The sequence below is a fragment of the Marmota monax genome, unplaced genomic scaffold, assembly GCF_021218885.2.
Source record: "Marmota monax isolate L192 unplaced genomic scaffold, Marmota_monax_Labrador192_F-V1.1 WCK01_AAM20220418_F8-fsc00012, whole genome shotgun sequence".
Lineage (NCBI taxonomy): Eukaryota > Metazoa > Chordata > Mammalia > Rodentia > Sciuridae > Marmota > Marmota monax.
Window position 1 is genome coordinate 30193881 of NW_026695227.1, and position 55104 is coordinate 30248984.

The 55104-nt window shown below is 44.2% G+C and overlaps 3 protein-coding genes across 3 annotated transcripts; all 3 read right to left on the minus strand.

Annotated features, from left to right (window-relative positions):
* Positions 1-1609: 1609 nt before the first annotated feature.
* Positions 1610-6084, minus strand: Dhh (desert hedgehog signaling molecule). Its single transcript, XM_046436103.1, has 3 exons — positions 5508-6084; positions 2576-2837; positions 1610-2321 (listed from the first exon to the last, which is right to left on the minus strand). The coding sequence occupies exons 1-3, from the start codon at positions 5808-5810 to the stop codon at positions 1696-1698; spliced, it is 1191 nt and encodes a 396-aa protein (XP_046292059.1). The 5' UTR covers positions 5811-6084; the 3' UTR covers positions 1610-1695.
* Positions 6085-8934: 2850 nt separating this feature from the next.
* On the minus strand, positions 8935-26221 carry Lmbr1l (limb development membrane protein 1 like). The gene is made up of 17 exons (XM_046436163.2): positions 25869-26221; positions 22282-22366; positions 20082-20115; positions 18731-18870; positions 18453-18556; positions 17508-17631; positions 16795-16863; positions 16585-16649; positions 15951-16023; positions 15776-15859; positions 15599-15675; positions 14411-14488; positions 14191-14264; positions 13664-13754; positions 13497-13563; positions 9736-9897; positions 8935-9531 (listed from the first exon to the last, which is right to left on the minus strand). Exons 1-17 carry the CDS (start codon positions 25938-25940, stop codon positions 9464-9466), a joined length of 1467 nt encoding a protein of 488 aa, XP_046292119.1. The 5' UTR covers positions 25941-26221; the 3' UTR covers positions 8935-9463.
* A 14071-nt stretch (positions 26222-40292) lies between these two features.
* LOC124087231 (tubulin alpha-1B chain) lies at positions 40293-43968 on the minus strand. Its single transcript, XM_046436005.2, has 4 exons — positions 43812-43968; positions 42101-42323; positions 41829-41977; positions 40293-41453 (listed from the first exon to the last, which is right to left on the minus strand). Exons 1-4 carry the CDS (start codon positions 43812-43814, stop codon positions 40473-40475), a joined length of 1356 nt encoding a protein of 451 aa, XP_046291961.1. The 5' UTR covers positions 43815-43968; the 3' UTR covers positions 40293-40472.
* Between the last annotated feature and the right edge of the window lie 11136 nt (positions 43969-55104).

Here is a 55104-nt window from a genome sequence, read left to right on the forward strand (position 1 = left end):
CTTCTGGGAAGCTCCTGACACATGTGGCTCATCCCTGGCAGCTTAACAAGCCCCACCTACCATCTCTGCCTCCTGAGATACATTTGTCCAGTATACACATCCATATAATATAGTTTTTTCCTTGGGTGTAGAAGAGAACCATTTGCAGGCATAAGCCTAGATTCTCCTAATGGCCACCAGAGGGCGGTACATAGCAGGACCCTTGGGGCTCAGAGGCTCTGAGGCTCAGATTCTCAAAACCAATCTATTTAGCAGCACAGCTGCTATAGGCAGGCCCCACCCCCACCCCTAAATATCAACCACCCCTGATTACCCCTCAGATGCTGCCTTTCCAGAGCAGTCCAACCTCTTCTGAGCTTTCCTTCCTACCTCAGGGGCTCCTGCCTCCTTTGATTCCAGGTGTTTACTGTGTTGGAACTCAAAGGTTCCCAAAATACCTGGGACAGAGAGTCAGAGCCCAGGAATAATGGAAGAGGAAGAAGAATGATGGAAGAAGCTAATAGAAACAACAACCAGGGCTGGTGATGAAAAATGAGATAAGGTTGTAATAGGCACATGCTCTTGCCTGGGGAGGCTGTCCACCCACACCCACAAGCCAATTTTGTTCTCTGCAGCCCTGCAGTAAGGAAAGATTTCAGTTCTTCCTCTAGCTTCTTTCTTTTGCCTATAATTGTGTGTGGACTGTAAGTTCTTAGTCAGGGATTCCCACAGGTTATCAGATGGCCCAGAGACATCCCCAAAAAGAAAAAGAATACGAGGAAGAGGAAGAAGAAAGAAAGGAAGGAAGGAAGGAAGGAAGGAAGGAAGGAAGGAAGGAAGAAAAGCCCCCTTCAGAGAGTGCCACCACAGTAAGATGGGGACAAGGCTGATTCATGACCTTGAGGGAGGTGCCAGGACTGCTAAAGATAGGGGACTGAGATACTTAAAGAGTACCATATGGACAGGGGAGCCCCTCTAAACAGAAAAGGGAGGTGCATGGGCTTTCCAACTCCCAGGACAAAGTTCTCTACAGAAGTCGGTATGCAACCTCAGGGGAAGAATGCCAGTCTTCTCCTTTCACATTGAAGTTTTCCCCAGCAGCCTAAAATACTTGCATGACTTTTCTGGTCTTTTCTGCTGATGCATTGGGACACAGCTCTGAAAAGAGGAATAGGGTCCCAAAGAGGCTGCGAGGAAGGAGGGGGAGACAGAAATAAGATTGATCTCCTCTCTCTCTCTCTGAGAATTACCGTCTGAATAGAGATGTTTTCCAATAAGCTCCTAAAAGTCTTCCCTTTATTAGCCCACCTGCAGAAAAATGAGGGACGTCAGATTTGGCTAGCTGTGTCAGACAATGTTAAAGCTATGTTGTAGCCCGACGGCAGCCTCATCTTGGCTGACTGGGCAAGCAGATCGTTATATTACAATTTATAAATAGTAAATAAAATAAAATTATCGGGTGGGGCTAAGGCACTGGGGAAGAAGAGGCTAAGCAGTCCTCATTAAGGGTGCCACCATCAACCCCACCTACCGAGGACCAAAGATCACCTCCTTTCTGTTGAAAGTTGACCTTAAAGCAGGCAGTTTCCATATAGCCCTCTTTCTCCCTTACCCTCCCACCCTCCCAATCTGCATCGCCTGTTGCCCACATCCCCACATCTCAGCCAGCAGGATTGGGTTTCATCAAGCGTCTCAAGGTTTCTCTGCCTGGGGCATTCAGCCCAGCAGCTCCTCTGCCAAGCGATAGAGGAGGCGCGAGTACCAGTGCATGCCAGTCGGCTGGACTGCACCACCGGGGAGCAGCGCCCCCAGCGCGTGCAGCAGGCGCAAGGGAGCAAAGGCGCGGTGAGCCCACTGGTGACTCTCCAAAACAGCGTAGCAAGAGGCCAGGACGTCATTGACTAGCAGGGTCCCGTGAGCAGTAAGTGGCGCGAACACGCCCACGGCTTCCTCTCGCGCTACACGGGCCACGCGTGCCGGCCGAAGCGCGTCCCCGCCAGGCGCCAGCACAGAATCCCCAGCGCGTAATCGGCGCGCGAACACCGGTGCAAAGTCGCCAGGTTCCGGAGCTGGCCCTCGAGCAGCGAACACTAGGTGCCAGGGCGTAAGCAACAGTTTGCGCGGAGGCCTCTCGGTCTCCACAGCCACAAACGAGGCCCGGCGCTGCAAGTCCCGGTCCAGGAAGAGCAGCACCGGCGTGGGGACCACCCTGCCTGTGGCATCCGCCGCCAGCACCCAGTCTCCGCCGTGCAGTTCCCGCAGCCCCTTCCGCTCGCCGCTCCGCAGGCGCACGGTGGCATTTCCCGGAAAGCAGCCGCCGGCCCGGACAGCCAGTGAGTTATCTGCAAGGGGGGGGGGGGGGAAAGATAGGTCTGAATCGAGACCTGCGGCTCCAGAACGGTGGTAGATTCTCAAAAATATGAGTCAAGCTCAATGCAGACCTCACCCAGTTCTGGATAGTACAATATTTCCCACGGATCTGGGCAGAAGTGGAAGGGTGATTTACAACACTAACTCCCAGTTGGTCTCCCCTAGGGCTATTGTAGATTCATGGGGACACCTTTGGGCAGACCTTACCACCCACCCCCTACTGTACCAGCTTTGACAGACACGTGGACATGGTTGCGGGACTCGTAGTAGACCCAGTCGAAGCCGGCTTCCACTGCCAGGCGCGCCAGCAAACCATACTTATTGCGGTCGCGGTCAGAGGTGGTGATGTCCAAGGCACGGCCTTCGTAGTGGAGTGAATCCTGAGCGTGGTGGCCGTCCTCATCCCAGCCCTCAGTCACTCGTAGGCGCACTCCAGGCCACATGTTCATCACTGCAATGGCCAGCGCGTTCACCCGCTCCTTACAACGCTGTTGAAGAATAAAGGAGTCAGTCTCCCCACTACCACTATCATATACCTCTGGGGCGAAACGATTTGAATAGGAGCGTTGATTCCTTGTTCTTAGGTCCCAGTTCATTCCATACCAGTTTTTGAGTATTCTGGGCAAGTGAGGATCTGAATAGGTGTAGTCGTCCTTCTGCACTCCCTTGCCAGGGCATCGTTGGAGAACTATGGGGTCACCTCTAAGATTAAGAGTGGGCACCCATACCTAGCTCTTCCGTTATTTTAAATGGCTGCCTTTAGCCCCTACTTGTTCCGGGACCTTGGCCCGACCTGAGTTGAGAGGGCGGGTGGAAGTTTGGTTAGGGAGGGCCTGGCTACCCAAGAGGAGCCCCTGTTTGAGCCTGGCCCCTGCCCCAGGCCCTGGCTGCCCTCCCTCCGCCTGATTCATCTTTTGTTTCGTTGCCTCCCCTGGCCTTCCCTGGCACTGGGCATCGCTTCCTTCCTTCCTTCCTTCCTCCTCCTCCTTTCAGCCCCTAGCATTAACCCCTTCGTGGTCTGGGTGCCCCCCACAGAGGTGCCCAAGAGAAGCCGTGCAGGATTAAGGCTGCTGGAAAAAGGGTTGGGTGGCGGGGGCTGCACGAAGTACAATGGCCATTCTCCAGGATGACTTAACTGAACGAGAATCCCGGGCCGAGGCCGGGAACGCGCCTGGAGAAGCGGACTCAGCAGCTCCAGCCACAAAGGCGCTTTTCAGCCGCCCCGGCTCATAGAGAGGAAAGGGCAGAAAGCCGCGCCTCCCATCCCTGCTCTGGCCCGCCAGGTCCCCTCCCCCAGCGTGACCAGTCCTCCCAGTTCCAGCTAAGGCTCCGCCAGCCTCGAGAGCTTCAATCTCTCCTCAATCTCTGGGCAGAGATGCTCGTGGGAGTAGCACCTGAGAATACTCAGCGCTGCCCTTGCGCGGATCTGGGGGGCCCCCTGCAGGGTGGAGTGAAGAGGAGGAAAAGGAGCAGCGGCTGGAAGTCTGCACCCGGGGGAGTGAGGCCACAGTTATCTTAGCCTCTCCTGTCTGGGAGCTGGAGACCTTGGCGCGCACCATAGGACGGACACCGCGGGAGGAGCGCAGAGGACAGTTTCCTTTTCTTCTTCCTTCCCAGACCCCTCACCTCAGACTTGTTTTTTTCCTAAACTGCCAGGGGGATCCACCCCCACTCTCCCATATCTAGTCATCTCCACCTCTGCAACTGCAGGGTTGGGGGTGTGGAGGGAGAGAGAACAGGAAAAGCAGTAGCTCCTTCCAACTTCTTGTCGTTTTGTCCCCTAAGGAGGCCCTGACCTGCGGGGGCAGCAGCCCAGTGCAGAGCCAACTCAATGGAGGCCTTTTGCAGCCAGGGTGTGGGAGATAAGCAGGACTGAGGGGGTTCCCAGGCCTGTCAGAGGCCCTCCTGTGCCTGTCCCTTGTTCTGCCTCCTCTGCTGCAGGTGGCAGGCAGAGGAAAGGGCCATAATGTTCCATGACCAAGGAGGGGAAAAAAGGAATAGACCCTTCCCAATCTCTGGGTAGGAGGAAGGCTTTCAGTACAGGAGCAAGTTGAAATGCTTTCTCCCCTTGACAGGTTTTCCTAACAAAGTAACCTGGAAAAGTATGGCAATTAATCAGAGGAAATCCGTACCCCTCCCTCTCCCCCCACCTTCTCACTTCATACACAATTAGGTGGTGTAATGGAAAGTGTATAGGACTTAAAGTCAGGAGTCCTGAATTCTAGTCCCAGCAATGCCACTAATTAATTGTGAGACTTTGATTAAACTGCTTTTCCTCCCGGGACCCAGCTCTCCCATTTAAAGTGAGGGGTGGGGGTGGGAGGTTGGAGGAATGTGATTTCCAAGTTTCCTTTGAGTTCTGATACTATCACAAGCCAGAGGTGGTCCTTCTCTTCCAAGGCATAGCCCATATCACCTAGGTCAGTTCAGTATCAGTCTACAGCAGATGCTCACTAATGGTAGTTTAATTCAATTCTTTAATTTGAAGGAAAGTTTCTGAGCTAAACTGAGCTTGGGGGACCCAGCAAACATTTGATACTCAGGTGAGCCCACCTGTTCTTTTCACTGAGGACTGCTTCTTACACCAAGACTGTCATTTAGACTCTAGAAAAGCCTTGTCCTGCTTCTAGGAAACCTCTCCTATGCCAAAGACATTTCCTGCCCAGCTCCTCCTCAGGTAGATGCCCTGGTGACTTGATCCTTGGCCACCCTTTCCCAACCCCCTTCAGTCTCTTTGCGCAGAGGGCTTTTCCACAGTCAGGTCAGGAGCCAGTCTAAGGGTAGAGCCTTCTGTCTGCTGCCCAGCCAGCTCCTGGCCCCCAGCTCACCCCAGCCCTTCCTGCCTGGCTCGGTGGCTGACCCCCGGTCCACGCCTCAGCCATTTCCCGTCTCGCCTGCCGCCATCCTCCTTTCCCCGCCCTCCCTGCCTCTCCCAGCTTCACTCTCACTAGTCAATCCCTCCTCCCCCCTTCCCATCCCAGCCTTTCCCTGTTGGGATACCTCCTAACCACTCTCCAGCCAGCCAGGTTCTTACTTTTTAAAGGGAATTTACTGGGGGAGGTCTTTTCTTTAAGAATAAGGTCTCTGTAGATGAAGGCAGCCTCACCCTCCCAGAAGTTGGGGATGCCCTGGCGCAGGTGGGGCGAGGCCCTCCTTACCTCCGTCATCAGGCGGTCAGCGCCACTGTTCTCCTCATCCTTGAAGATGATGTCGGGGTTGTAGTTGGGCACGAGGTCCCGAAAGCGCTCGGAGCCCCTTGCCACCTTTCCCTCCGCCGGCCCGCTGGCGCCCAGGGTCCGCTCTGGCACGCTGGGCACAAATTGCTTGTACAGCAGAGGCACAAGCTGCTTGCGCACGTAGCGGCGCCTGCCAACAGGTCCCCGGCCCGGCCCACAGCTCTGGGCAGGTAATGCCAAAAGTGCCAAGCAGCACAGGGGCAACAGACTGACCCGCAGTGCCATGGGTGCAGCAGGCGTGGGTCAAAAGGGAGCGTTCTTTTCTTCGCTCGCTCTCCTGTCAGTTGGGCATCTCCACAAGCATAAGAGAACACAGCAGGCAGAGCTGCCCCCAGTTTGCGTTAGAGCTCTTGTGGCTTTGCGCACCTGGCTGTCGCTGGGTCTGCCCAAAGGTCCCGGGGGGGTTGGGGTGGTCTGGAACCTGCTACTGGTGGACCACCATGGCAGGGAAGGGGGGTCGTGGGTGAGTGCCAGCCCAGCCAGTCTCTGCTGCCCAACTCCTGTGCTGCCAGAATGCCCGGACTCCGCCTTAAGTAGCCCCGCCCCCCCTGCCAGGACCGTCCCGCCCCCTCCCACCCGGGCGGGGGATCTAGCCGGTCACCACTGTTCCATTTCGCGACTGAAGTGTGTCCCATCCTGGAAACCATGCAGACACCTGCCTAGGAAATCCTTGTAGCTTTACAGTCCTTGGCTGCCTGTATAAGCATCCTTCTACCTCCAAACCTAAATTTGGAACTAAACCATTCTCCTCTGATCCTTGAATTGGTCTTTGCTCTCCCAAAGCCTACCCTGGCAGGCCATGCCCTCTGCTGTCATCCAGGAAGTATGGGTTCCAATTTCTGCTCAAGGCCAGCCAAGCCCTTTGGGCATACAACCAGAGCCTCCCTTCTCTGTGGTTCTCTCCAAACCTCCCCCATTTCTCTCTTCACACTCAGCAGTAAGCAGGAATGGGAGGCAAGGATCCCAGGGGACCATTTTCCCTAGTAACTTTATAGTCTTCCAGTGGGAACGCCCCCAAAACCAGGAACAGAGTTTGGTATTTATACTTCTGTTTAGGACTTCCAACTTTGCACCTTCTAATTTCTTTCCAAATGAATAAATTGCAATTTGAAGTTGCTGATGGACAGGGAACACTTATCAAAAGTCCTGCTCTGTAAAAGACTAATATGATCATCCTCCTTCATCTTCCAGGTAGGCACTTCGGTAGCCTCTGGATTCTTCCGGGCTCTACTTCAAGCCACTCAGATCTCATCTCAGAGGCACTTCATTCACCTACTTCTAACATTTATAAATCCCTTCCTCTGGGAAGTCTTTCATGATGTTCTAATACTGCCCACCCATGTTCCTGTAAGAGACAGCAATTGACTATTATGCTAGTAAACTGTTAGAATTATCTGGTATCCTTCTAGACAAAGCATTTAAGTACAAACTTGTTTGTCATGTAATTCCAAGGCTAAGTGGTTAGTACAGTGCTCAGCAAGCATTTGTGGAATCCACACTTTTTTGTATTCCACACTCACCCTTCCCTCACCTAGCTCCATAGCTGGCACTCACACCAACTTTGTGTATGTTAGGAAAAACAAAACCCTTCCTCAAGACATTAGACTTCCAGTTATAAGGAAACGGTCATGGAAGTTGGGGTGTAGTTCAGTGGTAGAGCACCTGCCTAGCATTATGTGAGGCTGTGTGTGTGAGTGGGGGTGGGATTTGCTCCCTGGCACCAAGATAAATAAATAGAGATGGAGAGGGAAAGAAAGTGGTACATTTCTATAATCCTAGCTACTTGGGAGACTGAGGCAGGAGGATCACAAGTTTGGGGTCAGCATGGGTAACTTAGTGACACCCCATCTCAAAATAAAAAATATTAAATACATGGGGATATAATTCAGTGGTATAGTGCTCCTGAGTTCAATCTGGGGGGAAAAAAAGTTACAACTATATATTGACTCTGAAGTGAACAAATATACATTGACTATGAAGTGAACAGTTGTCCCATAAGTTATACAGTGAAAAATCTAAGCAGAAATTTTGTCCCTAATTCCCAACATAGCAAGGAGATTTCAAGGAAATGAAAGCCTCTACAAAGATCGAAGTTAGGTTCTTTTCTGAAGTAGGAATCAAAACCCTGTTGAGAGCTGGGGTTGTGGCTCAGTGGTAGAGCACTTGCCCAGCATGAGTGAGACACTGGGTTCAATCCTCAGAACCGCATAAAAAATAAATTACATATATATATATGTGTGTGTGTGTATATATATATATATATATATATATGTTAAAAAGCAAAACACAAAAAACCCTGTCAGTGTGGGGTTGGAGTTGTAGCTCAGTGATGGAATGCTTGCCTAGCACTTATGAAACACTGGGTTTGATCCTCAGCACATAAAATAAATAAATAAAACAAGTTTTAAAAAAACCTGTCAGTCACTTTTCTTTGCGGGGGGGGGGGGGATACTAAGGATTTAACCCAGGAGCAATTTACCACTGAGCTATATCCCAGCCCTTTTTATTTATTTGTTAAACTTTATTTATTTTATGTGGTGCTGGGGATTGAACCCAGTACCTCAAACATGCTAGGCAAGTGCTCTTCCCCTGAGCCACAATCACAGCTCCCCTTTTCATTTTTTTGAGACAGGATCTAAGTTGCTTAGGGCCTCAATAAGTTCCTGAGATTGGCTTTGAATTTGCAATCCTTCTATCTCAGCCTCCCAAACATACTGAAATTATAAGCATGTGCCACAGCTCTCACTAGCAGTCACTTCTTTTAGTCTATACCAATTGTCACATCAGGGAGGACAGGGCTGAAGGTTGAGTATATATGGGGAGGTTATCTTATTCCTGTTCTTATGCCCTACAACCCCCAATTCCAAAGGTACAGAAACAAGGTCATGAGTATAAGAAAGAGCAGGGGACTAGCCATTTTTTTTTTAGGGGGGGGGAGTTAGGAGAGACTGGGGATTGAACTCAGGGTGACTTAACCACTGAGCCACATCCCCAGCCCTATTTTGTATTTTATTTAGAGACAAGGTCTCACTGAGTTGCTCAGTGCCTTGCCGTTGCTGAGGCTGGCTTTGAACTCTGTGATCTTCCTGCTTCAGCCTCCCAAGCCACTGGAATTACAGACATCTGCCACGGCACCCTGCGGGACCAGCCAGTTTTAAGCAAGGCAAAAGGAAGAGGAGCTTCCCACTGCTCAACTATATGGCCTAATACTAGATCTATGTACCAAAATAACACTGAGAATGTAGATAGAAGGGAAGGAAAAGATGGCGGCAAGATCCCTCTGTTTCTCAGATGGTAGACTCAGGACTGGTGGGAACAAGGCTGTTCAAATAGTCACAGAGACAGGCTCTTTAAAAAAACCAAAGCAAACCCTGGGATCAACTTTATTGCTGATGGGTGCAGCCTCTTTCACCCTATGCCCCCATTTTCTCCAGTGGTCCAAAGCCCCTCTAGGATAGCACAGTGCTAAGGCTTGCTGGGACAGAGGCAAGGGAGACAACCTGCCTCTCAAGCCTGCCCCTTGCCCAGTCCCTCCCACCCCCTCCCTACCCTATTGCACATCAAATCATGTAAACATGACTACAGGCATGGCCCTGAACAACAGTGAGGCAGATTGATGTGTAAACGGATTTGGGACCAGGAGCCAGATCCAGTCAACTAGCTCCACCCTATGCTGAGGCCACAGTTAAGTCTGGAAAAGCAGGGGCCTGGTCCCAAACTCTGGCTCAGATTAGCAACAGTGCAGATGGCTCAGCTCCCCTCTACCACCCACCCTTTCAGATTCCAGGTCCTGAGGTCCAACCACCCTTGGGCTCCCCTCCAGGCCTAGGAAGCAGATGGCAGTGTCCAGTTTTCTCCCTCCCATCCCCAGCTGGAGGTCACTGGTGCTGGGTCTTCCTGGATGTCCGGGGAAAACCGGAGACAGGCAGCGGTAGTCTATCCAGCCCTGGAGAAGTGGGGGAGAGTACACAATCAGAAGGACAGCTTAGGTCTAGTCCCTCAAGGATAAAACAACCAGGGTACAAAATGGGTGGATGAGATATGTTACATAGAAAACAAGAAGCAAGCCCTCCCCCAGCAGGAATGACTCCTGGTCTAGAGCCCTATCATATAACCACCCTACCAGCCTGCACCTCCCACGCCTTCTCACCAAAGGCCCGGATCAGCTCTGCCCGCACAGCTGCGGTGAAGGTCTTCACCAGACAGAGTGTGGTGAGGCCAGCAAAGGCTGCATTGTAGAGGAACACGATGTAGAAATTACCCAGCCAGTTGAAGCGTCCAAAGTCACCCAGCAGGTCAAAGCGAGTGAGCCCTGAAGTACAAAGGAAGGCCAGGATGAGAAGGGGGTTTTTCAGTCCCTCTCCTGTAGCAAACCCAACTTTTTGTTGCCTCCTGGTGGCCATATCTCAACACTGCAACTGATAGTTTGGCCTCTCCTGTGCATGTATTACTACCACCTCTCAAACTCTGTTCCAAGGCCAGTCCAAGGCTGTTGAAGGAAGTATCAGCAGCTACGCTTGCTCTAGTTTTCCTTCCAGAGTCTGGCTTATTCTCTCCAATGGGGCCTCTCTGGCTTCAGGTGTCCTTAGGAGCTCCCAGGTCTGCAACTTGTTCCTAGGCTAAGACTCTACCAGCTGGTCACCAAGTTTTCTTGAGTACACAGAGCAGTGGGGTAGCTAAAGGCTTAGATTATGAACAGTCTGCTTTGGTTCACAGCCCAACAACTTCTGTGTGCTCTAGGACAAGCTCCTTAAACCCTGTGCCTCATTCTACTCAACTGTAAAACAGAGGAAAGAATGCAATTGTTAAGAATTAAACAAAATGGCGGGGGGGGGGGGGGGGGGGGGGCGGGGCAGGCTGGGGTTGCCCCTCAGTGGTAGAACACTTGCCTAGCACGTTAGAGGTCTGGGTTCGATCCTCAGCACCACATAAAAATAAATAAAGGTGGGGCTGGGGATGTGGCTCAAGCGGTAGCGCGCTCGCCTGGCATGCGTGCAGCCCCGGGTTCGAGCCTCAGCACCACATACAAAGATGTTGTGTCCACCGAAAACTGAAAAATAAATATTGAAATTCTCTCTCTCTAAAAATAAATAAATAAATAAATAAATAAAGGTGTTGTGTCCAACTACAACTAAAAAATAAATATTTTTTAAAAAAAGGGGGCTGGGGCTCAGCGGTAGAGTGCTCACCTAGCACATGCAAGGCACTGGGTTCGATCCTCACCACCACATAAAAATAAATAAAATAAAAGTACTGTCTACTAAAAAGTGAATATTAAAAAAAAAAAAACACCCAAAAAGATGACACATATAAAGCCATATATGTGCCAGGTACTATCTAGCACTTAATAATATTATCACAAATCAGAACCTCCCACTTACTCTTCCCTACATCCAAAAGAACTAATTGGTGAACCCACAAGATTACTTTCCTACTAAAATCCCATATCATAAATACAAATGGTACAGTAGAGTACAGACCCTAATCCACAAATCCAAAATCCAACTGTTGGAGCATTTTCTTTGTTTTTGTGGTATCAGGGATTGAACACAAAAGTGCTCTACCACTGAGCTACAGCCCCAGTCCTCTTTTTATTTTTAGACAGGGCCTTGCTAAATTACTGAGGCTGGCCTTGAACTTGTGATCCTTCTGCCTCAGCCTCCCAAATCACTGGGATTATGGGTGTGCTCAGCTGTTGAAGCACTTTGGATTTAGATTAGGTATGCCAGACCAGTAAAATCCATGTAAATATACCAAAACACACAAAAAAATCTAAAATCTGAAACACTCCTGGTCTCAAGCATTTCAGATAAGGAATAAGGGATACTCAACTTGTATAATCTTTTTTTTTTTTTTTTAGTTGTAGATGGACACAATACCTTTATTTTATTTTTATGTGGTGCTGAGGATGGAACCCAGGGCCTCCCGAATGCGAGGGGAGCACTCTACCACTGAGCTTCAAACCCAGCCCTCAACCTCTATAATCTTTAAGAACAAAATAGAAACTGGGTGCAGTAGCACACACCTTTAATTCCAGCAGCTCTGGAGGCTGAGGAAAAAGGATTGCAAGTTCAAAGTCAGCCTCAGCAACTTAGTGAGATCCTGTCTCAAAATAAAAAACAAAAAGGGCTGGGGATGTGGCTCAGTGGTTAAGAACACCTGGGTTCAGTCCCTGGTATCAAAAAAAAAAAAATTAGAGCTGACTGAAATACAAAATCATTATACTATACAGAGGATAATGTGGTAATGAATTCTTACCTCTTAGCTCCCATATTACTCTGGGTGAACCAGCTACACTTTTTAACTTTTTTTTTTTTTTCCTGTATTGGGCATTGAACCCAGAAGCACTTATCCCCAGTCCTTTTTATATTTTATTTAGAGACTGGGTCTCACTAAGTTGCTAAGGCTGGCTTTGAACTTGCAATCCTCCTGCCTCAGCCTCCCCAACTGCTGGGATTACAGGCGTATGCCATCATGCCCAGCACTTTTGAACTTTTATACTGGTTAATTCTAGACTAAATCTCTAAAGGCAGGAGGACTGAGGACATTATTTGTCACCCCAGTATGTGAAGAAAGCCACTGATCTGAGGATTCAGGAGACAAGGATTCTAGCTAGACAAAGCTCTACCTCCAACTAGTTGTATAACTCTGGGTGAATTCATTAGATTCGGTGTGTCTCATTTTTTTTTTTTTTTTTTTTTTTGGTAGGGGGCTACTGAGGATTGAACTCAGGGACACTCAACTGCTGAGCCACATTCCAGCCCTATCTTATATTTTATTTAGAGACAGGGTCTCACTGACTTGCTTAACACCTCGTCCTTGCTGAGGCTGGCTTTGAACCTGCCAATCCTCTTACCTCAGCCTCCCAAGTCATTGGGATTATAGGTATACACCATTGCATCCAGCTTTGTGCCCTTTTTTTTGTGTGTGTGTGGTGCTGGGGATTAAACCTAGTGCATGTGAGGCAAGCACTCTACCTCAGTTGGTATATGCTATATGCTATAAGCTATATGCTTGGCCTGTGTCTCATTTTTTGAATGAGAATTTGTGGGGGTGACTGAACTTAGGATCTCATGCTCGTGAATGAAAATGTTTATCACAGAAGGAAGACTTAGAGAAAAGCAGTGCTCCCTGACCAAGAAGTGGAAGTACATGAGGAAGGCAGTGGAGTTTAGTGAATGTTAGAAAAAAATAAAATAAATTAAAAAAGAACTTTGGGTCAGCCCTTGTCTCAAAATAAAAAATAAGGGGCTGGGATTGTGGCGCAGTGGTAGAGCACTCACCTAGCATGTGCAAGGCCCTGGGTTCAATCCTCAGCACCACATAAAAATAAATAAATAAAATAAAGATTTTAAGAAATAAATAAAATAAAAAATAAAAAGGAGGCTGGGGTTGTGGCTCAGAGGTAGAGCGCTCGCCTCACACGTGCGAGACCCTGGGTTCGATCCTCAGCACCATATAAAAATAAATAAGTGAAATAAAGGTATTGTGTCCAACTACAACTAAAAAATAAATATTAAAAAAAATAAAATAAAAAAATAAAAAGTAAAAAGGGCTAGAGATGTGGCTTAGTGATACAGCACCCCTGGATTCAATCCCTTGTACCAAAAATAAAATAAAATAAATAAAAAATGAGCTCTGAAGTGATATTACTCTAAAGCTTAGCATAGGCACTTTACAGAGCCTCAGTTTCCCCATCTATATAATAGGTAACATTTCTCATAGTTTTTGGTGGGAATAAAAAAAATACACACATTTTTAAAAAATAAATGTTTATATAAGTAATATTATATATGTATACACGCACAAGCATGCGAGCACATACACACATACACACACACACGTTTGCTGACATTAGTAATAGATACTAAAAAAAAAAGGCCACTTCCCTTATCTCCTTTTGCTACTTACCCAGGGTTCGAGAGAAGACAGGGAGTGCTGAGCTTAGGACCAGGAGACAGACACAGTTCCCAATTATCTGGGTGGGAGTAGGGAAAGAAAAGCGAGGGTAGCAGAGCTGCCAACACCTAGTACCCACCCACGCCACCAAGAAGCTTCCCCTCCTCTTTCCCAGCTACCTGAGTCATGGCTGTGTCATGCCATCTGGGTCGCAGGCTCCCAAAGAATGGAGAGCTGTAGAAACCCACAACCGAGGACACCATCAGGTAACTGTCACTAGGTTAAGGAAGAACTGACCAGTTCTCATGGATTAATGAATGCCTGATCTCAAAAGGAATGGACATCACTCTTCCAGCCCTCCTGTTTATTTGTTTAATTGATTTGAACTAAAACCAGAGATGCTCTACCACTGAGCTACAACTCCAGCTCTTTTTATTTTGGGACAGTAGTTCATTAAGTTGTTGATGCTGGCCTTGAATCCACAATTCTCTTGCCTTACCTCCCAAGTGGCTGGGTTTACAGGCATAAGCCACCATGCCTGGTTCACATCAAGTCATTTCTTTCTTTCTGATCCCAAGGTTGGTGAAGACTTACCCTCTTCTGCATTACTCTCCCCCAGATCCCACAAAGATAGTCCCAGAGGGGTTCCGTCTAGAGTTCCAGGGGACAGGTTTGAGGAGCAAGGCAATGGCAGTTTCAAGGATACAAGATGAGTACAACCTGGATGATGGCGCCGAAGGAACCCAACTTGGAGAAGGAGACCTGGCCCAGGGAGGCACCCTGTGTGGTAGAGTAGAATCACCAAGGTGCGTTCCTGCGTCAGCACCATACCATACCCAGCCTTCCCTCTGTCCTCAGCTTCTGCCCATCTCCCCAACCTTTCTTGAGCATTCCCCAAAAGGCATAGTGGAAGGGCAGTCCAATACCTGCATGCCCCGTGGCATGGCAGCCTCATCAATGAGCAGCTCCAGGATGTGGATGGCCACAATGAGCACAGACAGGCCCTGTGTGAGGCAAGGTCAGACTCCCATCCCTTCCCTGGCCCACAATTGTGCCCAGAGTTCCCTACTAAGAGCAGAGACTCTGGTCTGACATTTTCAGTTTCCAGGATTAACTCTGCTTCCAACTAGCTGTGGAAGACCTCCTCAAGGCTATTATTAGCACTATTGAGGATTTTATCAGATACAGAGTTTCCAGATAGGATTGCAAAAAGGCTAACTAGAAAAAAGTGACTATGGAGCTGAGAGTATAGCTCAGTAACAGAGCATTTGCCTACCCCATCACGTGTGAGACCCTGAGTTAGATTCCCAGCCCTGCAAAAAAAAAAAAAAAGAAAGGAAAAGAAAATTGATGTCTTTCTCTAATCCTAAATCTAGTGGGAGGAATGGATTAGATTTCAAACCTTTTTCTTATCCCAGGGCAAAACCTATACAACTACTCAGCAGCTGATTTGAGACAAGTTACTTCTGTTTCTTTTTTCTTTCCCTTTTTTTTTTTTTTTTTTTTTAATACTAGGGATTGAACCCAGGGGCTCTTTACCATTGAGCTATAACCCTAACCCTTTTTTATTTTTTATTCTTTAGTTTGAGACAGTATCTTGCTAAGTTTCTGAGGATGGCTTCAAACTTGTGATCCTCCTGCCTCAGCTTCCTGAATCAGATTATAGATATACAACACAGTGCCTGGCTGGATACTTCTGTTTCTTCATCCACAAAATAGGGATTGATGATTCAGTGCAGGGAGGGACACAAAGTGAGCTCTCATGCTAGCGGCAGTGGTACACGTGTGCCTGTAATCCCAGCAACTTGGAAGGCTGAGGCAGGAGGATCCCAAGTTCAATGCCAGACTCAGAACTCAGCCAGGCCCTCAACAATTTAGTGAAACCTGTCTCAAAATAAAAAATAAAAAGGGCTTAGAATGTAGCTCAGTGGTAAAGTGCCCCTGGGTTAAATCCCTAGTACCAAAAAAAAAAAAAAAAAAAAAAAAGAAACTTCAGTAAGAGGCAACTATTATTGATAATAACCAGGTCCTTGCATCTCCTTGTCCCGTCTGAGGGAACTGAAGTACTCAAGGGCCCACTCTCCATTCCCACCAACACTAGTTAGTATACCCACTGTGAGCACCAGCAAGCACAGCATGGCCAGGGGATAGCCCAGGTTCCGCTGCCAGGCTGACGCCTTCCGCCGCTTCTCTGTGTAGGTAAGTAAGAGAGGATGTTAGCAAATACTTCAAACAAGTAGCTGCTCTCATTAGAGAAACTAAAGTATTCCCAGCCATACCAACACACATACCCAGCAGGACCCTCTGTGTCTGCAGAGCCAGGACCTGTCTGTGCAGCAACTCCATGTCTAGAGGCAGCCAGCAGGAGGTGGGATCTGAGGGCAGAGAAGACCATGCTGCCCCCCAGTCCTGCAGCCCCTGCCCAGGCCAAATCTACTACCTAAGTTAGGGAGAACTACAACTCACTACAGATCCTGCGGGTCAGAGCAGCCTCCTCAAAGGCTGAGCAGTACAGCTGTTCTTCCAGGTCTTCCAGCAACTGAGGGCACAGGAAGGGAAGGACTGTCAGAGGCTCCCTGATCTAGGGCTCCAAGAAAACCTTGTTCATCTCAGGGTTCTACAGTTGCAGTCCTTTCTTCAACTTGCATTTACCACCCTGTGGCTAGCAGGTTTGTCCAATCCCCTCCAGTTGCTTTGAGTTCTGCCTTCCATGTCAAGCAATCAGCTCCAGATGATAGGGATAAATGATACAAAAGCCAATGAAGACGGTGGCCCTTTGCAGGTTGTGCAGTGCACAACCTTAGGATTGTTTCATTTTTTGGCCCCAGCTTTGTGAGAAGCTCACCCTGTATGATTAAGAAGCAAGAGCATCCCAGGCAGGGTGGCACAGGCCTATAATCCCAGCAGTTTAGGAGGCTGAGGCAGGAGGATTCTGAGTTCAAGACCAATCACAGCAACTTAGTGAGACCCTAAGCAACTCAGTGAGACCTTATCTCAAAATAAAATATAAAAAAGGGCTGTGAATGTGGCTCAGTGGTTAAACACCTTTGGGTTCAATCTCCAGTACCAAAAAAAAAAAAACCAAACAGGCACTACATACCCGAGGCTTGACCAGCAGCTTCCCAGTTACTGAGAACATGCGGGCGAGACCTAGTGGAGTACATACTGTGGAGACAAGAGCCAGTCACCTGTCAATCCCTTATCTGTACCCCTCAACCCCTTCTCCCCCGCCTACTCCCTTTCCTTCCACCTATATTATTATAGGCCCAAGGACCCTATAATAATTACTTTCCAGATCCTGCACACTTACCAAGGAGCAGCAGGACCCCAAGGAAGGAGATGCAGGAGTAGAGATAGGGGAGGTAGTATTCCCAGAAGTCTAAGGATAAAAAAGTCATGTTAATTCATCTCCTTCCTCCTATTTACTGGGGGTTGATAGGCCTCAAGAGTACATATAAACACTTATAGAGATTAGACAATAAATGCAAATGAGAAGAGCTGACTGAGTATTCGAAGAATGAGTGGAGGGGACTATAGAAAACTGAAGATCCTAAGCCCTATTTAAAAGGCAAAAAATGCTATTTAGCCCCAATCACCAGGGACTAGTGTAGCCAGATTCTCTCCCTGTCAAGCAAAGTCAGATTATCTGTATAACACGAAACCTTCCAACTTTAAAATATCAGCAACTGATTCATTTGATTTTTAAAATCACCACATGGGTATTGTTATATTGTGTGAATGTATGAATATGTAACAACAAATCCCACTATTATGTATAACTATACTGCACCAATTTTTTAAAATGTGGAAAAAAGAAAAAAAAAAATCATTGCGTAGATCCAGTGGAACACTTCTGCAGACTGGATGTAGCTGGAAGTCCATCAGTTTGAAACTTCAATCTAAGGAAGGCGGTGCCAATCTTCTTCACTATAGAAGGATACAGTTGTTCCAAGGTACAGGGATATCAGCCAACTGAAGAGCCAGTCCATTTGGGGAAGAGGAGGAAAAAACTGGGCTTCTCACCATACAGAGACTCCCTGCTGGCCTTGTTGTCCACAATGGCTGATGCTACCCATACCATGCCCAGCACCAGAAGAGTGAGAAGCATCAACATCACCACCGTCTCATAGACCCTGCCCAGGACGCCCTATAGGAGAAAGCAGCATGTGAAGTAGAGGAGGATCAACATCAAGGCATGTGGGAAAGGAAGGAGATATCAGAAATGGCTGCTGGGATCGGGGGACTAGAGACAGGAATGTTTCACTCTTGTTCTGATGAGTTGCTTTGCCCTCCCACTCCCCTGTCTGGGGTCACCCTGTATTCTGGATATACTTCATTTGCAAATTCTCTCCCCAGATCAATTCCTCATCTTTGTCTGCCATGAAAAGATGAACTCTGAAGTCTGTATTATATAAGATCTCTGCTCTCTGGCTTCTAGTTCTGCTTGACCAATGAAAGAATCAGCAGGAGAGTGGAAGGTAGTTAGAAAAACAGTTCAGGGATTTTCTTCCCCATGTTTTCTCACACCTTTGGTACCCTGGTTTTAGTACAGGCTAGGACATTAAGACAAGAATTCCTCTGCTAAGTCGCCTCACATTCCCAGCTTTAACTATCTAAAAACTATTTCCTCCCTTTAATCCCATAAGGCCTGGAGTGGTAATGACTTTCTTTGGTCACTACAGCCTCAGACTACTTGATCGTTACCTTAACTCTTTTTTTTTTTAATATTTTTTAGTTTACATGGACACAATATCTTTATTTTGTTTACTCATTTTTATGTGGTGCTGAGGATCAAACCCAGTGCCTCACATGTGTAAGGCAAGTGCTCTGCCACTGAGCCACAACCTCAACCCATTACCTTTACTCTTACTAAACCTGTGAAAACAGTCTTCATTAAAGAATCTTGGGCTGACCCATTGGAGTGAAATTCTGCTTCCTGCCTGGATTGACTACTACATCCCTACTCACCTTTCTGGAGCCAGCAAAGCCCTCAGACTCAGTGAAGAAGTATGCAAAGGGCATGAGGAATATGAGGGACAGGTTGGAGAAGAGAAAAACGAGGTTCCAAAGGCCTAGAGTCAAAAAGGAAAAGTAGAGGTAGTCAGTAAAGGGGGACAACACACACAGGGAATAGGCCCTGTAATGGGTCAGGGGCGGGGGTGACATATGACTGATTAGCCTGAGGTTTCCTATATCGGCCTATCTAACCCACTCACAGTCCCAAGTTACAACCTGCAGCCACGCACCATGGATGAGGGAGCCATTGAGCCACTGGATGTAGTAGTTCCGTGGCAGTGAGAGCAGCACCTCGTTGCTGATGATGGAGAAGGGGAGGAGCAGGACAGCACCCAGGGCAACTGCCAGGGTAAAGGTACACAGCTCAAGCCTGGGCAGAGAAGGGGACAGTGTCATTGCTTAGTTCCTCAAGAGCCCCATTTTCCCCAAAGGGCACCTGTAGCTTCTAGAACCAGATATAGCAATGAGAGACCTAGGGAAGGAACTGTCCAACTAGGGCTCTATTTATTGCCACATGACCCTGGCCCTTTACCCTCCAGGGAAGCCTTGGCACATGTAATGGGCATAACCTCAGGCATTCAAGGACACATGGTGACCTGCCATGTCATTTTCCTAGGCTTCCCCCAGGAATGTGATCCTTCTATACATGCCTATAGGGTATGCCAGGCATGATGCCAAAGCTAAGGGTGTGTTTTCTCTGCTAAAGGACATGAATTTCTGGACTAGCCTCTTTCAGCCTAGAATGGATCTGCCTTTCAAGAAGGTACTAGTGCAAGCCAGGCATGGTGGTGCATGCCTGTAATCTCAGAGGCTGGGGAGGCTGAGACAGGAGTATCTCCAGTTCAAAGCTAGCTTCAGCAAAGGTGAGGTGCTAAGCAACTCAGTGAGACCTGTCTCTAAATGAAATACAAAATAGGGCTGGGGATGTGGCTCAGTGAAGAAGAAGGAGGAGGAGAAGGAGGAGGAGAAACAACAACTAATGCAAAGACGGACAAAGGAAAGCTACAACCCAACTTCAGAACCAAGACCTGTGCCCCAAACTACATCAGCTAAAAGGGCCATTTTTTCTAGTTGGTTCATCAAGAGGAGAAAGCAAAGCGGAGAGGGTGCCTTCTAATCTGCTAACCCAGAGGCGTCTACTTTCTATTTTTCTCTGTATATGTTAGTGAATACAAGCAGTCTATTGTAAGAGCCTTCCTCTCAGAAACCAGCATTCTCTGTCAGGTGTTTCCATCTTTCCTATACCCTCCTGTTTCCATCAGCTGCACTCCCCACTCTACTCCCCCATCACTGGCCACTAGGAGGTGAAGCCAAGCTAGAGCTAGTTCCGGTGACTCAGGTCTCAGCCAATAGTTTCTGGCCATGAGACTCTCAGAAGATCCTGGCCTAACCAGGAAGACAGGAACAGCAGCTTTCCTAAGCGTCCCTAGGATGAGATAAAGCCGGAAGAAGCCAGAAATGGGATGGAAGCAGGAACTCTTTCCACTGGGTGACACCCTCCCTTTCTCCCACTGATCTAGTCGCACCCCCAAGATCAGCTCCTAAAGGTCACTGATGTCAGATGCAGAAGCAATGACTTACGCAATCTTGTTAACTGTGGCATCTTCATCATCCACTGCAAGAGAAAGAGACATGGGGAAGGGGTAGGACATCAGTGGACATCTCTTGGAGCCAACAAGGTTAAAATGTGTCCCCTGCCCCCTTCCCTACTCCCTAAATGGAGGCAGAGCTGGAAAGGAGGTTTTGTTTTGTTTTATTTTGGTTTGGTATTGGGGATTGAACCCAAGGGCACTTAACCACTGAGCCAGATTCCCAGCCCTTTTTATATTTTATTTAGAGATAGGTCTTGCTAAGTTGCTTAGGGCCTCACTAAATTGCTGAGGCTGGCCTTGAATTTTTTTTTTTTAATGGACAGAATGCTTTTATTTTATTTGTTTATTTTTATGTGGTACTAAAGATTGAACCCAGTGCTTCACACATTCTAGGCAAGTACTCTGCCACTGAACACAGTCCTAGTCCTGGCCTTGAAGTTTCAATCCTCCTGCTTCAGTCTCCTGAGCCACTGAGATTCCAGGCATGCACCACTGCACCCAAAAAAGTTTTGTTTTTTGTTGTTTTTGGTACCAGGGATTGAACCCAGAGGTGCTTAACTGCTGAGAGCCACAGCCGAGTTGGGATGGCGCCAGAAGGAGTGGTTAAGAGGTGATGCCGGGGAGCCATTAAGATGATGATAAGTAAGTTATATAATTGCTGTGACTGGATGATGCTGGATTGGGACAGGCTGTGTATTGAGTTGTATATGGACCCCTGCTGTCCGGCAATAGGGTGGCTCTGGGGAATATGGCAGCTCCAGGAATTTTAGGGTAGTTCCTGCTGCCTAGGGAGCCCACCACTTTGGAGTTCCCGTTCAGTTCTTGTTGAGTTCTGGGGGTGGGGGGGTTCGGCCCCGGTGGAGAGCTGGGAGAGTTCCCGAGGAGAGTTCCTGGGGAGTGTGCGTGGAGTGCTGGTGGAATTCGGGCAATAAAGCTTCCTGTTTGACAAGTGCTTTGTGGCAGCTCGGTGATTTGTGCCCAGCCAGACTGTGGCACTTAACCACTAAGCCACATCCCCAGCCCTTTTTTATTTTGAGACAAGATCTTGCTAAGTTGCTTACAACCTCTCTAAATTTCTGAGGCTGGCTTTGAACTTATGATCCTCGTAGCCTCCTGGGCCACTAGAATTATAGGCTTGCATCCCCATGCCCAGCCTGGAAAGAAGGTTATAAGGGAGACCCTCACACTATGAATCTCACATCCTATTCTCCAGCTAAGGTGGCAACTTAAAGTTCAATGTTCTCAGGTAGAAAAAATATATACCAGAAATTTCCCTAATTCTCCCTCCTCCCAGAATCTCTCCCATCACAGGTTCCTCTATGTAAATACACTAAACTGATCTGTGAGGCTGGTTACATCAGTGGTTTGGTGAAGGAAAGAGAAGTAAAAGAGAGAAGGGGAGGTTTATAAAGACCTCCAGGGAATTACTCTATGGTAGTTCACTTGTTGGGTGGTGGCTCATCCTGAGGGGAGAAAAGGCTGAGGCCAGGATGGGATGATCTCAGCAGGCTGAGGCTAGAAATTGAGGCAAATGTGGGCTGGGGCTGTAGCTCAGTGGCAGAGCACTTGCCTAGCATGTGTGTTCAATCCTCAGCACCACACACACACAAAAATAAATAAAGGCATGATGTCCACCTACAACTATAAAAAATAATTAAAAAAAAAAAAGAAATCAAGGCAAGTGTGTCTCTCTTTCCAATAAGATGTCTACAGAAAGGAAAGCTACAGTCTAAGTATGCTTAGCCACTCTATAAAGACAAAGGCTACCATTACTAGGTCCTGGGGCCCCAGTGTTTAGGGGGGGGGTCTTTGGTCCCGAGTGTTAGAGAACAAGAAGAGATGACACAGCATGTGCCCATGACGACATTCATTTCATCCTATTTCCCACTTCAGGTTCATGAAGGGTCCTCATTTGGTCTACACAATGACAGTGGTCAGGAAATACATTGTTATGCCCATTTTATAAGAAACTGAGAATTAGGAAAGCTACATGATTTGCCCAGCAGCTTACAAACACTTCCTACCACATCACCTTGGCCCTGCCTGTGAAGAAAGTATGAAGAGGCAATGTCTCCAGAACAGCCCATCATAGCCACCTCTCCTTTCCCAGCAGAGACCATTACCCATTCCCCTGAGGCTGACTCCATGACAACAAGAACTGTGGCAGAAGGAAGGGAAGTTGCAGATACCTGTGGTGAACTCAGCAGGCTTCTTGAAGCGGGTCAGGAAGATGTGGCAGAGGATGTAGAGTGTTGCAAACAGAAGTATTGAGATCTGTGGCAAAAAAAATGAGCTGGGATGAGAAGCTCTAATCTCTATACATTCCACAGACCCAACAGCCTCTTAATTCTTTGGGGTCATGCCTCCTAGTATTCTTTTTCAGTGGTATTTCCTTTAAGTCAGATACTCAGGGGGCTCTAGAAAGGACCAAAGAGCTGTCCCATGCACCATGCTCTGCCCTATAAGAATTGCTGAGAAAAATAACATCAGCCCAACTCTGTTGGCAAACAAGGGAAAAAAAAAAAAACCTAGAGATGTACACACACACCCTTACAACAGTCCACAAGCATGCAGAGGGAATATACTCTGAGTACATTACTAGAAAGAGAAGCAGGTTTGAGGAGATGAAGATGTGTACATTGATCTGGCACTCCACTTTTATCCCACTCTAGCTGGTGTCTTGAGCCAACAAGCTCCAGGAGAGTATATAGGAATCATGTTTATAGATAAAGTTGGAACTCAGACTCTTTGTTTACTCAGGGGCCCTGAAAGATTAAGTCTGCTCTGGACAAAACCAGAGTCTCATTTAATCTTTTTTTTTTAAATTAATTAATTAAGTTAGTTAGTTAGTTAATTAATTAATGGCATAGGGATCAAACACCTGGGATTCTCTACTATTGAACTACATTCTCAGCCTTTTTTAAAAATTGATTTTATTTTTTTAAATTCACAACAGCGGAATGCATTACAATTCTTATTACACATATAGAGTACAATTTTTCATATCTTTGTATATAAAATATGTTCACACCAATTCATGTCTTTATACACGTATTTTGTTTTTTGTTTGTTTTTTGCATTACAATTCTTTTTTTTTTTTTAATATTTATTTTTTAGTTTTCGGCGGACACAACATCTTTGTTTGTATGTGGTGCTGGGGATCGAACCCCGGGCCGCACACATGCCAGGCGAGCGCGTTACCACTTGAGCCACATCCCCAGCCCCTTTGCATTACAATTCTTATTACACATATATACCACAATTTTCCATATCTCTGGTTTGTATATAAAGTAGGTTGACACCCAATCCATGTCTTCATACATGTACTTTGGATAATCCTCATTTAATCTTAAGAGTAGGCTTTAGGGGCTGGGGTTGTGGCTCAGTAGTAGAAGCACTTGCTTGGCACATGTGAGGCACTGGGTTCGATCCTCAGCACCACATAAAAATGAATGAATGAATTAAATAAAGTATTTAAAAAAAAAAATAGTAGGTTTTAGTTGGGCCCCAACATCTACAACGTTTCTAGAGCCAGTAGCAGTAGCTTTAGAGAGTAAATCCCTGGAATCTACCTGAAGTGACTTCCAACTCCAGGGCCCCTCAGGGACTATCCCACACCCCTAAATGGCTGGACCTCCAACTCATAGTTATGGCAGAACTTGACCAGGTTAATCAGTACATGCACTGCATCCCTACCCTACTCCAAATCAGCTGCTAATGCCAGAGGAGAAGTCACTGGTTAGCTTGGATCCACAATCAAGGTCAGAGAGTCCCAAGAGGTTACTGCATTTGTGGGAGGCAAAGACAAGATCAGTCTCAGCCAATCCCCAAGAGAAGCTGCATACAGCTTTCTACACAAGGAGGGAAGTGACCCAAGAAAACTACTGGTCTAGGACAAAGTTGTAACTTTTGACACTAGGGAGTCAGACTAGAGGAGACACTTGGATTATAGTTGCAGGATTTTTACAGCCTAGTGCTCTGCCCTGGGCTTGCGTAATAGCCAGGAAGGTGGGAGGGCTCAAAAGGTCAGGCTAGAGTTCCACGCAGTTCTGGCAGAGGAAAGGCTGTTTTCTAGCCTCTAGATGGGAGCCAGGTGGGGGAGGCACCAGAAGCCTTCAGGCTGCCCTTGGCCAGCATTGATGCCCTCATCTAATGACACTAAAGGATGGGGGAGACCATCCACAAGGCTGCTTTGGTCCAAGGTCTCATCCCTCCCTGTTCTCCAGGAATGTGGGCCTCTGCTTCTATGTTGTCTCAAGGCTTAGGCATGCCTCCAAAATATGCCCAAAGCAACACACAAGGGAGGTTTATTGAAAGCAGACTTTTATTGGAGTCCCACACAGGCACTAATATACTTCCTACTTTCCAATCCTTGGGAAAAAAGACAGACCTAGTTGTATCCTGGTTCACTTTACCCTTTTTCCAATCTGAGGATGTCCAGGTTGGCCTAATATGCAGCCTAAGAAAAAATTACTCCATCAGTATCCATTACCCCAACTCACTAACAGTTCTTTCTGTGCCTCCAAACCTTTCCTTTTTCACTTAGTATTTGGTAAGAAGGGATACCCTGGAAACCCCTGGAGAAGAAACACAGAGTAAGATGAAAATTCAAAACAGGCCTGGGTGTCCCTAGCCCCAAAGTAAGGAGTACATGTCTGTGTGGTAAGTTCAGTTTTGCTTTAGGTGCAATGAGAAATAGGGAACAGTGGCCAAGTGCACTCAAGAAAAGTGTGGGAGCCACTCACAAGGGCAATTCCTGAATGGCTAGGAAGCTGAGAATCCAAACTTTCAGGGTTTCAAAGAAACACTAATAAGTGGGGACAGGGTGAGTGCATGTAGTCCCAGCTACTTGTAGGCTGAGACAGGAGGATGACATGTTTGTGGCCAGCCTGAACAACTCAGAACTTGGCAAAACCCTGTCTCAAAATAAAATAAAAAGAACTGGGGATGTAGGTCTGTAATAGAGAGCTTTTCAGTACGATGGAGGCCCTGAGTTCAATCCCCAGTACAAAAGAGAGAGAAGAGAAAGGAGGAGAGGAGGTTGGGGAAAATGAAAAAAAGAAAAAACAATATCAATTAAGGGGCTGAGAGTGTGGCCAGTGGTAGAGCATGTGCTTGGTATGCCCTGTATTCAATTCTGAGCACAAGCACTTGGACGTACGTTCACACCAAACAAAAACAAAAACACCAGTGTGATGAGAAAATAGGGGAAACACTTTACACCTCAGAATCCATCCCAGTAAGCGTCCCTTCTTCTAAAGTGGGAGACGACCTATCAAGTCCCCCATTCCTCCTACCGGCAGCCACTACACCTGCCAAGTCTTTCCCAGAATCTAACTCAATGTGCCGACGTTTCCCCTTCATTCAACATCAGCCCTCTACCCAGTTTGAGGACACGTAAATTAACCCTGCCTGAATCAAACGCATCCCTTTCCATCAAACTAGGCAGACTCGCCAGACGCAGGGCATCCGAAGACCCACCGCCAGAAACGCCAGCACCGCAGGAGGAAAGGAGGGAGCCTGGGGGAGGGGCGTGGAGGAGGAACGGAAACCGACCGGCTTTGTTTACCGCGCAGGGATTCAGCTCATCCTGACTAGGGGTCCCCCAGCCGGGCACCGGCCCTTCTCTCCGGCTCGAAGCCTTCGTCGCCCGCTCCTGGTCCAAGCAGGGCTTGAGGACGCTCTGAGAACCCTGACCAGAACTTCTCGCTCTCCCACAACACCCGTACCCCTCCCACCTTGGTCCGACCCCTTCCTGCCCAGGTCCCGCACTCACGATGCACTCGCGGACCCTCTCGTGAAATAGCTGCTCCCGCACAGACAGCACTTCGTAGTCAGCTGCTTCCATACTCTGTTCAGCATGACTGGAGCAGGGGGTGTCTCCGGGCCCGGGGAGGACGAGCGGGGGATGAGGCCGCCGCCGCCGCCAAGCACCCGGACCCAGCCAAGGAGCCTTTCCTCGCTGCCTGTGACGGAAACTCGGGGTAATCTGGGGCTCAGATTCAGTCGTCGGGTTGCCCCGCCCTTAAAGGGGCATGCACTAGTCCGCCTCGTTTTAAAGGGCTCCGGCCCCTCTTTGCTCCCTCCCCTTTAAGGTCGGGCCCTGGTCACGTTTCTATGCAAACCACCCTGCTAACTAAGAGGAAGCGCCAAGTTTAGTCCTATCTTTTTAAGAGACTGAGTGACGACACAAGTGATAGGCGGGCTCGTTCCAGAGAGTGGAACTCACTGGCCTGTGAGGAGCTGCCGCTCACAGCTAGAGGAGCGCTGATAGGTTCGTCTGAGGAAGGAGGCGGGACGTTTTGGGCCTACCTAAACTCATTTTAAAACTAAGCAACTGTCTCTCTCGCCTCCTACTGTAGAGAGGTGGGGGTTCCTGACTTCAATAGCGGCCAAGATTTTAGGTTTTTTATGTTGTTGTTGTTTGTTTGTTTTTATTTATTTACTTTTACTAGGGGTTGAATCCAGTGGAGCCTTACCACTGAGCTAAGTCCCCAGCTCTTTTTAGTTTTTCTTTTGAAACAGGTCCCATTAAATTGTTTAGGGCCTCGCTAATTTGCAGATGCTGGCCTCGAACTTGTGATCCTCTTGCCTCAAATTTGTGAGTCGCTGGGATTACACGCGTGCGCCACCACGTCCGGCTAAATTATAGTTTGAACGTGGTTAAATGAGCCGAACCGTTTGGATCAGGCCAGCCAGGGAGGATGTGAGAGCGCCCCGGGAGTTCCAAAAGGTACAGCAGTCCGGTAACCTAAATTCCGTAGCTTAGCAGTTTCTGAAAGTGTGTTTGTGTTGGGATGCCCCTCCCACACCTTCCAGTCCCTAGGATTTTTCACTCAAATCATTTTTATGAAAGACCTAATGTGTACTAGAACAAATAGTAGAGAAACCTGGAGCCGGGTATGGTAGCTCACGCCTGTAATCCCAGAGGCTCCGGAGCTGAGACAGGAAGGATCACAAATTCAAAGCCACTCTTAGGAATTTAGCGAGGCCCTAAGCAACTTAGTAAGACCCTGTCTCAAAACATAAAAAGGACTGGGAATTTGAACCAGTGGTTAAGCGCCCCTGGGTTCAATCCCTGGTACCAAAAACAAACAAAACCTACAGAAATAACCTGAAACTTGGTGAAAAAATACGCACAGGGTAGCACTGAACACTGGTGAGGAGGACTAAGTCGAACATTTAGCTATCCACCTACTGTTGTCTTTATCTCTTCACAGTAACACTTCAGAGGAAGGTGTTGCAAGAACTCTAGAGGCTAGAAAATAGCCAGAGGTGGTCCTATACCCACCTGAGAATAAAAGCCGAATTTTAGAGGCCTAGATTTGTGTCTAGTTGCTATCTAAGCACGAGTTAAGAATCCGGAATTGTGAACAACTGTCTACTATTTTGTACCTTCTTTAATTGGGTCAAGTTTTATTTGTTTTTTTATTTGTTTTGGGGGGGTTTTGTTTTGTTTTGGTTTGGTTTTGGTACCAGGGATCAAACCCAGAGGCACTGAGCCACTCCCCAGCCATTTTTTTTTTTTTTTAATTTTTTATTTTGAGATAGGGTCTCACTAAGTTGCTTAGGGCCTCACTGAATTGCTGAGACTGACTTTGAACTATCCATCCTCCTGCCTTAGCCTCCTAAATTCCTGAGATTACAGGTGCCCCCTGCCCAATACAGGTCAAATTATTTTTATCCCATGTCTCCTCAGTGGTTTTCTATAGAACCTGGTTTTTTAAAAAACTTGTTTGTATATGTACACCTACATACAGTTGGCCCCCTGTATCCTCAGGTTCCACATCTATGGTTCAAACAATTCATATCAAAAACATTTGGAGGGGCTGGAGCTATAGCTCAGTGGTAGAGCACTTGCCTAGCATGTGTGAGGTAGTAGGTTTAATCCTCAGCACCACATAAAAATAAATAAAGTTATTGTGTCCGACAACAATTAAAATTTTTTAAAAAATTTTTTTGGAGAAATATTGTGTCAGGTGCTGGGGATGCAGCTCAGGCATGCCTAGCATGTATGAGGCCCTGGGTTTAGTTCCTAACAACAGCAATAACAAACAATAACCTCATCTGTATTAAACAATGCACACACTTTTTCCTTGTCATTCCCTAAACAATACAATATAACAACTACTTATATAGCACTTATATTCTATTAGGTATTATAAGTAATCTAGAGATGATTTAAAGTATATCAAGGATGTGCATAGGTTATACCCAAATATTACACCATTTTATATGAAGGACTTGAGCATCCTCAGATTTGGAAATTTATGGGTTGAGTTCTTGGAACTAATCTCCTGCAGACATGGAAGACAACTGTGAACAAATATATTTGTGTAGATAATATATATACTAGTCTTTGATGATAGCAAGATAATGAGAGGATATGAAGTGCTAATTTCTCTTAGCAACCAAGTTTGGAGTGAATAGAACTCCAACAGAGAGAGACACAAAGAAAAGACAGCTGGCTGGGTCTTCCTATACTAAAAGGAAGAAAAGGAAAACACAGGGTGGTGACTTGGGACTATTATGTGTTGTTGTTGTTGTTGTTAATGTATATATTTTTGGTTGTAGGTGAACACAATACCTTTTTTATTTTTTAAATTTTTTTAGTTGTAGATGTACACAATATCTTTATTTATTTTTATGTGGTGCTGAGGATTGAACCCAGTGCATTCTACCTCTGAGCCATGACCCCAGCCCCCACTATTAAGTGTGTTTTAGTAACAAACCTGAAAGCCTGACACTGTGATGCATGCCTCTAATCCTAGCAACTCCTTGAGGAGGAGGCAGGAGGATTGCAAGTTCTAGGCCAGCCTCAGAAATTTAGCAAGGCTCTAAGTAATTTAGTGAGACCTATCTCAGAAAATAAAAATATGTACTAAGGGTATAGTTCAGGTTTAAGTTGCTCTGGGCTTTAATCCCCGGTACCAAAAAAGCCAATGAACACACAAAAAGCCTGAATGGATAAAGGCCATGAAGGCCGTACCCTGGAGGAGCTTGCAACTAGTCTGGGAGAAGGAGGCTCTGGAGCCAAACCCTTCTTTTCAGATATTTATTTCAACTATGAGAAGCATTGTTTTTTAGTGATAGTATTAAAAAGCATAAGTTCAAGGCCAGTCTCAGCAGTTTAGTGAGGCCCTAAGCAACCTAGTGATACTCTTTTTTTTTTTTAATTTTTTTTAGTTGAACATGGTCACAATACTTTTGTTTTACTAATTTATTTATCTTTTATGTGTTGCTAAGGATTGAACACATGTGCAAGGCAAGTGCTCTACCACTAAGCCACAACCCTAACCCCCCTAGTGATACTCTTTGCATCAAAATTAAAAATTTTTTTAAAAAAGTTTGGGGCTGGGCTCTGTGATATATGCCTATAATCCCAGAGGCTCCGGCTCTGTAGACTGAAGCAGGAGGATCTTGAGGAGTTCAAAGCCAGCCTCAGCAACTTAGCAAAGCTGTCTCTAAATAAAATATTTTTTAAAAGGCTGGGGATGTCACGCAGTGGTAAAGCATCCAGAGTTAAATCCCCAGTATTCCCCCACCACCAAATTTTTTTAACTTAGCTTATTGCTGAGTGTGGTGGCCCACACTTGTAATACCAGCAACTAGGGAGGCTGAGGCAGGAGTATTCCCAGTTTAAAACCAGCCTGGTGAGTTTTGCAAGACCCTGTCTCAAAATAAAAAATAGAGCTGTAGTAGTAGTGATACCACCAATTACTGGTTACCTTGATGAGTCCTGCTTCCTCAAATGTTGAAGTATAACACTAGAAAAGCATGCCAAGACAAGCTTAGAGTAGAAAGTAAGGAGCTTTATTAAAACACAGTAAAACAGGCCTTGGATTGTGTTTCAGTGGCAGAGTGCTTGCCTCACACATATGAGGCACTGGGTTCGATCCTCAGCACCACATAAAAATAAATAAAATAAAATAAAGGTACTGTGTCCATCTACAACTTAAAAAAAAAAAAGTTTTTTAAAAAAAAGAATAGTAAAACAGACTCCTCACAGGTGGAAGAAGGGGACCCAAAGGTGGAATCAGTGGGATGAGGAATTCCTGTCCCTTTTATACATCTAAAGTTTCCCTTGTTCTCCTGCCTTCTTCTCCCTGATCTTGTTCATTTCCCCTTCATCCTGCACCTGCGTAGGGACTGGGGGATGTTGGTGGAATGGCAGGAGGTGAGCAGGTGGGCTGGAAGGGCCTAGGTAGAGTGCTAGGCAGGAAGGGAGCGGCAGCCTACAGGGCTTTGATTAGCAGCTCCCTGTCTGCTTAGGAGCTGCTTAATTAACAACCTTTTTGGGAGGGGTAGTATCAAAAGGCTTTGGAGACATGAACATTCTATTCTCCCAGGAGCTGTTTCCATTTTCCTGGACTCAAATCTGACTCCATTTTCTCTATCAGACCCTATTTAAACTACTACCTGTCTTTAAACCTGGCTTCAGTAGCTCGGTGGAAAAGCATCCCTAGGTTCAATCCTAAGTTAAAAAAAAAAAAATCACTTGCTTCAAATAAACTTAGAAGGCCCTCACAGTTAATAAAATAGTAGCCTTTGGGCTGTATAAGACAGGCTGTTTAGTTTGTCTTTCTAACAGATTGAAACCAACATTTAAAAATGAAAGTCAAACATAGTGGTGCATGCTTATAATCCCAGCAATTTGGGAGGCTGAGGCAGGAGGATCACAAATACAAGGCCAGCCTTAACAATTTAGCAAGGCTCTAAGCAATTTAGCAAAATCCTGTCTCGAAATAAAAAATAAAAATAAAAGGGGGCTGAGGTTGTGGTTCAGTGTTAGAGCACTTGCCTAGCATGTGTGAGGCACTGGGTTCGATTCTCAGAACCACATATAAATAAATAAAAGAAAAGAAAAAAATAAGAAGGGCTGGGGATGTAGCTCATTACCCTTGGTATTCAATTCCTAGCATGCAAAAATAAATAAATAAAAATAAAAAAAGGGCTAGGGAATTAGCTCAATGGTAAAGTGCCCTGGGTTCAATACCTAGTACCAAACAAATGAAGAGGTGGAGGGGCAAGGTGGTACAGGACTGTAATCCCAGTGATTTGAGAGGTTGAGACAGGAGGATCACAAGTTGGAGCCTAGTCTTGGCAACTTAGACTTGGCAACTTAGAGTGACCTACCTAAAATAAAAAGGGCTACAGATGTAGCTTGGTGGTAGAGCATCCCTGGATCCAATCCCTAGTGCTACAAATAATAATAAATAAAAAATAAAGAGATGACTTGTTAAAAATCCAGATTATCTCTTTAGTGAGGCCCTAAGCAATTTATCGAGACCCTGTCTCAAAAATAAAAAAATTTAAAAAAGAACTGGGGATGTGGCTCAGTGGTAAAGCACATCTAGGTTAAATTCCTTGTACTTTCCCCCCACCCCCACTCCCCCCAAAATCAGATATCTGTCTCTTAAACAGAGATCTGGATCTGGCAGAGCTGGGCAATAAGGACCTATGGCATGGAGCAAGATGTCCTCCTATTACTCAATCTTACATCTCACCAGTTTTCTTATTTATATTGCCTAGTTGTATATCTGAGTTTAAGACCCTTGACCAAGCCCCTCTCTATTGTAACTTGGATTTATCCTCACCCTGACCTTCAGTTGATCCCTGGTGGACCCTGCCAAGTTCTTTTCCCCACCCCAGGGTTCTGAATTTGTTATTTTTTCTGCCCAAGAGAGCTCTCCTCTCCTCTTCCCTTCTTTTCCAGTTTACTTTTGGCTGGCTCCAATAGCCTTCAGGTTGGGCTTAAATGTTCTCTGCTCAAAGGAGTCTTCCCACCACTACCTTATATAAAGCAGCCTAATTTTGTTATTATTTGACACACAATTATGTTTACTTTTGACCTTCCCTGCTATAGACTTCTGGAGCAGGGGGAGACTTCTCCAGAGAAAGAATCATATTTATCTTGAACTGGGTGATTTCCTGAGCTTTTAACCTGGTGTCTTATACAGATAGAGACTCAAACATTTACAAATGTAGTGAGAAGCCAGGCATGATGGCACATGCCTGTAATCTCAGCAGCTTGGAAGGCTGATAGAGGAGAATTGCAAGTTCAAAGCCAGCCTCAGCAATGTAGTAAAATCCTAAGCAAGTTAGCAAGAACCTGTCTCTAAATGAGAAAAAAATTTAAAAGGGCTTGGGATGTGGCTCAGTGGCTAAACATCCCTTGGTTCAATCCCCAGTGCCAACAAACAAACAAACAAAAATGTAGGAGAAAAGATGGTAGACATTGCTAATAATTAGAAAGGCTAGGTTCTGGTTCTAGTAATCTGTCATTTGTGTCACACTTTACTTCATCTCATTTCACCTTTAGATTGCTTCCAAATCTATTAATTTCATGTTCATAGTTTAATGAAGTGCTGTGGCCTCTTCTGTCATGGACAATTATATCTGATTTTTTTTTTTTTTTTTGGTATTGGAGTTTGAACACAGGGAGGGGCACTGTACCATTGTACCATTGAGCCCATTCCCAGCCCTTTTTATTTTTTTAAATTTTGATATAAGGTCTTGTTAAATTCCTTAAGGCCTTGCTAAATTGCTGAGGCTGGCCTCAAATTTGCAAGCCTCCTGCTTCAGTCTCCCAAATTGGATGCACCATCACAGTTGGCTATATCTGATTCTTAGAACAACTGATAAACATGGATTCTGCTTAGAGACTTATTTTCTTGAATGTATAAACAACTGAAGTGAACTTTAAAAGGCAAAATATCAATACATACATCAGTTCAGAACTGCATAATACAATCCAAATTCAAGCTCAGAACAGGAAGGAAGAACCTAGAAGACTTCCTAGACAAAGAAGGGTGTTTTTTCTTTTCTTTTTTTTTAACATAGCTCTTTTTTATCTTTTTATTTTTTTTAATATTTATTTTTTAGTTTTTTTAGGTGGACACAATATCTTTATTTTACATTTATGTGGTACTGAGAATTGAACCCAGTGCCTCATGCATGCTAGGCATGCACCTCCACATCCTGCTGTCTTTTTTTTTTTTAGCTTTATTTTATTTATTTATTTTATGTAGTGCTGAGGTTTGAACCAAGGGCCTCACACACGCTAATCAAGTGCTGTACCACTTGAGCCACATCCCCAGCCCTTTTTTTTATCTTTTTAAAGAATTTTTTTTTTTAATATTTATTTTCTAGTTCTCGGCAGACACATCTTTGTTTGTATGTGGTGTTGAGGATCGAACCCGGGCCTCACGCATGTCAGGCGAGCGTGCTACCACTTGAGCCACATCCCCAGCCCCTTTTTTATCTTTTTAATATTTATTTTTTAGTTGTAATTGGACACAGTATCTTTATTTTGTTTATTTATTTTTATGTGTGCTGAGGATCGAACCCAGGGCCTCGCATGTGCTAGGCGAGCACTCTACTGCTGAGCTACAACCCCATTTCCATTTTTCTTCTGTTTTTCTTACTCCCTTCCCTTCTTTTCCCTTCCATTCCCTCCGCTCCCCGCTTCCTTCCTTCCTTCCTTCCTTCCTTCCTTCCTCCCTCCCTCCCTCCCTTCCTCCCTTCCTTCCTTCCTTCCTTTCTTGTACCAGAGATTGAACCCAGAGGTGCTTAACCACTGAGCCACATCCCTAATACTTTTTGTTTGTTTGTTTTGCGACAGGATCTCACTAAGTTGCTTAGGGCCTCACTTAGTTGCTGAGTCTAACCTTGAATTTGTAATCCTCCTGCCTCAGTCTCCCAAGTTGCTGGGATTACAGGTGTGTGTCACTGTACCCAGTTTTGACGAAGTAGTTTTGAACCTAGTAGGAATCTGATTTTAGTGACTCACAAGTCCATGAGTCCTTGTTTACAAATCCATTCGAAGCACAATAACTTTCTTTCCAATGTCTAATTATAATTGGTGAAGGATGAAGCTCACTGGTAAAGCATCCCTGGGTTTAATCCCTAGTATCAGGAAAAAAAAAAAAGAGGGTGGGGAGCTAGGAGCTAGGATATAGTTCAGTGGTAGAGTACTTGTACAGCATGCCTAAGGCCCTGGGTTTAATCCCCATTCCTGCAATAAAAGGAAAAAGAGCAGGGGGCTGGGTTGTGGCTCAGTGGTACAGCACTTGATTAGCGTGTGTGAGGCCCTTGGTTCAAACCTTAGCACTACATAAAATAAATAAATAAAATAAAGCTAAAAAAAAAAAAAAAAAGCAGGATGTGGAGGTGCATGCCTATAATCCCAGACTTGGGAAACTAAGGCAGGAGAAATTGCAAGTTCAAGGTCAACCTGTGCATCTTAGCAAAATCCTGTCTTTACATAAAAATTAATTAAAATTTAATTTTTAAAATTAAAAATTATAGATTCTCAATACCATACCAAAAAAAAAAAAAAAAAAAAGGTAAAGCTTGAACTTTGAGAATCTTAATGTAACAGTGATCCATCCACTTTATGCTTTGAATATAGCCCTTGCTATTCTAAAATGGACATGTTTTTTCTCTCCTCCCTAATCTTGCCTCCCTAATCTCAGGAAAGGAGTCCTTCTGGATCACCTCTTTAAAAATTCTGTACCACTGATGGAGAGAATCACAGCCTCTGGGATAGGAGTCCCTTGTGTTTCTCTTATGCTAGCAAAACAATATTTTTTTTCCTTTTTCTCAAAACTATAACCTCATTATTGGATTGGCATCAGGTATAAGGACCAAGCTTTCAGTAACACTAACACACTCCCATCTGAATCTAAAAGGTTCACTGTTCTGCCCCTTCGTTGTAAGGCAACATTTGTGATTCTGAATGATTTTGACTTATTATTGAGTGGAATAGACAGAAGATAAGATTCAGGAGAACCCACTCCCAAAGGTGATTGGGGCAAGACAGGGGCAGAAGGATTAAGATATGCTGCCTTTTTTTTTTTTTTTTTTTGAAGAAGGTAGGGAATGACCACAATGGTGCTCTACCACTGACCTACATTCACAATCATTATTTTTTATTTTGAGACAGTGTCTTACAAAAGTTGCTGAGGGCTGTCCTTGAATTTATGATCCTCCTTTGGGAGTCGCTGGGATTATAGGCCTGGGCCACCGTACACAGTGCCTTTTTCTTTAAATGAAGATTTCAGAAACTGTCCATTCAAAATATGGATTACTTTTATTTTCTCTTTGCTTTCCTATATGTTCTAATTTTCCCACAGAAAACACAATAAGTGCTAGGTATGGTATTGTATGCACTCCAGTAATCCAATAAACTTTGGAGGCTGAGGCAGGAGGATCACAAATTTGAGATCAGTTTCAGCAATTTAGTGAGGCTGTCTCAAAAGAAAAATAGGGCTGGGGCTGTAGCTCAGCAGTAGAACACTTGCCTAGCATGCATGAGGCACTCAGTTCGATCCTCAGCACCACATAAAAATAAAATAAAATAATAAAGGCATACTGTCCATCTACAATTAAAAAAAGAAAAAAAAAAAAAGGTTGGGGATGTAGCTCAGTAGTAAAGTGCCCCTAGATTCAATCCCCAATGCCAAACCAAACAAAGCAAAGCAACAACAACATAATAAATATAGAAAAATTCACTCTAATAAGACTACTTTCAGGGTGGTTTTGTTCCCAGAACTTCCTGGTCTTTGAGCTCATTCAGCTCTGAGGTGAAAAATACTATAGATAAAAACTGTTTTCTTTCTCTCTGGTAGAAACAGGGCTAATTCCTAGAAATGAACTGTCAATTTTGGAATTGCCTTCTTGTCTAGGATGCCAGGGAAGCCAGAAAACCAGGAATTCCCTTAACAAGGCCTCCCAGGATCTGAGAACTTTTTGTCGTGAATGGGTTTTAGGAAAAGGGGAGAAGAGTTTAATAGATTTAAAAGATTCTATTCCCTTGTCCCTATCTGTCTCTGACCTCCCCCCAAATATTTAGAATAATCATAATGAAATGTTGGCTTGAGACTGCAGTAAAAATTGTGAAATCTTGGGCTGGGGATATAGCTCAGTTGGTAGAGTGTTTGCCTTGCATGTACAAAGCCCTGGGTTTAATCCCCAGCACTACCAAAATAAATAAAAAGAAATCTTGGATTCTGACGATAGATGGGAATCTTAGAGGTCATCAGTCTACTTGTTTGCCCTTCAAGACATTGATAATACATAGCCCATTGTTGATCCTCCCTAATTATTAGAAAGTGAACTGTAGTGTTCTTCCCCATTTTCTGCTGTACTCTCTGGGGTTTACAGGAATTAATCTACTGCTGTTCTGGATAGCAGCATTTGTGAGGTTTATTTTTTCTAAGCTAAATATCCTCAATTCTCTGAGTTTTTCTATCTAGTAACCCTTACCACACCACTCTCTTACTTATCCGTGTTCCTCTTGAAGCAAGTACACAGAACTGAATAACAGACTTCTCAGTAGGATGACCACTGAAGATGGTGGAGGAATACTTAACCTGTCCAGTTTTGAGCAGTGTGTGTGTGTGTGTGTGTGTGTGTGTGTTATATTGAGGATTTAACCTGGAGGCGCTCTACCACTGAGCAACACCCTTAGCCCTTTTTTTGTTTTTATTTTGAGACAGGGTTTCACTAAGTTGTCCAGGCCGGCTTTGAATTTGAGATCCTTCTGCTTCAGCCTCTGGAGTTGCTAGAATTTTAGGTGTGTACCACCATGCCTGGCTATTTTGAGCACTTTTGCATACAAGGAATATCTAAGGTGACATCAGCCTGCTCTGGGTCACACCTAGTTTCATGGCATGCATTCATTTGGTCATTGTGAGCCAACAGAAGTGCCTACATGCCAGTATCATGAGACACTGAACTGAGCCAGAAGATGCTGAAAGATCTCTTCTTCATGAAGAACAGAGAAGAAACCTTCCTTTCCACCTCCATTGGATGTCATTACCCACCCTCTACTCTTCCTGAGGCTCCTCATATATTTGGGTCCTGGGTTTAATCTGAAAGGGGGAAGATAGTGGAGGGGTAGTTTTTTCTAGCTTTGAGAATTAAAAACTGGAATCTTTGGGCAGGTGCAGTGGTACATACCTGTAATCCCAGTGGCTCACAAGGCTGAGACAGGAGGATCATGAGTTCAAAGCCAGCCTCAGCAATGGTGAAGTGCTAAACAACTCAGTAAGACCCTGTCTCTAAATAAAATACAAAAAAAAAAAAAAAATAGGACTGGGGATGTGGCTCAGTGGTCAGGTGACCCCTGAGTTCAATCCCTGATACCAAAAAAAAAAAAAAAAATTGGAATCTCTGCCCTTGCCCGAAATTAATTCTTGAGTATCAAGTATTAATTGTATACTAAGTATTGAGCTAGATACTTTGTGATACAATGATAGGCACATGAAACATGGAGTTAAAATCTGGTGGAGGCAGGCACTGTGGCTCATGCCTGTAATCTCAGCAGCTCCGAAGGCTGAGACAGGAGTATTGCGAGTTCAAAGCCAGCCTCAGCAATGGAGAGGCACTAAGCAACTCAGTGAGACACTGTCTCTAAATAAAATACAAAATAAGACTGAGCATGCGGCTCAGTGGCCGAGGCCCCTGGGTTTAAAAAAAAAAAAATCTAGTAGAGAAAAAAAAAATCTGGTAAAGGAGAAGTATACTAAATAATCACACCACCGATATGTAATTACAAAATATAAATGATATGAGAGTAAGTAGAAAGTTATATGAAATATTATGTAGTATAGAATCTGACCTAGTCTCCAAGTCTTTAAATGAGATGACAATTGGGTTTCCATCATTGAAGAAAGAGTATGAGTTGAGTGGACAAATGTGTTGAGGGCAGTTTTGGTTGGAGGAGGTATTATAGGCAAAGGAGGAATGTGTTTGATGGATCCACACAGGAATGATGTCATGAGCCTGATTCTGTCACAGTTGGACACAGTAAAATATAGCAGGCTGTCAGTTTCAGGTGGGTGGAGTAAGGCGTTTATTTGATTTTTGGACCAGGTGGCAGAGAAGGAGCTGGTCTTAGCAACACAATGACATCCCTATCTACACGATGATGACCACATCATCAGGTGGTTATTGACTTTGTATTAAGTTTAGATGTCACAATGTGTCCCTCCCTTTCTACATGTTGACCCTAAGGCTATGTTTTTATATTTATCCCGCCCTGGGAAAATACTCTAGAAGGCTGAGTTCAAGAAACTCCTTGGATGTGGGGTCTCCCTTGGCTGCCTGTCTGATTGAGTGGCCTAAGCACAAGGCCTCCAGTAATTGTCAGAACAAAAAAGTGACAAGCATGTGAATGCTAGGGATGCCAGGTCAGTCACTTCCTGTTTGTTGTGCATCTTTTAGGCTTAGCTCCAAGGTGACTGCAAGGGCAGAGTTCACAAATGTGAATTAGGCTTTCCCGGATGGAGAATTCCTTGTTAGTGGTGCCATCTGCAGGACATGAAAGAATTTGCTATGAGTTTGGTGGGATTGAGAGGAGAAAATGGCCTTACTCAAGCATTTTAGTCTAAATCACAACCTGGGTCCCCCACATTGGGGTGGGGACCCAGTTCCCTTTGTTTTTTTAGCAAACAATATTTACGGCTCCAGTCCTACAAGGCAGGGCACAGAGCTGTGATACCATTTCCTTTGCTCTCTACTGATTAAATCTATCACCTGTAGAATAAGGCACTGGGCTCCTCCTATTTTAAATGTTTATTTTTTAGTTTTAGATGGACACAATATCTTTATCTTATTTTTATGTGGTGCTAAGGATCAAACCCAGTGCCTCAGGCATGCCAAGCAAGCATGCTACCACAGCATGCTGTCACTTGAGCCACATTCCAAGCCCCTGGGCTCCTCCTATTTTAATAGTGTCTTCAAGAAGGAGAACAGCCAGAGTGCTGGCCTATGCCTGTAATCCCAGGAACTCAGGAAGCTGAGGAAGGAGGATCACAAGTTCAAAGCCAGCTCCGGCAATTTAGTGAAATCTTGTCTAAAAATTCCAAGTAAAAAATAAAAGGCCAGCCAATCCCCACAAGCAAAGGCCGAACATGTTTTCTAATATGCAGATGCTAACATAAAATGGGTGGGGGGTTGGAGAATAAAAATTCATTGAATTAGACAAAGGGGAATGAAGGGAAGGGAGGGAGGTTGAGAACAGGAAAGACAGTAGAATAAATCAAACATAACTTGCCTGTGTTCATATATGAATACACAATCAGTGTAATGCCACATCATGTACAACTGCAAAAATGGGAAGTTATAATCCATATATGTATGTCAAAAAACATTCTACTATCATGTATAACTATAAAGAATAAATAAAAAATAAATTAATAAGTAAAAAGGACTGGGATATAGCATGTGGCCCAGTGGTTAAGTACCCCTGGGTTCAATCCTTGTTACCAATAAGGAAAGGAAATGATAAATAAATTAGTGCTGGGATGTAGTTCCATGGTTAAGTACTCCTGGTTCAATCTCCAGTACCAACAAACAAAAAAACTCACAACAAAACAAAATATCATCATCCTCAGATTTATCCTTGTGCTTTTCACATATGAAGTAATTTTCTCCAAGGTTAAATCCTCTACTTGGTTTTTCTTTTTTTTCTTGAAAGTGCTAAGTATTGAATCCACAAACCCAGAGGCTCCCACATATTAGGCAAGCTCTCTATGGCTCAAGTACATCCTTAGTCCCTCTAATAGACCTTTAGATTTAATTGAACTATAAACTTGAAAGAATGCAAACCATGCCAGATGTTACATACTGTGACCCCTTATCCTACCATTTACAGTTGTTGCCATTACATCTTGTAATGCAATCCTCCCTCTCCAATGCACATGGCCTATTGTTCAATCTTTGGTTTTCTTCTCTATCCCAGGGACACCCAACCACTTAGTTACATCCCCAGTCCATTTTGAGACAGGATCTTGCTAAATTGTAGAGGGTAACCTTGAACTTTTTCTCCAGACTTTGCTTCCTAAGTCACAGGAGTAAAATGTGCCACCATACCCCCTAGGACTATTGTTATTATAAATCCTACAACTTTTTTTTCTCATCTTTAGAGCTGAAACGGCTCATCACCCTTTTCTACTTCAAGGGTCTTTTTGAGGTTTTGTGTGGTAATGGTAACTGAACAGCAGCCATTAATAGGCCATTTAAAACCACTTATAACTCTGACAATCACTCAATTCCTTTGGTGCTCCAGATTGAGCACAGTCCACTATGCTTCAAGGTAGCAAAATGAACCTAGATAGGTAGTGAGGGTCCTTGCCAATGTGTTGCAGTGATTCCATATTGGATGCGTTACAATAAAGCACAGGAGGCAAAGCACTTTTCCTTAAAGCCTTTACTTTGAGACATGATGGAAAAACTTTACAGGTACACATGGAAAAAGACAGACATAATCATGATTGAGTGAAGACAATCTAATCAGTAAACTCCAATGCCTGTTAGCTAATGCTGAAGTTCTGGGAGTATGACATGCTGCAGGGCTGAAAGGAATAGGTAATTAGTATTCCTCTCCTTCTTCCTCACCCTCTCCTTCAACAGAATCCACACCAACCTCCTCATAATCTTTCTCTAGGGCAGCCATGTCCTCACGGGCCTCAGAAAACTCTCCTTCCTCCATCCCCTCACCCACGTACCAGTGAACAAAGGCACGCTTGGCATACATCAGGTCAAACTTGTGATCCAGGCGAGCCCAGGCCTCAGCAATGGCTGTGGTGTTACTCAACATGCACACAGCACGCTGTACCTTGGCCAGGTCTCCACCAGGAACCACAGTGGGAGGCTGGTAATTAATGCCAACCTTGAAGCCAGTGGGGCACCAATCCACAAACTGGATGCTGCGCTTGGTCTTGATGGTGGCAATGGCAGCATTGACATCTTTGGGGACCACATCACCACGGTACAACAGGCAGCAAGCCATGTATTTACCATGGCGGGGGTCACATTTTACCATCTGGTTGGCTGGCTCAAAGCAAGCATTGGTGATCTCTGCTACAGAAAGCTGTTCATGGTAGGCTTTCTCAGCAGAGATGACAGGGGCATATGTGGCCAGAGGGAAGTGGATGCGGGGATAGGGCACCAGGTTGGTCTGGAATTCTGTCAGGTCAACATTCAGGGCTCCATCAAATCTGAGGGAAGCAGTAATAGAAGACACAATCTGGCTAATAAGGCGGTTAAGGTTAGTGTAGGTTGGGCGCTCAATGTCAAGGTTTCTGCGACAGATGTCATAGATGGCCTCATTATCTACCATGAAGGCACAATCAGAGTGCTCCAGGGTAGTGTGGGTGGTGAGGATGGAATTATAGGGCTCAACTACAGCTGTGGAAACCTGGGGGGCTGGGTAAATGGAGAACTCCAGCTTGGACTTCTTGCCATAATCAACAGAGAGACGTTCCATCAGCAGGGAGGTGAACCCAGAACCAGTTCCCCCACCAAAGCTGTGGAAAACCAAGAAGCCCTGAAGACCTGTGCACTGGTCAGCCTGTAGGGGAAGAAAAAAGGAAATGCAAACTAGGTAAGCACTTTATCACTGAGTTACATCCCCCAGCCCTTTACCTCCCTCCCACAAACATTGAGACTACAGAAGCATACCATTGCGCCTGGCCAGATTTTCTACAGAACTATTCATAATTTCTTTAAATCATGACCATATCCAGATAGTATAAAAAATTGGCTAACAGACACATCACAAATTATTCTACAGCCAGGGACTGACTGGCATAGAAGTCTAATTAATATAGTAAGCAGCCTATTCCACTTTGCTGGAACCAAAGAACAAAGTCATTAGGTCAGTCCATTCAAGTTGCTCTGGAGCCTCTCACCCCATTTAAAATACATATTCATTTAAGGTTTTTACCAGTTTACGAATTCGGTCCAAGACAAGGTCAATGATCTCCTTGCCAATGGTGTAATGGCCTCGGGCATAGTTATTGGCAGCATCTTCCTTGCCTGTGATGAGCTGCTCAGGGTGGAAGAGCTGACGGTAGGTCCCAGTGCGAACTTCATCTGAAAAAGAAAAGGAAACCAGCACCCATCACTTAATAACCTGCACAAAACTGCTCAACTCTGGTGGGAAAGACAATGTGTATGCGATCAATGGAGAACCCAAGACATACCCAGTCAACTCACCAATGACCGTGGGTTCCAGGTCTACAAACACTGCCCTGGGTACGTGCTTGCCAGCACCCGTCTCACTGAAGAAGGTGTTGAAGGAGTCATCTCCTCCCCCAATGGTCTTGTCACTTGGCATCTGGCCATCAGGTTGGATGCCATGTTCCAGGCAGTAGAGCTCCCAGCAGGCGTTTCCAATCTGGACACCAGCCTGGCCTACGTGTATGGAGATGCACTCACGCTGCGGAAAGGACAGGGGAAGTCATGGAATTTAAGCAAATTCCCTTTTTAATTATTATTTTTTAAAGTTTTGGTGCTTGGATTGAGCCCAGGGATACTTTCCAACTGAGCTACACACTCAGTTCTTTTTCATTTTGAGACAGGGTCTCACCAAGTTCCTGAGGTTGTCCAGAACTTGCAATCCTGCGCCAACCTCCTAAACCGCTGCTATTACAGGTGTGCTGCCAAGCCCCCACTACCACAAATTATTTTTTTCAGGCACATGCCTATAATTCTTATCAATTTAAGAAGCTGAGACAAGAGGATCACGTGTGATCCAAGCCAGCTAGGCAAATTCAGGCGACCCTGTCTTAGAACAAGTGGAAGAGTATTCTCCGGTATTGCAAAAAATGACTTGAGCTGGGGACACAGCTCAGTGATGAGCCCTGACTGGATTCAATCTCCACCATAAAATAAACAATCCAAAATGTCCTATTTTGTTTTTTCCTTAGTAGGGAATGATTTTTTCCCCCTCCGACCCTTAAATGGAGAAGTGCTATTTTGAGACCTGCAAGAATGCTTAGTCAGGTTCCTCTTTTTAACACAGGGCAGTGAGAAATTCATCCACCACCCATTGCTCAGGCCCAGAACCCCACTCCAGTACAGTTGGCCAGATTTCCGGACAGCTCTCAGCACAGGAAGCACATGGTCGGAGTGCAAAGAAAATGTCTGGCTGCAGGGACAAGGGGTGGGGCTCTGCGGCACTGGATGAATGAGCAATTCAGGGAGCGCACTGCTGCGCTCAAAGGCGGGGGTGCGCAGCTGCAGATGCCCGCAATACCTGCAGGCACTGGGCTCAGCCCTGCACCTCCCCATCTGTTTTCAGGGGCCCCAATGCAGATTTCCATTCTCTCCAAATTCTTCACTGCCACCACCTGCTCCCCACAGGATTTCCTAGTGCATTGGAGACAGGCTGTTAGATGTTAACTGTCTTAATAAGCTGGGGCGTAGTGTGGTACAGTGTTAAGAAAACTCCTTGGGTTACAGGGGCTACGCCCTGCAGTCATGGAGCCGCAGAACCTCTGTGCGCATGCGCACACTGCAGTGGGAATTTCCCGCCGCTCTCGGGCGGGAAGGTAACGGTCGCGCCTGCGCTTTGTCTCCAGCTCCTTCCCGCCCCCGCTTTTCGCGCTCAGGAGGAAGTGAGGGCGGGGTGACTGCGCGCACCCGCCTGAGGGGTTTAGGATGGGGGAAGGGCACGCGCGGGAAAGGGTAGGGTCTTGAGGCGCCGGGCCCCAGAGCCGGAGATGAAATCCCGTAGCCCTCTTTTATCTGGTCCCCAGCCCTTGTCCCCGGATCTCATCTACCCCCGCCCCCGCCTCGCCTTTTGCTCTCCAACTGGATGGCATTTGTCTCAGCCCTCTCTAGCTAGAAGCCCTTCGCACCTCTCCCGCTCGTTTTCCCCCGGTTTTCCCGAACATCTCAGGGCGCCGCGGCGCGGTCCACTCACCATGGTGGCTACGGGTTAGGAAGCAAAGGCAACAGGAACAGACACCGGGTCCTGGTTACTGTCCCCGACAAGCTAAGAGTCGAGGTAAGTAACGCACTGAGGCGGGGGCGGCGCTGGAGCCTCTTAAGTAGCGGCTAGGGAGGGGCGGGCGGGCACGCGCGGCGCGGCGGCCGCAGCCCCTCCCCCGACACAGGCGTCCACTCGGCGCCGAGCCTGGCCACCGCAGAGGCGGGCTCGGCGCTCGGAGCCCCCTCCCCTCGCAGGGGCGTCTACCGCCACGCTGCGGACCCGCGCGCCAATGCTGCAGACTGCAGCGCGCCGCTTCCTGGCTGGGCCAGGCGGGTGCAGAGACCGGGAGAAAACCACCTGGGGGATGGGAGTCCTGAGAGGTCCAGTCAGTTTTAAAGATGAAATACCCTAAAATGCAGAAATTTCTGGTCCGGATAGCTCAGCTGATTATTTTCATGTTTCCAGTTTGTCAGTGAGTTTTGCCTTTTTTTTTTTCTCACTTCCTTTACTTCCGTCTGTACTTACCTGATAATGTGGAGGATTCAAGCTTTAGAAAACCTGGATGATTTATTGTAATGGCTTGTTCTCGAAACTAAGATACCAAATGCTCGAAACAAATATTTCAGTTATTTAAAGAATAGAACCTGAGCGTGGAAGGTTGAGGCTCTTAACATGGCAGTGTAGGCCACACCTTTAGATGCAAGCCACCAACTTTATGCAACCGCTCTAGGGGCTTTTAAAAGAGATTTAAAAATATTTTAAATGGTAGCTGATTTAAAGAAGGGAAATTTATGAAGAGTGAAATTGTTTCACGCAAGGATATAAAGGGATGCCTTGTGCTATTTAGAATTTTCTAAAGAAGATTGCTTGGCATTATGTCACGATGCATAAAATGGGTTATAGTTTACTACAAGGAGGCCCAGATTATAGTGAATAGGCTAGTTCTCTCCCCTGCTCCCGGAGGCGGAGTAGGGGTGTGGGGGGTGTGGGGGGATATATTCCAGGACCATAATCTGCATTACTCAGCCTTGGAAATTCATGGTGTGGTTAGAGCTAAAGGATGGCTTTAAAATTGTTAGCAGAAACCTATTGCTGTTATTCAAAATGTCCTCCCAGGGTTAGTGTAAGAATAACAAAAAAGGTAAGCATAAGTCAGTAAGAATTTGTAGTTCATATTCAGTTATCACCTAATTCAGATTTGGTAAAACCTTCACCCATTGTTTCAAACAAGTAGCAAATATACACTGTCAATATGTGAGTGCATTTTGTAAGGATATATATCTCCATTTCAACCTAGCATGCAAAAGAGGATATTCTTATTTTTTTCTGACAAATATTTTTTGAAGTCCTATTAACAGGGTTTTGACTCAAAATCCAAATTTGCTTGAATTTCCCAGATTGGTTTGAAGGGACAGATTTATTGTTTTTGCTTATTCTTTTTTCCTCTTAATTACTCTTAAAAAGAAGACTGAAAATAATTAGTTTGTGTTAACTAGAAAAATGAATTTTAGGGAACCACCCTGTTGAACTCCATTTTGCTCTGTGCTCTGGATGAAAGCCATTTGAAAGCAGACACCTCCCTCTTGGCTCTGCAGAAAATCAGAGCTTTCACTGCAGAGATTTGCTCCCAGGGGCCTATATGTCTCCCCAGATGCCTTCCTAAAATCATTAGCTTTGCTAGTTTCGTTATCTTTATATTCCTCTGTTGTGAATGAGTAAGTTCCTGTGTGTTTTTTGTTTGTTTTTTAAGGTCTCTAATGATACTTCAGGTTTCACAGAGTAATGGAATTAAGAGACCTTTAAAAATATAATCTAGTATGGTATCTTTATGCTAGAAAAATATTGAATAGTGATAATTTATTTTGTTTCCTCTAGTACCTGAAAGGACAGATATTCCTTTTTCACCCATACTAAAACCTTCATGGATGGATTTGTTTATATTATATATGCATATATACATTTTATCTATATTTAACAAATATAACATGGTTATCTTTGTAACATAAACATGTACTACCCAAAGGTGAAGCATTTTAATTGATTATATAAGTCTTTCTTTCCTTGGACTCTTTCAGAGCCTGTAAATATCTGCTTTGAGATTTTGCTGCAATGGGAAATCCTTTGTTACAATTTGAGCTGCTCCCATGTTTGCTACATAATATCATGACCATTGGCTACGGTTCTAAGCAATGAGTAACTATTTTTAATAGTTCCATATTTTGGTTTTGAAACAGAAATTTACAAAGTATTTTCTTCACTATACCAGTTTTACAAGAAAAAAAAAAATAACAAGTAACAACTTATCAAAGCATCAACTACAAATACTTAGTCTTTATTTTTATTTATCCCAGTGTTATAAATTTATATATGCCATTTCATATTCTACTTTTTCCATAGATAAATGATATAGGGGAAATAAAATTGGCTTTGATTGCAGATAGGACTGGATTCAGTTCTAATTTTGTTATAAATGGTTTGTCTTTAGACCCTTAATTGACTTTCTTGAACTTCATTTATGAATGAGAATTACTAACTTAGACCATTTTTTATCATATATTCAATTCTATTAGTCAATTTTGTTCACTTCATCATCAGAATATGTCTGCTGCTTGTTATCAGTCACCCTGTTATTTCACAGTTATCAGAACATCTGAAAATACTTTATTTGTACATTTATTTACTTGTTTAAAGTTTTTCCCTTTAGTAACTGGATCCTCGTTGTTTTGTGAGTCAGCTTTTTGTTATTGTAATAAAATACCTGAGATAATCAACTTAGAAAAGTTTATTTAGGCACAGTTTTGGAGGTTTCAGTCCATATTATTGTTGCTTTGGGGCCTCTGGCAAGGCAGTACATCATGGTGGGACTGCTTGGCAGAAGCTGCTGCTCATGACAGCCAGAAAGAGAGAGAGGAAGAAAAGGGGTCAGGGTCCTAAAATATCCTTCAAGGACATGTCCCCACTGACCTAAACTTCTCTCCACAGTGCAACTGGGGACCTAAGCCTTCAATGTATGTTCCTTTAGGCAACATTTATGATCCAAATCATAGCAGTTACCCTTACAAAACCCACCATTTTGCTTTCTTCCTTGATAAGAGAACCCCTCCATTTTTTGTGGTGCTAGGGATTGAAGAGAACCCCATTTTTAAAAAAGGGTATTCATGTTTTTAGTCCCAGAGAAGAAAGCAAGGTAAACTTGTTTCCCCTTTCCAGATACTTGCTTTCTCAATCTCCTATACAATTGGACCTAGTTTTGACCAATGAAACATAAAAGGAAGTCAGCTGCAGAGTTGTGGGAATGGTTTTTCTACCTGATGAAAAGAGATTGCTCCCTTGGGGAAAGCCCTTTTGTTTCACTCTTCTTTCTTGTTTTCTTTTTGCCTTTGAAAATGTCCTGTGAAGATATGATGCCTAGATCCAAGACTAATGCAGTTGAGCATAGTGGGTATGCTTGTAATCCCAGTGGCTTGGGAGGCTGAAGCAGCAATATTGCCAGCTTCAGCAATTTAGTGTTTAGGAGCAATTTAGCAATACCTTGTCTCAAAATAAAGTATAAAAAAATGGGCTGGGTTCTGGGCATCATTGTGCACTCATGTAATCCCAGCAGTTTGGGAGGCTGAGGCAGGAGAATCAGGAATTCAAAGCCAGCCTCAGCAATTTAGTGAGGTCCTAAGCAAGTCAGCGAGACCCTGTCTCTAAATACAATATAAAGAAGGGCTGGGAAGATGGCTCAGTGGCCCTGGGTTCAATTCCCGGTACCAAAAAGGGACTAATGCACAGATAATCATTGAGATGCCAACCCAACTCAGTGGTCTGACATTGTGAAGTTTGACCCAATCTTAAAACCACCCATCTTCAGATTTATTTAGGAAACAATAAGTGTTTGTTCTTTTTTTTTTTTTTAATTTATTTTTTTAATTGTAGTTGGACACAATACCTTTATTTATTTATTTTTATGTGGTGCCTAGGATTGAACCCAGGGCCTCGCATGTGCTAGGCGAGCGCTCTACCATTGAGCCACAATCCCAGCCCCAGTGTTGGTTCTTATATTTAAGCTATTTGAGTAGGCTTCATCCCCTGTGCCTGGGACAATATCTGGCACATAGTAGTTGCTTAATATGAAATTTGTTTAATGTTGAACTTGGTCATGAGATGTGATATAAAGTAAGGAATGAAGGTTAGTGAAGGGAAAGGGAGGAACGAGATTTGATTGCAGATAGGACTGGATTCAATTCTAATCAAGAAATGAAAGATGAAGACCAGGCAGAGATACACATGAGAGTTTTTTTTTGTCAGAGCTGACAAATAAAGGCCATATCTCTACAGGAGAGAGAGGCAGAACAGGTTTGGGTTCCGGGACTATTAAAGGGAAGGCTCAGGAATCAGAGCCAGAAGGGCCCTAATGCAGGTGGTTAGGGGTTGGGTTGGTGTGAGAGAGTGGTGAGTCTTTCTCAAAAATGCCCTTGGGCGGGAAAGCAAAACTTTTTCCTTAAAATGGTTGTCACTTAAGATGACCATCCAGATACTAAGCAAGGACTTTCTAGTTAGTTTGCAGGTTTTTTGTTTAAATAACTGGGTGAAGGTTAATGTGTTTTTCATTGATATTAGAATGTTAAAGGAAGAAGTAGGTGGGAAGTGAAAAAGGAACAGAATAAGCTAGCAGTTCAGCTTTTTTTTTTTTTTTTGGTAGTAGAGATTGAACCCAGGGGTGCTTTATCATTGAGTCCCCAGCCTTTTTTTTTTTTTTTTGAGGTGGAATCTCACTAAGTTACTTAGGGCCTTGTTAAATTGCTGAGGCAGGCCTTGAATTTGTGATCCTCCTGCCTTGGCCTTCCAAATTGTTGAGATTACAGGCATGCCCCATCATGCCCAGATAGCATTCAGCTTTTGAACATTTTGAGTTTAAGTGTCTATGGTACATATGCCTGGAGATGTCTGTTAAGCAGACATATATGCAGATACAGAGAGAGGAGAGAGGGATAGATTTTGGAGTCTTCAGCATGAAGATGGTTATTAAACCATGGGAATGGATAAGAACACTCATGGGGAATGTATAAAGCTGGGAAAGTGGTGACCTCAGTAGAATATCTTGAAGTAAAGAACCTGGGAATCCACAGAATAATCAAATTCAAAGCAGAGCAAAGGAGCTCTGAGATTGAGTGTATATGTTTGGGTGGTTATTGTTTGTTTTGTTTTGTTTTTTCAGTGCTGGAGATCAAACCCAGGGCCTGATGCATGGTTATAATTAGTTTGCTTTATTGTACTACTGCTTTATTGTACTACTGAGTTACATTCCCAGACCTGTTTTTTTAAAAATGGATATTTTTTAAGAGCAGTTTTAGTTTTACAGCAACATTAAAAGGACAGTACAAAGATTTTGCATATATCCCCTATCCTCACGTATGTGTTGCCTTCCTCATTATCATTATTCCCCTACCAAGAATGGTATTACAACTGATGAACCTACATTATCACAGTGTTATCACCCAAAGACCATAGCTTACATTATAATTTTCTTAGTATGTTTTATTTTATTTGTTTGTTTGTTTGTTTGTTTAGTGTATATGGTACTGGGGATTGAACCCATGAGCACTTTACCACTGAGTTACATCTCTAGCCCTTTTAAAATTTATTTTAAGATAGGGTCTCACTAGGTTCCCAGGCTGGCCTTGAACTTGTGATTCTTCTTCCTTAGCCTTCCACTTCTCTGGGATTATATACCACCATGCCCAGCCATTGTATTAATTTTGACAAATGTGTAATGACATGTGTATAACACAGGGTACTTTCACTGCCTCCAAATCTTGTCTTCTTCCTAACCATCCATCTCTTTTACCAAACCCCTGGTGACCACTGATTTAAAAAAAAAAAAATTGTCTCCATAGTTTTGAGTTTTCCAGAATGTTGTATAGTTGAAATCATATAGACCTTTCAGATTGGTTCTTTTTTTTTTTTTTCAGTTGTTGGTAGACCTTTATTTATTTTTATTTATTTATATGTGGTGCTGAGAATTGAACCCAGTGCCTCACACATGCCAGGCATGTGTGCTACTGCTGAACTCCAGCCCCAGCCCCTGGTTTCTTTCATTCAATATACATTTAAGGGCTGAGGATATAGCTCAGTTGGTAGAGTGCTTGTCTCACATGCACAAGGCCCTGAGTTCAATCCCCAGCACCACAAAAAAGAAAAGAAAAAAATAATTATATAAATTTAAGTTTCAATCCTATCTTTTGCCTGGCTTGATATCTCATTTCTGATTAGCTCTAAATAATATTTCATTGTCTGAATATACCATAGTTTACTTATCTATTCACCTACATCTTGGAGGGTTATTTAGAAGCTACCAAGTAGTAGCAATTATGAATAAAGTTTCTATAAACATCTGCATGTAGATGTCTGTATGAATGTTAGTTTTCAACTCCTTTATGTAAATACCAAGGTGAATGATTGCTGAATTGTAACGTATGTTTAGTTTTATAAAATACTACTGTCAAATTGTCTTCCAAAGTGACTACCATTTTATATTCCCACCAGCAGTGAATGAGAGTTGCTGTGGCTTCACAGAGTTATCATGTCATCTGCTAACAAAGTTTTCTTCTTCTCAATTAGTTTCTTTTCTGACTGAATTATCCAGGACTTCTAGCATACTGTGTTAAAAAGGAATATGAGGGTTGTGGCTCAGGGGTAGAGAGCTTGCTAGCATGCATGAGGCACTAGGTTCGATCCTCAGTACTACATAAAATATTGTGTCCACCTATAACTAAAAAGGAGCGTGATCTGGGCTTGGTTGTACACATCTGTAATCCCAGAGATTCAGGGTTCAGCAATTTAGCAAGGCCCTAGCAACTTTGTGAGACCCTGTCTCAAAATAAAAATGCCTGGGGATGTGGTTCAGTGGTTAAGTGCTCCTGGGTTCAATCCCAGTACTAAAAAAAAAAAAAGGAATGGTGAGAGGGGACATCCATACCTGTTCCTGATCTTATCAGGAAAGCTGGTTTATCACCAATAAGTATGGTGTTAGCTGTAGAGTCTTTATAGATTTTTTTTTTAATCAGATGGAGGAAGTTCCCTATCCTCATTTAAGAATAGGTTTTTTTCATGAAAGAGTTTCATATTTATCATACGCTTTTCTACATCTATTGGTTCAAATGTGATTTTTCTTCCTCAAACTGCTTTATGTGGTAGATTCCCCTATTCATCAAGTACTGGGGATTGAACCTAGGGATATACTACATCCTCAGTCTATTTTATTTTTATTTATTTATTTGTTTTGTTTTTTGGTACCAGGGATTGAGCCAAAGAGTGCTTAACCACTAAGCCCCACCTCCAGCCCTTTTATAAATTTTTATTTTTATTTTGAGACAGGATCTCATTAGGTTGGTTACAGCCTCATTAAGTTGCTGAGGTAGGCTTCAAACCTGCAATTCTCCTGCCTGAGCTTCGCAAGATGCTGGCACAATTACCTGCAATGGAACAGTAGGGATAAAGGAAGGCCTGACTGATTAGGCAGGAGCAGGGGCATATGTAATCCCTGAAATTTGGGAGGCTGAGGCAGAGAGGAGGATCAAAAGTTCAAAGCCAGCTTCAGCAACTTGCCTAGGCCCTAAGCAGCTTAGCAAGAACCTGTCTCAAAATAAAAAGGGCTGGAGATATGGCTCCATGGTTAAGTGCCCCTGGGTTCAATCCCTGTTACCAAAACCAAAACCAAAACAAAAAACAACAAAAAAAGAAAGCCTGATTGGGGTGGGTTCAATACAGAATATAGAATGCAAGGGGAACCTCTTGAGCAGGGTGCAGTAGCACATACTTGTAATCCCACCTACTGGAAGGCTGAGGCAGGAAGATTGTGAGTTCCAGACCAGCCTGGGCAACTTAAGGAGACCCTATCTAAAAAAAAAAAAAAAAAAAAAATTTTTTTTTTTTAAAGGGCTGGGATGGTGGGTGCTGGGGATAAAGCTCAGTTGGTAGAGTGCTTGCCTTGCATGCACAAGGCCCTGAGTTCAATCCCCAGCACCACCAAAAAAAAGGGGGGAGGGTACTGGGGGGATGGGAAGAAGCAGCTTAGTAGAGGAGAAAGACACTGGTATTCATTGAGAGAGGGTCCCTCCCAAGTACTATCCACCATGCTTGATGCAGAATGACCCCCCAAAATTTCCAGTGTTTGGCTATTACAAATAAAGCTGTGATGAAACATACCAGGACAAATCTTTGTGTGGAAGAAACATCCTTATCTACTGAGTAAATACGGAGGAGGAGAAAGGCTGGATCATATGGGTAGCATATGTTTAACTTTCTAATCAATTTTCAAAGGGTTTTTTAAAGTGGTTGGATCATTTTCTGTTCCCATCACCAGTGTATGAAAATTTCAGTTCTTATTTATCCTCAACAACATTTTTATGGTCAGTCTTTTAAATTTAATTTTAGCCATTCAAATAGGTATGTAGCAATATCTGGTGATTTTAATTTCCTTTTTTATAATGATGGTAAGCATCTATTCATATGCTTATTTGACATCTATATACTTTCTTTCATTAACTTATTATTCAATTATTTTGCCCATTTAAAAATATATCATGTTATTTATTTTCTTTTTCTCTTTTGGTGGTGCTGGGGATTGAACCCAGGGCCTTGTACATGCAAGGCAAGCACTCTGCCAACTGAGCTATATCCCCAGCCCCGTTGTTTGTTTTCTTATTATTGAGTTTCATATATTCAGGATACATTCTTCATCAAATATACGCTTTGCAAATATTTTCTCCCAATATGTGGTTTGACTTTTTATTGTGCTTAAAGAGTCTTAAAGAGCAGAAGTTTTTAATTTTAGTAAAGTCTAATTTATCCTTTTTTCTCTTTAAAAAAAAAAAAAAGGAGGGGACTGGGGATGTTGTTTAGTGAGTGTTCCTGGGTTAAATCCCCAGTACTGGGTTGGGGGAATCTTCTGAAATTTTGCTTTAAGGGATTAGAAAGTGTAATAACTGGGATAACTGGATAAGGATGTTCAATAAAGGGAGAATTAAAAAAAAAAAAAAAAACTTTTTTAGTTGTAGATGGACACGATACCTTTATTTCATTTATTTATTTTTATGTGATGTTAAGGATGGAATCCAGTGCCTCACACATGCTAGGCAAGCACTCTACCACTGAGCTACCACCCCAGCTGCATTGTTTTATATGGGAGATATTTTTTTTATTATTATTAATTATTATTATTTTGGTACCAGAGATTGAACCCAGGGATGCTTGATCATTGATACATATTGCCAGTATTTTTTATTTTTTATTTTGGGAAAGAGTCTTGCTAAGTTGCTTAAGTCCTCATTAAATTGCTGACGCTAGCCTTGAACTTGTGATCCTCCTGCCTCAGTCTCTCAAACCATTAGGATTACAGTACTGGGTCATCCTCAGCCCTTTTTAATTTTTATTTTTGAGACAGAGTCTCATTAAGTTGCTGAGGCTGGCCTTAATCTTGGGAGCTTCCTGAGTCTCTGGGCCCATTTAAATTAAAATGATATTGGAGAGATGACCAGGAAGTAAAGTATGAAAAATATAAAATAACTAAATTTTTAACTAACATATTGGAAAGTAAACAGATGATGTCTAAAATTGATAAGCTGAGCACGGTGGCTCACTCTTGTAATCCCAGGGACGCTGGGAGGCTGAGGCTGGAGGATTGCAAGTTCCAGGCCAATCTCAGAAATTTAGCAAGGCACTATGCAACTTAACAAGACCCTATCTCAAAATAAAAAACAAAAAGGAAAAGGACTGGGGAGGTAGTTCAGTGGTAAAGCACCCCTGGACTCAATGCCAGGTACTAACAAATAAGTAAAATAAAATTCATAAATCAAGAAATAGCAGCATAGGTATTATTGTTTAGAAATAAATAGGTATACCAAATGTGGTGGTGTGTGCCTCTAATCTCAGTGACTCCAGAGGCTGAGACTGAAGGATCACAAGTTTGAGGCCAGTCTCAGCAATTTAGTGAGGCCCCAAGCAACTTAGTGAGACCCTGTTTCAAAATAAAAAAAGAAAGGACTGAGGCTGGTTGCAGTGGCACATGCCTGTAATCCCAGCAGTTTGGAAGGCTGAGACAGGAGGATTATGAGTTCAAAACCAGCCTCAGCAATGGCGAGGTGCTAAGCAACTTAGTGAGACCCTGTCTCTAAATAAAACACAAAATAGGGCTGGGGATGTGGCTCAGTGGTTGAGTGCCCCTGAGTTCAATCCCTGTTACCCAATAAATAAATAAATAAACTTAAAAAAAGGGCTGAGGATGTGGCTCAGTGATTAAGCACCCCTGAATTCAACCCCTGTTACCCACAAATAATAATATTTGATATTCATAAAAATTTTTGTAAATTTTTTTATTGCAATATGACATAACAACCCATATACAGAAAAGGATATCAGTCATACATGTTCAGCTCATAAATTAATCCAAAGTGAACATACTCGTATATCAAAATACTCAGATCAAAAATATTTGATTGCACCAGGTGCAGTGGTGCATACCTGTTATCCCAGCAGTTTGGGAGGCTGAGACAGGAGGATCAAGAGTTTGAAGCCAGAAGCCAGCCTCAGCAAAAGCAAGAAAATGCTTTGGAAGCCAGGCACAGTGGCGCATGTGTAATCCCAGTGACTAGGGAGGCTGAGGCATAAGGATTGCAAGTTCGAGACAGCCTCAGCAAGTTAGTGAGGCCCTGAGTAACATAGTGAGACCCTGTCTCCAAAAAATATTGAAAATAAATAAAGAAAGAAAATGCTTTGTATAGGGGGTTGGATGTGTGGCTCAGTTGTAGAGCCTTTGCCTAGCATGTATAAAGCCTTGAGTTTGATCCCTAGTATCACACACACCAAAGCTTTTAAAAATACTACTTACCTGAGAGGCTAAAGCAGGAGGATTGAAAGTTGAAGGCCAGCCTGGGCAATTTAAGGAGACCTGTCTCAAAATTAAAAAAAAAAAAAAAGAGGGGCTAGGGATATTTCTCAGTGGTAGACACTTGCCTAGTGTGAGGCCCTGGGTTCAATTCCCATACCCCCTACCCTACACCCCCACAACAAAAGAAAGAAAAAAAGAAAATACTACTTAGATTTGGACAATGCTGTCCACTTAAAATATGGCTAGTGTGACTGAGGAGTTGAATATTAAGTTTTAATTAAATTTAAATAGCCACATGTATATAGTAGCTACTATATTGGACTGTATACTTATAGACAACTGAGCACCTAAATCTTCTACACAGAACATAAGAACAGAAGGCCAAATTTTCTTCAGGTTAAATTGAACTGG

Coding starts and splice junctions, on each gene's coding strand:
- Dhh (XM_046436103.1), bottom strand. CDS start 5,810: ATGGCACTGCGGGTCAGTCTGTTGCCCCTGTGCTGCTTGGCACTTTTG. Junction 2,838..5,507: donor CTGACCGCCTGATGACGGAG/GTAAGGAGGGCC, acceptor ATTCTTCAACAG/CGTTGTAAGGAGCGGGTGAA. Junction 2,322..2,575: donor CCACGTGTCTGTCAAAGCTG/GTACAGTAGGGG, acceptor CCCCCCTTGCAG/ATAACTCACTGGCTGTCCGG.
- Lmbr1l (XM_046436163.2), bottom strand. CDS start 25,940: ATGGAAGCAGCTGACTACGAAGTGCTGTCTGTGCGGGAGCAGCTATTT. Junction 13,755..14,190: donor ATCCAGGTTGTACTCATCTT/GTATCCTTGAAA, acceptor ACCTAGTGACAG/TTACCTGATGGTGTCCTCGG. Junction 9,532..9,735: donor AGAGCTGATCCGGGCCTTTG/GTGAGAAGGCGT, acceptor CCACTTCTCCAG/GGCTGGATAGACTACCGCTG.
- LOC124087231 (XM_046436005.2), bottom strand. Junction 41,978..42,100: donor CCTGGAACCCACGGTCATTG/GTGAGTTGACTG, acceptor TTTCTTTTTCAG/ATGAAGTTCGCACTGGGACC. Junction 41,454..41,828: donor TGGACCGAATTCGTAAACTG/GTAAAAACCTTA, acceptor CTTCCCCTACAG/GCTGACCAGTGCACAGGTCT.